This window comes from Lactuca sativa, chromosome 8, assembly GCF_002870075.4.
Source record: "Lactuca sativa cultivar Salinas chromosome 8, Lsat_Salinas_v11, whole genome shotgun sequence".
Classification (NCBI taxonomy): Eukaryota; Viridiplantae; Streptophyta; class Magnoliopsida; order Asterales; family Asteraceae; genus Lactuca; species Lactuca sativa.
The window spans coordinates 182,934,358-183,006,446 of NC_056630.2; the positions used below are offsets into that span (position 1 = coordinate 182,934,358).

A 72,089-nucleotide genomic window follows, 5' to 3' on the forward strand; every position below is an offset into this window, starting at 1 on the left:
ATGATTTGAAGATGTACACGTCTCACGGATTCTCAACTAAGTCTGTATTAAAGTAGTAGTTTTGTATGAAAAGTTTATCCTTTTTCACAATGTTTGACAAAGCATAAATCATAAGTTTTTTGAATGCATAAAATGATTTATTAAAGGATGTTACCCTTGATAAGATGTATTTGTATGTAAACGTATAAATAAAACATTGTTTCTATTTATCAAAACATATTGTATCCCAAGAGGGTAAAGTTGTGTTGTGAGGTGTTTTGCATGATGATGATTTCATAAGATAGTTAAAACAACAGTATGAAAAGTATAACAAAAGATCGATGTTTCACACGATTTTAGTCGTGTGTTTACTTGTATTCCCCCCCTTAAAAGTGTTTAAAAAGCATTTAAAGTGTGGTTGTAGGGGTATGAACTCACTTGAAAGTTTGACGAAAGCGAGATGAAAACCGGGCAGAGTTTCGTCTCGGGAAACGGATTTTTCTCGGGATTCTCGGGAATCTCGAGAGTAAAATCGACCTTCGGGACTTGAGCAAAATGACCAGGGCTTCGGGTTAGAACGGGCACGGAAATCGAGGCAATATCGTGAGAGAAATGAGAGAGATGGGGTGATTTTCCCGAAACCCTCGCATCTCTATTTATAGGGGTCTGAGAAGCCTCGGTATGCGGTGCGTACGCTCGTACGTGGGGCGTACTCGTGCGTCACTCGTGACCGAGTCCTCGACTGCCTCGCTTCGGATGGGACGAGTCGGATAGCTCGCATAGGGGCGACGTGGACGAACCAAGACCAAGGCCTTCGCGTATGCGGGGCGTACGGGGTTACACGGCGCGTAACTCGGATGAGCACGCTGACTCCCCCTTCGGATAATATCAAGAGTTTATAATTAAATTTATATATAATTTAATTAATAAACTTCTAAAATTCATATCTTCTTCATACGAATTCCGTTTTCGATGTTCTTTATATCCACGCGAAGGTGAGACTACGATCTACAACTTTCGTTTAGATTCCGTCGGCAAATTTCGAAATTATTTTTATTATTTATTTTTAAAATGTCGTGATTAAGGAATTTCTTTAGAAATTCATAACTTCTTTATCTGACGTCGGTTTTTGCCAGACTTTTTACCGCTAAATTACCATTGTCGAGACCTTCGATTCTCGTTTAGGTCATTCCGGCCAAAAGTCGCTCGATCTCCGATTCGAGTTTTTAGCTGCCTACTGCTATACCCGTAACTTAGAAAAATCATAACTTCCTCATACGAAGTCAGATTTGGACGTTCTTTTTATGTATGTTCACGGTTTAATGATATCTATTACTTTCATTTAGATATTTAAGGCTAAAAAGTATTGTATTGGAACTTCGCGTTTTTCGTTTAATCGGTGTTGCCGGTTTTGTCGGAAATCTTAGAATGGTCACAACTTCTTCGTTATAACTCGGATTTGTGTGTTCTTTATATGTATGAAAACCTTGTTACGATATCTACCACTTAGTATACTTAATTATGGTTTTATAAAAGTTTAAATTTTGACCTGAATTTTGCTGTTGTTACAACATCGTGGCACCCCATAAACATAAATAATTTTAAATAAAAAGTACCTCAAGATCCGGATGTTATAGGTGAGAATGAAAAGTATTTATATGTTTTTTTCAAAATCTTTGCCGACGACATGTCGTCGGTACAGGTTGCGTAAATTATAATTTTCCATTTATTTATATTTCATGGCACATAAAAGAGAAACAATGTCAATTTGGGAAAGCTATCCCGACGACATGTCGTCGGTATTAAAATGTGTTGATCCATGTGAACTCTATCCCGACGATAAGCCGTCAGCACATATAATTTTTTAATTATTTTTTTGTTTGTGAGAAATACAATACGACACACTTTTCTTTAACCCTATAACGACGACTTGGCATCAACATATGTTTTAACCTCAGCAAAATCTTTGTCGGCGACATGTCGTCGGTACAGGTTGCGTAAATTATAATTTTCCATTTATTTATATTTCATGGCACAGAAAAGAGAAACAATGTCCATTTGGGAAAGCTATCCCGACGACATGTCGTCGGTATTAAAATGTATTGATCCATGTGAACTCTATCCCAACGATAAGCCGTCAGCACATATAATTTTTTAATTATTTTTTGTTTGTGAGAAATACAATACAACACACTTTTCTTTAACCCTATAACGACGACTTGGCGTCGACATAGGTTTTAACCTCAGCAAAATTCAGTTGAGTTTATTTGCAGTGTCGCACCCAACAGACTTTCTCTCTCAATCTCTCAATGATGATGGATGCCGACGACCACCCCTTCCACCACTCCTTCACATACGACCACAGTTAAGTTCTAGACCCCTCATCATTTCCGATTGCACTCTTTTTCTGGTGGATTTTGAGATTTTGGTGAATGATTTTATGTTTTTTCTTTGTTTCCCGGTAAGGCTGTCACCTGAGGATCACCGATGACGACCATCTCCTTCCAACCAGTCTCCTTCACCGCCGAAAGCAAGTAAGGTTTTTGATTTCTCAAGCTTTTTTTCTGATTTGGGGTTTTTCCAGTGGCCACCAGCCACAACTGGAGGACCATCGTCACTGGCCACCACCGGAATTTGGGCACCATAGCAGGAAAAATAGGTAATGTTTCTAGCTTTTATTTTGGTTTTTCTTTTATTAGGTGATGATTCTGTGTATTTAGAATATTTGATTAGATAATTGTTGATGTTGAGTGGTTGTTTTGAATATATAAAATGTATAGTATGTATGACCGTGTTAGTTGTTTAGGTTTACTATTTTGAGTACATATAAAATCAAATGATAAAGCGCATAACTGATAAGTGTTTAAACGGTTTCTATTTAATTTCATGGTAAGTGTTTAGTGATTAATTGATAAAGTGTTAAACTGATAAAGTACTTAATTGATAAGTGCTTAATGTGTTTCTATTTTCATGATAAGTGATTAATTTGTTTTGTAAGTGTATGCTTAATGAATAGTTATTATTGGTTTGTATTTTAAAATGCTTAATACATTAGTGCCTAATGTTTTTTTTTTATTTTCATGATAATATGGTTTGAAAGTACTTAATATTATTTTTTTGGAACCGACGGATTTAATATATGTTGGCGTACACGGGAACGTTAGACTCGGGTCTGCAAAGCGGGTAGCGCGGAATCGCCTCCCTTTCCGCCCCCTATTTTTTCAGCAATTTGGTCCGAAAAAATCCACCACCTCTTAGGAGAAAACCCCCTAAGGGGAAAAACCTGGATGCATCTTACCAGCTGAGATGGAAATCATTGTTGCTTAATATTGTTAATGATTTAATTGTAATCATTACAAATTTAGCTTAATTAGGTAATGTGATTATTTAAAGTATGATATTATAATTGAAAATAAATAACAGTAAATTATTATAATAGAAAAAAAAACAAAAAAGTATTTAAAGTACAATGCTATAATAGAAAAAAAAAACAAAAAGAAGATTGTTATAAATAATATAAAATTGAAAAAGAAGTGAAAATAGAATGTTTTAATAAACAAACTAATAAAAGTACGTTGCTATTAAATAAATCCAAACTACAAATGTTATTAATAGAAACATACTTTTATTAGATTGTTTATTAAAGCATTCTATTTTCATTTCATTTTTATATTTATAATAGAAAAAAAAAAGTTTATATATTTAAAGTACAATGTTATTGAGTATAATCTAATAACTTAATTATTTAGTTATTATAAAAAAATCAATAACAAAAAAGAAGTGAAAATATAATGCTTTAATAAACAAACTAAGAAAATTACATTGTTATTAAAGAAAACCTAACTGCAAAGTTTATTAATAGCAACACATTTTTATTATTTTGTTTATTAAAGCATTCTATTTCATTTCTTTTTTATATCTATGTTAGAATAAAAACTAATAAAACTACGTTGATATTAAAAGTACAATGCTATAATAGAAAACAAATAAAAGTATGAAAACATGTCGAATCATTAGTTTTAGTTTAAGTCTCTTCTTTATAATAATCAAGAGCCTAGAAAATACATGTCTGAAATTGATTTAGAAATTAATTTTGGTATAGTCACGTTTTGGGGCTGCTTTTTGAATATTTTATCTCATTTAGGATGTGAATGTGTATTGCATGATAGTTTTATAAGAAAATTTTGGTAGTCATTTTCTCTTTTCTCCTGAATGTGTATTGCATGATAGTTTTTTAAGAAAAATTTGGTTGTCATTTTCTCTTTTCTCCTCAGGTATATATTTCTTTATATACTTGGGAGCTAAGGGGAAATGTTGCCAAATTTTTCTCAAATAAACAATCATGCAATACACATTCACATATGAGATACAGTATTCAAAAAGTAGGTTTAGAAGCCTACCCTTGTGAATACTCTATCCATTCTGTCAGATTTTTACTTCTCAGGTATATATATTTATATATACTTGTGAATGCTCTATCAATTTTGTCCGATTTTTAGTTCTCATAGAGTCAACTTTAAACTCTAACTTATGTTTTATAGCCAAAATACAATCTAACTTTCAGTAACTATGTATACAATGTAATTTTTAATAATGAAACCATAATGACGATCGATAAGATTTGGATTAGTGAGAAGGACTGAATGTCTTCAAAATTCTTGGAAGATCTTAAAAAATCTATGGAGATTGCTAAGAAGCATGTCAAATCTGAAAGGAAAAGTACGTTGCCAGTGCAAAAAGTGTGTGAATATGTATTGACAGTTGCTCCCTATAGTTTATGCCCACATAAATGATTGTGGGTTTCTAGAATCGTATACTACATGAGATCATCACAATGAGAAACATGATGCTTCGGATTTAATATACAATTCGACTCTAAGATTAAATATTCCAATAAACAATCCAACAACTACTCAAATGTTTGACGTAATTGATGATGTTATGGAGAAATAAAATACAAATAAAGAAAATACAGATGAGGAGGGACAAGGTATAGACCTACAATTTGATGTTTTGTTTGATGAGCTTAATACCAACTTATAAACTGATTGTAGTGAGATGTATTCCCTAAACTTTCTGGCAAAGTTGTTGCATATTTTTTGTGTTCTCGTCACAATGTCGAGGAATGTCAGTAAGAAAATCGATGAGCTTTGTAAAGAGGCCAAAAAAATCATTGAATTGGTTTGTAATAAACAACTGCGATGAGTATGAGCTAAAATGCTACAAATCATAAGTTTTGTTATCTATTAAGTACACTTCTGATAGTGTTATAATAGATTTAAACTACTCTAATTGTTTTGTCCCACAGCCAGCGAATTTGAATCAAAACCGCCTTAAAATGATTTCAAAACGAAATTTCCTTCATGGTTCGAAAGAAATGTAAATACCTAATATATTTATAATGTAAAACTAATTTATATTATTACTTAAATGTTAAATCTTATATTTCCTTACATATTTATCATCTCTAAAAAGGTATGCCTTTCAGACTGTATTGATGAATTAAAGGTGTTAGCATATGGTCCATTAAATGCATATTCTTACAATGCATGTATAGTAAATGCTGTTTGATTTGTCGTGTGTATCCATGATCTCCAGTGCATTATTCAAAATAGTGGTTTTGTTACATTAGGAGAAGATGGTACACCACTATATGGTCAACTTGAGGAAATCATATAATTGAAGTATTTAAATTGTTACTCAGTTGTACTCTATTATGGTAAATGGTTCGATGCGTTATTAAGTAATGGTCATTTAATTACTAAAAAAAATATGGTTGCTATCGATACCAGTCATGAATAGTGTGTCAGTAAAACATGGTATGATGATCAATAATACATCTTAGCCACACAAGCTAAACAAGTGTTTTATCTCCAATATCCTACTCGAAACAATAACTAGAGAGTTATGGAAGAGGTTCATCATCGAAAAATTTGGGGTCATCCACATATCGATGTTGTTAATGAGATAGATACTGTGAATGACACCCATCATTTCATTTTAACTTGGATGTCGACTTAGGCACCTTGCGTATACAAATGACTTTAGGTGAAGTTGGTGAATCAAGTGTGGCTACTAAGAGGAATGTTGCTCCAACTATAAACGATGATGATTTCATTAACGATGACGGTCACGGTGGTGATACATACTTTTCAGATAACTAAGAAGAAATAACTAACGAAAACTATGACAACGATAATGATGGTGTACATATATATTGTTCTAGTGATGATTTTGATTGACGATATGTTCCAATTATTATATATCATGATTGCATATAATAGTTGTTAAATTTTCAAATGTTGCTTATAAGTTTTGTTTAAAGTATATTTATTATATATTTTGATTGCATATAATATTTGTTAAATAGATGACAGCACATGTTGCAAGGGGACATGAAGGAGATGGCAGGGATAGACCTCCTCACGAGAGCACACACAGGATAAGATCAGGGTGAGAATATTGTATGTTACATGAAATTCTTAAGTATTGGATATATATTTAATGTTATAAATTTCTAAATTTCCAACTCTATGTGTGAATGTCGCAAACCCAAAGAATCTGTGTGGCCTAGGAAGGAACTTAAATTTGTATGAAGCATATGATGATAATGGTAAGAAGCCTTTAGTCGTGTAGCTTGATACCACCGGAGAGACATGTCGACTTATAGGCGATACCGACCAAATGTTAGTTACATGGATCCTAAATCAGGTGGCATCAAAGATATCATTGCATTATCCATCTTCACATCGTGTTCCTGCTAATGGGTTTTGAGCATAACAACCCATTCTTATGTATGCATACAACCCTAATATCTTGGATCTATGTTTTCTTTAATTAAACATACAACTAATGAACATCAAATCAAAAACCACCCTAGGAGATATATGCTATTTTCAAAATTCATATAACTAGGGTAAGAATACATACCTTAATTGTTATATTCTAATAACAATGATTTCCTTGAAGATCCTAAACTTTGAGAGCAAGTGTCACACCTCTAGTAGATCATACCCAAACTTAGAAAGAAGATGAGATATGAGAGAAGAGGAGGGAACTTGAAATTTCAGCTGCTCTTCGTAGGGTTTTAGGTGGCTAAAATTGTGAAGGGGTAAGGCTCTTTATATAGTGAGGTAGCTTAGAGCCAAAGCTAGGGTTTTAGGAGGAAACCCTAATTCCCTTAGCTTTGGGACCAAGCAGCCTAAGAATCCCCATCCAAGAGACCTTGGACAAAAATTCTAGGGCCTTCATAGAGTTTTTCGTGCAACTTCTTCTAGGGAGGTTCTAGAGCCCATTTCCTTAACTATCAATAAATTAACAAACAGCCCCTGCACTTTTAATTAATTCTTTAAATCTTCCAATTAATTTCTGATTAAATATTAATTAAATAATATGATTTCTAATTAATATATTATTTCCATAATAAATTAACAAATCATTTATTTCAATGTATTATTGAAATAATAAATTCAACTTCTCTCCAAAAGTCATCATGTCTAGTTTCTAGTTATGAGGGCAACCCAAAAGGATTGTGCTACTATCAATTCAAGTATATACCAATTATAGTTATGGGCTTAGACACCTAATCCAAAAGTCTACCACTTGGATAAGTCTAATAAATATAGTTGATAGTATAACTTCAAATTTTGATTAGCAAATGGTAGCTCTCAAAGCCGTTGATGAGCCCTAACCTAGTCAGTTACGTGTCCTAAGATAAGTGATCATATAATCCTCTGTTCTGTAAGATATCATATGGAAAAATTACATGGAACACAATTAATCTCATTGTCCAAAACTTTGTTTCCCGATTTCTGATTTGCAATGACAAAGAACTACTAATCGAACACATCAATTTAGTCCTGGACTGACCCTGAATTATAAGTCAACACCAAATCATCGAGGGGCCCAAGATATCGCTTTTCCCGTTAGGGAAAAAGGAACAGATAAAATTTGACTTATATGCCTACAATATTTACTCATCAGATCATGCACAACAATATGTTTTATAACATCAAGTTACTGATGCATTTACGTATCATCAATGCACAACTAACTCGTAAACAACAACTTATATATCTCCATTTATAGATTATAAGATATCATCATCTCAGAATTACTCATGATGAATTCCATGAAGTAATTCTCTAAGCGTCGGTTAATCCAATACTTAAATTCTCCATTTCAAAAGTACTCATGAATGCTGCAGCAAACCATTGCTATGTCTATACCGTTAGACAATCTACAACCCAACTCATGATAGTCTTGATTTAATTCTTACTTCCAAAAGTACAATTCTCCATTTCAAAAGTACTCATGAATGCTGCAGCAAACCATTGCTATGTCTATACCCTTAGACAATCTACAACCCAACTCATGATAGTCTTGATTTAATTCTTACTTCCAAAAGTACAATTGACTGTCAATATTTGAATAATCTAATTATTCGGGAAGTAAAAGATGTAAAATGAAACACGAAAATAAACAAAGATAGTAAACAATACTCATAAATAATTCTCCATTACTTAATCATCAAATGTCAATTACATTTACTCTGTTACAAGTTTCTAAATACCTATCTAACTACTAAAACTAATATCATCCTTCATACCAATGCTACTTGCATGCTGAATGTTCTTAACCCTATTCAGACCCTTTGTGAGTGGATCTGTAGGATTCTCCTCTAATGATACCCTTTTCCTGACAAGGTGTCCTTCTTCTACTCTATGTATGATAAAATGGTATTTTATGTCGATATGTCTCGATCTTCCTTGATCTCTTGGTTCCTTTGTCAAGGAAACCGCTACTTCATTATCACAGAAAATCTTCATTGGCTCCTTTATGGCTGGCACAACTCCAAGGTCTCCGATGAAGTTTTTCAACCATATAGCCTCCTTCGATGCTTCGCTTGTAGCTACGTATTTTGATTCATAGGTGGAATCAGCCACAGTCTCGTGTTTGGAACTTTTCCAAGTCATTGCTCCTCTATTAGAGGTGAACACCCAGCCAGATTGAGAACCAATGTTGTCTCCATTTGTCTGAAAGTTGGCGTCACTATACCTAATTACTCTTAAGTTATCACTACCAGTAAGCACAAGGACCCAATCCTTAGTTCTTTGCAGATACTTAATAATATTCTTGACCTCTATCCAATGATTTCTACCTGGATTTCCCTACTATCGACTAACCATTCTCAAAGTAAAAGCCACATCAGGGTGAGTACATGTCATAGCATACATGATCAATCCAACGACGGAAGCATATGGAACTCAAATCATTTATGGTATCTCTACATCAGTAATCGGACTCTGAGTCTTACTCAGTTTACTATTGCTCTGGATAGGCAACTCTCCTTTCTTGTAATTCTCCATGCTAAAATGTTTTAACACTTTATCCAAATATGTACTTTGACTAAGTCCAATTAGTCTTTTACTCCTGTTTCTCAAAATCCTTATCCCTAGAATATAGGCAGCCTCTCTCAGATCCTTCATGGTGAAACACTTCCTAAGCCAAGATTTAACCTCTTGCAAGGTTGGAATGTCATTTCCAATGAGAAGTATGTCATCAACATACAATACCAGGAAGGTCACTATACTCCTAATAGCTTTGACATAAACACAAGATTCATCTTCACTTCTAGAGAAACCAAACTCTTTAACCTTCTTTGCTTCTAGAGAAGCCAAACTCTTTAACCTTCTCGTCAAAGCAAATATTCCATCTGCAAGAAGCTTGCTTCAATCCATAGATTGATTTATCAAGCTTACACACTCTATTGGGGTACTTAGCATCCACAAAACCCTCTAGCTGATTCATGTAAACTCCTCAGCCAACTTCCCATTAAGGAAAGCGGTTTTGGCATCCATCTACCAAATTTCATAGCCATGAAACGTAGCTATGGCTAGCATTACCCTAATAGATTTAATCTTAGCCACTGGTGAGAAGGTCTCATCATAGTTAACCCTTGGGGTTTGAGTAAAACCATTTGTAACCAGTCCAGCAATGAAAGTGTGAACCTTTCCATCCATGTAGGTCTTCTTCTTGAAGATCCATTTGCACCAAATTGTCTTATGACCTGGTACATTGTCAACCAAATTCCAAACTTGGCTGTCATACATGGACTTAATCTCGATGTCCATTGCCTCTTCCCACTTGGCAGAATCAGGGCCCACCATATCTTCCTTGTAGTTAGAAGGTTCACCTAAATTTACTGGTGTACTATCACTGATAAACGTATCACCATCTGTAGTAATATGGAAAGCATAAAAATCAGGTGGCATTCTAACTCTGCTAGAACGTCTAAGAGGTAATGACCCGTCAATTGGTTCAACTGGAATTTCTTCCTTGGGTTGATCCATAGAATCATTTGACTCTTGAATTTCTTCAAGATCAATTGTACTCCCACTGTCCTCTTTGCATATAATCTCTCTCTCACGAAAAAACTCCCCTTAGTTCTATAAAGATTACGTTGTCACTAGGTCTGTAGAACAAATATCCAAAGGACCTTTATGGGTAGCCGATGAAAATACATCTCTCCCTTCGAGGTTCAAGCTTTTTTGAGTCTCTCATCTAAAGAAAGCTTCACAACCCGAAACCTTGTGATGTGCTAACGATGGAACCATCCATTTCCACATCTCGTGAGATGTTTTGGCAACCTTCTTTGTTGGGAAAAGATTAAGAATGTGGGCGGCAGTCTCTAAGGCATACCCCTAGAATGAGATTGGAAGTAAAGCTTGACTCATCATGAAATGGGCCATGTCTAAAAAGGTTTGATTACGCCTCTCGGCCACACCATTTAGTTGTGGTGTCCTAGGAGGTGTCAATTTTTAAATTATTCCACATTCCATGAGGTAATCTTGGAATTCGATACTAAGATACTTACCACCTCTATCGGATATGAGCATCTTGATTTTCCCACCCAATTAATTCTCGACTTCTTGTTTGAACTCTTTGTACTTTTCAAAAGTTTCTGACTTATGCTTGATTTAGTAGATATATCCATGTCTACTATAATCATTAGTAAAAGTCATATAAAATCGATTTGCATCCCTTGTGGTGGATCTAAAGGGCCCATACACATCTGTGTGTATGAGATCCAACAATCCTTCACCTCTTTCACAAGAACCAGTGAAAGGTGATTAAGTCATCTTTCTAAGTAAAAAAGACTTACACATATCATCTGACCTTAAGTCAAATGATTCCAACACTCCATCCTTTTGGAGTTGGGAGATGTGTTTCTTGTTAACATGTCCAAGACGAGAATGCAACAAGCATGCTTTGTCTAAACCATTAGACGAATCAAACTGTAAAACACTATTACCTAAATTGTCTACAACCATCATAGTTTCATACACGTCATCACAAGGTAAAGCTTCAAAATAAAATACGCCATTTTTAAAAGAATAAATAGATCCATTCTCATTTTTAAAAGAATATCTAAAACCTTGTCTATATAAAGCATGAAATGAAATGATGTTTCATGTCATTTGTGACAAGTAGCAATAGTTATTCAAATCTAAACACAACCCACTTCTAAGTACTAAGTTATAAACTCCAATCTTGGTAACAGTTGGCGATCTCCTATTGCCCATGATCAGGTTCATTCTCCCATGACCCACATCCTCACTTTTTCTTAGCCCCTGCAAATCAGAACAAATGTGAAAACCACATCCTGTATCAAGGACCCAAGAATGAGAATATGACGAGTTTTTAGATATGTTAGTGTAAATACCTGTCGAGGTTAGCTTCACCTTGCCATCCTTTATGTCTTGCAAGTACTTAGGGCAACTTCGTTTCCAATGCCCTTTCTCATGGCAGTAAAAGCAAGTAGCCTCTTTAAGATCAGAGACCGGAGGAGCATCAGAAATGGATTTTCCTTTGGGTCCATTGCTTGAGGACCTAGCTTGGGACTTTCCCTTCTAATTCTATTTAGGAGGACCTTTCCTTTTCTTCCCTCTTCTTTGCCCTATGGCCAAGAAAGTAGCAGCAGCAAGAGTGGATGCAATACCTTTTCGCTTCATACCTGCTTCAGTAGCTTGCAGGAGGTTCTGAAGTTGAGCCAATGTGGTCTCTTGGTTGTTCAAATGATAAGTAAGGATAAACTGATCATAACAACTGGGCAATGAGTGAAAAACTATATCAATCACCAATTCCTCATCAAATTTCACATTTACCTTTAGCAAGCTCTCCACGTATCTTTGCATTCTTTGCACATGACTACTGACGAACTCTCCATCTTTCATCTTGCTAGCAACGATGGACTTTACTACCTCATACTTCTCTTGACGAGCTTGTTGATGGTACTTATCCACCAAGTCCTTGTTCGTCTCGTATGGCCAGTAATTCTTGTAGAACCTTTACACCCTTCTCCCGAGTTGTAGCAAAGAAAAGAAGAGAATAAGAAAGAAATTAAGGAGAGAAAAGAAGAGAAAAGACAGGAAAAAAATTTGTCTTTTGTTTTCCCAAGTTGGAAAGAAGTGGAAGGAAAATTAAACATGTTGTTATTTCTCTCCATATCCTTCCAAATCGGAAGGAAAGTTATGAGGGAAAGTGATCCTTCCATTTCCTTCCACTTGTAACACCCGGTTTCAGATTTGCCTTATTAATTGGGGATGCAGCCCAATCATCAACTGTCATGGGGATTAGAGCATTGGGAAAGGAAGGATTTAGCCATTTCGAATGTAGTTGTTATGATTCAAGTGATCCATGTATTCGACTGTGTCTTCGGGAGCCAAGGGTATGACTGTAAATTGATATCTCGTGTTTTGGGTCTTATTCGGAAGGTCTTAAGGCTTGGGGTGTTGTTAGGAATGTAGGGCTTTCACCACATTTCATTCCCTAGTGCCTTAAACCCTAATTTTGAGCGGTAGTCTCACCTCATAGTGTTGTGAACCTTATGGGTGCATTTTTGGTGGATCTTGGTGCATTTCAAGAAGTGGAAGCTTAGTACAAGGTGGTGGTTCAAGGAAGGACTTGTGGATCTGGATTTCTTGCTACATTTTCAGCTCATAGAAGGTAAAATGTTCTGAGCTTGATCGCTAGAAGTTGATATTTAAGAGTATGTGGGGTTTTGGTCCCATTTTGACCTCCAAAGTGAGATCTAGTGGTTGTAAACCACTCCAAGGGTTTGAGTTGCTACTCTTAGCATTTCAGAGGTTATAAATCCATAAAGTTGCCATATTTGAGGCTAGAAACCATTCATGCATGTTCTATATGGGTATTATTGGGTTAAGATGGTTATTGAGTCCCTTTGAGTCATGCAAATGCATAAAGGTGCCGACTTTACGCATTAAGAGCTTCATTTGGAGGTTTCCTAGAGTTCTGACGCAAAGTGCTTAATTGGTTAAGTCACAAAAAAGAGTTTGGTGGGTTTGTAGGTACGCCCCATATATGTTAATGTACACCTCACGTACCGAGTCAACCAGCCCGTAGACGGTCAATAAGAGGCTAGGGTATGCCCAGTGTACCAAAGGGGTATGCCACGCGTATGCCCCTGTTTGGAGTTTTAGACTTTGGACTTTGGGTTTGGGTCGTCTGTTTGGGCTTAGATTCTTGGGCCCTAATGGACTATCAAAATGGTTGTGTTTTGGACTAATTGAAGGGTTGGACCTTAGGATAAAGCTCAATAAGGAGTTTGGGCCCAATTTGGAAAATTGGGCCATTAGTGGATATTTATGGATCTTATAGTTTTGGGTTTAAGCCTTAGCTATGTGTCTTGTTGGGCTAGGGGTAAAGTAAAATGGTCATTTTACCCCAAGTATGGATTATGGATCATGGTTTAGAACCCAATTGCTAATTAGGTTATATTATGGTATTGGTAGCTCGAGGAGTTGCAAGGGTAGTAGTTAAGGATTTCTTGCAGTGGACTCCGACACATATGAGGTGAGTTACCTTCCTGTAGGAGTGGGTCGAAGGCACCAATTTCGGCCCACTAGTAGGTTTATAGTAGATATGATTATATTTGTGATAATTGTATGGTGTGCCACTATCTGTTATGATTTATGTGCTCATTGATATGTTATTATGTGGTAGTGGTAGGGGTGAAATAGTCCCCGTAACCAGTTGAAATAAACTGTAGGGTAGGTCGAGCACCCAGATATGTCTGAAAGTATGTTTATGCTATGTTATTATGTGGTAGTGGTAGGGGAGAAATAGTTGTAACAAACCATTCTTTTGAGTCAACAAAAGTCAATGAAATACACACTAGTTCAATCAAAGCTTGCACTAGATCAAACAAGAGTTACATCTATTCATATCTAAGTTTAATACTTAGATTAATTCATATTATATCTTAGTATAATTGTGGTTATGCCAAGGAATTTTACATGAAAGCTATACCTTTGAAATCATTTAAAAGCTTTAAAACAATTCAAATGTGTATTAGTGAAAATTAAGGGGGTTAAACTTAACATTAAAGGAAATTATGAAATAGATTTAATATATATATATATATATATATATATATATATATATATATATATATATATATGTATATATAAATATATATATATATATATATATATATATATATATTGAAATCAGTTTTTGGAATCAAATGTCATCCAAAAACCGAAAACCCTTAAAGAAATGAAAGTAAGAACCGAATTCCTTAATGAATGAAAGCAAAACCGAATTCTCATTTCCCTTTTACTTTTGGACCGAATTCCCCCATATTATCATGGCCAAGAAACTGAATTACTACCATTTGTTCTCACTTTAAGACTGAACACAAGGTGAATTCGGTCATATAGGACCGGATTCACAAAGATAAGGTCATGAAATGGCCAAAAACCTCAATAGAAATCCCATTGACACATTTCCTTAAGCTACATCGCCTTATGAGTTTCCTTCATGTTTAAGGAACAAATGGGATTCATTATACACTTACAGTAAAACATAACTCACTTATATGCTCTCAAGTATCAAAGTCATCTTTCACATCTACAAGCATATACCCAGTTAAACCTCAAACTCTCAAGAACACATAGTACATCTGCATCCATATTTCTTCACTATCAGTAAGTATTTTCTTACAAACTATTGATTTGTTATAATAGTTTAATTAATATTTGATTGTTAATCGATATTTCGTTTATAATATTATTAGGATACGCTCGTTAAACACGTGTTCTAACCCGGAAATTGTCATTACCACCTCGTTATCACCCAAGAACACACATACAAGGTGAGTTCATACCCCTGCGTTTTTACTATTTCTCATTGTTTTAGGGTGGAATACAAGTCTAACACAAGATTATTGTGTTTACAAATAAGTGATTTTTAAATGATTTATAAACTCTTTTTAACATATATTTTGTCAAAATCATATATATATATATATATATATATATATATATATATATATATATATATATATATATATATATATATATATATAAAAGATTTAAAGGGCTTAGGACTAGTAATTCGCTTTATTTCCTTTTCCTTGTTTGGATTTGAGCTTAGGGTAAAGTTCTTTGTCCGAAGATCGTTTCAATTGTGTGTGTGTGTGTGTGTGTGTATATATATATATATATATATATATATATATATATATATATATATATATATATATATATCATTATTATATATAAAAACCTTATTTTTCTCGTTCTTTTTAAACAAAACTTACCGCCTTCGTCTCATGCCACGTAACCTATCTTACAAACGGCACAACCTACAATAGACACGTCCTTTACCTCTCTAAACTCCCATCCAAACGATGTAATTTACCGATATGTCGATTCAATCCTTCTTCAGAATCGTTTCTCCTTCAACACCTCACTTTCTATATAAACCCTTTTTTTCTTGAACCATATCCAATGCATTGCTACGTTTCCATGTACGCTACACCACTCTACTTAGCATTTGAACGACGACCATCAAATTAGATGGGCACACCCGTTAGGAGATGATGTGTTGTTTCAGGTATGTGTTTCTAAAATTTTGGATTCTAATTTTGCTATACACGCTTACAATGTTCAAGAAAACCTATAAACTTTTCCCTAATTTAGGAAATCAATCGCTTCTCAAATTAACATGTAGGGTTTTAAGACTTTTGTTAAACAACCTTGTGGGGGCGCTATAGATAGTAGTTGCACGTTTGGCAATTTATAGGTTTTGTTATAATTGATCTCCGAACCACTTTTCCATTTCATTTTAGTTTTAATTTATTGTGAAGTTTTTTTGTTTCAATTCTGGCGTAGCTTTTGGCTGATGTAGTGTTTGGAAATTTTGAATGATAAGTAGGAATCCTATGATGACATGATGTATTTGAGTTATTAAGGAACCCATAGAGACATCCAATGAAAATTTGTAGTTTTGTACACCATAAATAAGACATAATTTCTTTGCACAATGAAAAGGTTAAAATATTCTTTTATGGATTGCTATTATAGGTAATGAAAAAAAATAACAATGATATTACATGCAAATAGTTCTCATAAGATTACTGGTTAACAAATCTTAACATTAAAGTTTTTGGTTCTTCGTTCATTGAAATCAATTTCCATTGCCAACTTAATTTGATCATGTGTTTGAAGATGTTCTTGGGTCTTTGTGATTGGTAAAGATTTTGGAACAATAAAATGCATCAGGCTTTTTGCTTATTTGTTTGTCCTCTGCTCTTTCTTACGTTTGGGTTCTTGGGACAATTTACTTGGATACGATGAAACAGAAACTTGAAAAGAGATTTTGTGAGTTTACTACTTTGTGGTATACTACTTTGTTGCCACATCTCTTTTTTTCTTTCTTCTTCATCGAGTCTGGGTTTAAAGTGGGAGATTACAAGTTGCTATTGAACAATCGATGGGTTTACTGATTTATTATAGGTTAATAAACAGACACACCGGCTCAAAATAATTTATGGTTTTCTCTCATAAATCTTAAGAACCTTTGGTACGTTTTTATAATGATCAATTATCAATCATTTGTGTATTAGTTGTATATACTTTTAGTTGTAGTGGTATCAATGTTTCTCTTTTCTTCTCTTTTCTTTTTGGTTTCAGTCGAACATAGTTACATTTAACTTGATGGTAGAGATGAAAGACCATGTATCTTAACCTTCATTTAGTGTTTTGTTGTCCACTTTTAGTTAAACATAACATATATATATATTGTATATTGTTTGCACAAATTGCATCTTTGGCATATAAATGCTTCTGTTTTATATAGTTTGAATTGGTACATTATTATTGTTTGTGAAAGACATGATTAATAAAGTCTTGTGTATATTTACTAGATACATGGATTGAGTATGTATGATGATCTATGATGAAAAGTGTGAGATTTTAAAGGCAAATGACGGTAAGCACACTATGAACACCAAATTTATACAACTAAAATCAATTTCCCTACAATGCTCAAACACCATATCTTTTCTGTCGACATGGAAAATATATGAGATGGTTTTTCATGACTTTATTTCTAATAATCTATTTGCATTAAATGGTTTTGAGTAAGAGATGACAATAATGTTTTGTCTTTAGCCAATTTCATTACATCTCTTTTTATATATAGCTATTACATAGAAAACATAATATGCTTTTTTTTAATTCTTTTAGTATGGCTTTTTATAAATACCAAACAATCTTATTGATACAACTCAGCTAGATTTTTATAACATTTTCCAAAATTTATACTATTTTTTCCATTAAATTTTGTTTTTGTGGCATGTCACTCTGGCATGGTTAAGCTGTTTACCTATAAAATGAAATTTTATTTAGGCTAAAGTTGTTTGTACGTGCTATGGTGGAAAGGTAATAAGTTATTGCTATCTTTAACATATCTTGTCGTTTATCTCCATTTTTGACGAGGTTAGTAACTGATACATTGTTTGGACGATTTTTTTTTGAAACGACAAATCTAACCTACTCTTAAACTACACCTTCAATTCAGTGGCGGACGCAGACTGTTTTAGTAAGGGGTGTCTTTCGTACTTCAAGCGGGTCACAGACTGTTTTAGTAAGGGGTGTCTTTCGTACTTCAAGCGGGTGCACCCAATAGAGAAAAAAAAATTACACTGCATCTCGGAAATTGAACAGTGGCCTGGGACCCCAAATGCCCCACTAAGGTCCGCCACTGCTTCAATCCACCTATATCCATGACGGGACTTGAACTCTCAACTTCAAGGAGGGAAGGCAACATCGGATACCGTTGGGCTACAAGCCCTTTTTTGTTTGGACGAATGTGAAGCCTTTTTGTATACTTTGCGTAAAATGCTTTTATACATGACCTCCACAAACTGACTTTTATTTAAAGTTATACCATAATTTAACAGCTCAATATAATGTTCTCTCTAAACATCATATGTAATGGTTAATTAATTTCATTTATTTACATGTCTTCATTGAAGATAACTACGTAATGTGTTTAAACAAAATAGGTACATTAAACTTCCATGAATCAACTTATATTTACTTTTTCAACTACTTTTTTAGAAGTCATGAACACATTTTTCCATGAAGGCATTCTTCCAAAATTAAGAAATGACACATTAAACATCACAATTTGTTGTAGATAATGTTCTTAAGTTTTTACCTATACTATCAATTTGATTTTATTTTCTTACCACTTTCATCACCATACCTATAAAAGCAACATATTAGGTTGTTTACGGATAATATCTATGCATTTCCAATTTGTTACTCATAATAGTATTTTTTTATCAAATTATCCGGTTTAATAACCGATTTAGGTCTTTTTCTGTCTATGCTCACAAGAGGTCGATGCCAGAGCATATATATGTGAGTCAAATTCACTCATAGACAAGTATGGTAACATCGGAGAATCAATCATAAGAGAAATATCTATTGTAAGACAAATAAGCATATTCTTACTTTATTCTCCATCTAGGCTTCTCAAAAGATCTATATGATTATAGCTTTGAACTTTCACTTTTCTTCTCAATATAGGCATAAGTTTTATAGATACCACATTAATAGTATGCTTGGCCTCTGCTAAAGAAATACTCAATTTATCATTCATGGGTCGTGCTAAGCACAGCCCGAAAACATACCTAGTATATATATATATATATATATATATATATATATATATATATAAGTTACTTCAATCATTTTCATTACCCTTTGTAATATGCCGAGCAAAGGGGTACATTCATGAATAGTCATACTCAGAAGAACATACATATAAATTATAATAGGTATAATTTATGATACAAGAACTCTATTTTACTAGTCAGGTATACAAGGTTACAATATTTTACTAAGACAAGGATACAATCCAAGGCTAAACACGTATGTACACTTTACATTTCTAATATACTTAACAAGGAACATACTAACAGTCATTTATTTCAGAATAACTGGGATTTCATTATTATACTTGTAAGCGTCAATATGGTTTTTGTGAGACAATGTTCAGTTGCTTATTTATATAGGCAATACTATTAAAGTCCTAATATTATAGCCAGAATCTCATGACAGAGAGCGAGACAAATGTGTATAGATCTATAAGGGATTGACAATCCCGCACTCAGAATTTTCGCTACAGTTGGGCCAGTATGCCTATGAGTGACAAATATTGTTAACAGTTTCGACACCTACAAAGTGTCATATCAGGCCATCTAGTCATTGCATGGTTATAATAACTCACAAAAAGATATGAACAAATACGATTAGTGTATAAATAATTAAACCAAAGAGTACGAATACAAAGTACTGGTTTTACAATGATACATTTTACAGTATTACATTACAGTTTACAATCACAGTTGGTGGAGCCAGGCATACTCACAATTATAGGGTTTTCAAAGAGTACAATTACAGAATCTAGAAAACATAAACAATATAGAAAACATTTCATTTTATAGTTTTATTTTGAATTAAAACTATGTTTTACTATTTCATAATACAACAACACTTACACAGAACAGTTTTATGGGATTAAAATTACTTTTCAGTTACATCAGAAAATATTGGATTTTCTGGAACAATTAAACATACTCTCTATTTCAAGGAACAGAAAACAAATTTCTGAACATAAATACTTATGCACTCACTCAACTTATATGTTGATACTCTCTTTTCAAAATACTTGTATTTTTAAGGAATCCGTAGACAGGTACATTCCTGGGATTTTTGAGAAGACGGAGCAGTATAGAGTCATGCTTTCTATCTTTTGTATATATCTATTTTGGTGTCAATATACAATGATTGAACACACATGTAAAACTAATACTTTTTAAATGCAATGGTTGTTGTACTTTGATTACTATGATGCATGTTTTGTGATACTTAACATGACGCCATCCACCCCCGCACGTTTCCGCTGCTCCGGTTTGGGGGTGTGACAATAGTCCTAGTAACCGGTTGAAATAAACCGTAGGGCAAGTCGAGCACCTAGAAATGACTGGTAGGGTAGGTCGAGCACCCATATATGCTTGACAAGGTAGGTTGGGCACCCAGTTATGCTTGACAGGGTAGGTCGAGCACCCACATATGCCTAGCAGTATTAGATTATGTGGTATGATGGGGGAACTCACTAAGCTTCGTGCTTACGGTTTTCAATTTTTATTTCAGGTACTTATCTTTCAAAAGGAAAGGAGTCGGCATTATCGCAACGCATCACACTATGATTTCCGCATTATAAGATCTTTGGGAGTTGTACTATGATATTACTTTTCTATGACATGTTTTGGGTTATTTGAAATACTGGTTTTGATTATGAAATGAGTTGACACTATTGATGTTTCATACTAATGCTTTTTATAATTACTTATTTAAAAACGAAATTTTTGGCTTTAAATTTTGGGATGTTACACCATTTCCTTCCTTTAATAAAACTTAGGAACACCAATTTCTTTTATTTTCCTCTAACTTGCACCCATTTCCTTTCTTTTATCTCCTTAAAATGAACTTGGTATCAGGGTGTTAAAGCTCAGGAATCATAGTAGCCACCATGATGCATGCCGTTTTGGTTGCATCATTATAGTTGTTCCTATACTCAGCCAGTTCTGCGGCAAAAGCTTGGGTTTCATCGACCTTGAGAAGTTCCTTTTTGAGCACATACTCCTTGTCCTCGAAACGTATATCCATCTTGATGTTACGCATCTAATCATTATAATTTGTTCCATCAAAGGTAACTCTCGAGCAGATGTTCAAAAGCGAGAAATTGTTGTTGTGGGAGTTGTTGTTGTTTGAGGAGGAACCAGAAGCATCTTTGGGAGTTGACATCTGAAAAAGAAGAAGGACAAGTTTTGGTTAGATAAGAATATTCCTCAATATAACACCCAAATGAAATATTAAGACTAGGATCCAACTAGATATTACACAATTTATAAAAGGGATGTCGTAATATAATTGTGAAATAAATAAAGGTAGGTAAATGACGATTTACCAGTTTCACCACGAAAACAAAATTTAAACGAATTAGGTTTTTATTAAAATTCCTATATCTTTTGAGATTCATTGAACTATTCAATTGCATGTTTAATCTCGATTATGCTCTTCCATTTGTTACTTGGATACCGAAGATCACAAACAAAATGTGAATAAGCATGCAAATTAGCTTGGTACTCTAGATGTCATTTATCATCTCATTTTAATGTGTTGGTTAGCCACACGCACTCCACTAATCAATGATAATTTTCGAGACATCCATTGCCACTCTTTATTTGTCCATATTAGTGTGCTGGTTAACCACACACATTCCACTAATGAATTATAAAGTGTAATGTGCAATTTCATGGATTAGCATCAAAATTCACATTTTTTTCTAACGTAACTAAGATTGGGAATTAAATATATATATATATATATATATATATATATATATATATATATATGTTTTAGTTACTTTATAATTTCATTATACTTATTAATGAGGATTACGTGTCCTATCAAACTTGTTCAGTTAACGACCCTCCACTAATCAAGGAAGCGGTGGGTAAGAGTGGACACCAATTTAACTACCATTTTGTAGACAGTTTCCTTATACCCCTTATGGATCGGCTTCATAAATGAGGCATACTAGCGGTTCGGCTAACTTAGTCTTATAAATATAGTAAATATTAAACATTTAATTTTAAATATAGTATAAGGTGTATTTTAAACATTTCAAAATACTAGAGTTTATAATCTTTTAAATTTTGAAATTAAAACAATTTAATTTAGAAACGTCCCAAAATACGACCCAAAATTTTTTGTTTAATTAATACTAAAACCATCACATCAAATGTCATAAAATAAAAATCATACGTCAATATCTCAAAACCATAATAAAGTATCGTGATAAAAACTGTATCAAAACTGTGTCAAGTCAGATCTAAGAAAAACAGAACCAACTCCCAGGATAAAAACTGAAGTTGTGGTGTGTGCGATGCCATCATCCCGAGCTCTTCCCTTTACTTGCGGAAGTACCTGAAACAAAACTGCAACTGTAAGCACGAAGCTTAGTGAGCTCCCCCAAACTACCACATACCATACAAACATATTAACAACTACTGGGCCTTGCTCACTGCATCGGACTGAAGTCCGGAAACTGCATCGGACCAAAGTCCGGAACTAACCAGGGTCGTGCCCTCTGCATCGGACCGAAGTCCGGAAACTGCATCTGACCGAAGTCCGGAACTAACCAGGGCCTTGCCCTCTGCATCGGACCGAAGTCCGGAAACTGACTGGGACCTTGTCCCCTGCATCAGACTGAAGTCCTGAACTATCTTGGGACCTTGTCCCCTGCATCAGACCGAAGTCCGGAACTACTGAACATAGCATGGCATAAACATATCAACTAGCATAACAACATATACTGCATAATGCATCGGACCGTAGCCCGGAACACTTAACACATAAATCCTGTCTGAGCCACGAAGGCATCAAACATACTAACTACTGCATTTGACTGAAGTCTGGAAACTACTGCTAACTAAACGGGTCGGCATTGTAGCCTTAGACCCGTTCCTACTGGAAGGAAACTCACCTCAAAAGTTGGCTGCTGAAACTCTACTCGGGAACTGTCTGCTGCTGCTCCGGTCTCTCCCGGCTACAATTCCCATAAACACACTCAGTCAACTACTGATAACTACCCCTGGTCAAAGTCAACCTCCTGGTCAAAGTCAACATATAGTTGACCCGACTCGTCGAGTTGGGTCGCCAACTCGTCGAGTCCCTACTCTTATTTCTCATTCCTGCCCGCTACTACTCGTCGAGTTTGGCATAGACTCGACAAGTTCCTCCTCGATACTAATAAACAATCTATCTTCATCTGACTCGTCGAGTTGTATGAACAACTCGTCGAGTTCTCCTTCATCATAAGAGCATTCTAGCCTGTGACTCGCCGAGTAGGATGAACAACTCGTCGAGTCTGTTTTTGAGGCAAGAAGATTGCCCTGGACTCGCCGAGTCAGGGCATTGACTCGTCAAGTCCCTCCATTGTTGAGTCTGACTTCCGACTCACTGAGTCCACCTCTAACTCACTGGTTCCACTCGGCATAACTCAAAAGGGGAAAAATTGGGGACTCGCGACTCGACTCGTCGAGTCTGAAGAACAACTCGCCGAGTCGCTTGCATGCAAACACTATATAGTCGATTCTGATCAATTCCATTGCATTCAACTTATAGATCTGGGTTCCTAAGGTTTGTTTCACACATAAAGTTTCCAACTTTACATGTGTATATGCATAAATGAAGGTTTAAAGGCTCTAAAGGGACCAAAAGTGCATATCTAGGGCTTTTATATAAGAATGGTCCCATAAAGGCAGTAGATCTGAGCTTCTAGAGCTCAGACATGGGTAGATCTGATGGCTATTCATCACCACATGTTCTCTATACTACTACCAAGCCAAAAATGGCAAAAACAAGCCAAATAAGAGATCTAATTGAAGAAGGACAAAGGTTTGAGTTTGATACCTCAAAGAAGACTGTAGTACAACAAGGAAATCGGATCTACTTTGCTCTTCCTTGACTCCTCCTCTTCTCTTCTCTTCTTCTAGCTTTAAATGCACCAACAACTTGCACAATATGAGAAATCACACCAAAAATGATAAGGAACGGCTTGGGTTTTAGTATGGAACTCTCTGTGGGTGAAGGAGGCTGATTAGTGCAGAAAAAGTTGTTTAAATATGGTGCAAACCCTTAGATTTAGGGTTTCATCCAGACTGGCGGACTCGCCGAGTCCAAGCATATGGACTCGCCGAGTAGCCGGCTCCAAACACGTTCTTATCCCGTCTCTACTCGATGATTCAGGCTACTGACTCGTCGAGTTCCTCTTGTAAACTTGAAAAAATAAATTTTTTAAATACATACCAGAATTGGGGCGTTACAAATTTAAATTTAAAAGAAATTGATTTAACAATGATCTATTAATTAAACCTTTAATTAATTTATTAAATCATATACGGATCAGCTAATTAAATTAATCAAAACAATTTAACATAATCCTCTCCCCCTAAATCTCAAAAATCATGAGAGGGATAATTCAAATTTTATAATTATCTAATTAATCACATAAAGAGATAATTACCAAAAAAATAAGAAAAACCTATCATGAAACCCTAATTTTCGAAAAAGGCAAATCTTAGGGAGGAAGGCAAGGATTTCAATCCTTGCCATATTTTGAAAATCAAGTGGGTTAAGGAACCATAATTTTCGAAACTTGTACGACAAGGGAAAGGGTTAAAACCCTTTTCCAAAATTTTGAAATCTGGGTTTAAGAAAACCTAATTGCGAAAACCCTAAGTCCAAAGGTTTTATTTTCCATAAACCCTAATTTATCAAATTCAAACAATTGTAATCAAATTCAATAGAAAACAAGCCAAGGCTCTGATACCACTAATGAGTTTTGAGCATAACAAACAATTCTTATGTGTGCATGCAACCCTAATATCTTGGATCTATGTTTTCTATAATTGAACATACAACTAATGAACATCAAATGAAAAAAAAACCCTAGTAGGTATATGCTATTTTTGAAATTCATATAACTAGGGTTAGAATACATATCTTAATTTTTATATTGTAATAACAATGAATTCCTTGAAGATCTTGAACTTTGAGAGTCAGTGTCGCAAGTGTCACACCTCTAGTAGATCATACCCAAACTTGGCAAGAAGATGAGAGATGAAAGAAGGAGGAGGGAACTTGAAATTTCAGCTGCTCTTCGTAGGGTTTTAGGTGGCTGAAATTGTGAAGGGGTAAGGCTCTTTATATAGTGAGGTAGCTTAGAGCCAAAGCTAGGGTTTTAGGAGGAAACCCTAATTCCCTTAGCTCAAGGACCAAGCAGCCCAATAATCCTCATCTAGGAGCCCTTGGACGAAAATTCCAGGGCCTTCCTACATATTTTCATCCAACCTCTTCTAGGGAGGTTCTAGATCTCATTTCCTCAACTATCAATAAATTACAAAACAACCATTGCACTTTTAATTAATTCTTTTAATCCGAAAATTAATTCCAATTAATTTATGATTAAATATTAATTAAATAATATGATTTCTAATTAATATATTATTTTCATCATGCATTAACAAATAATTTATTTCAGTTTATTATTCAAATAATAAATTCAACCTCTTTCCAAAAGTCATCATGTCTAGTTGTCAGTTATGAGGGCAAAACAAACGGACTATACTACCAATTCAAGTATATACCAATTATAGTTATAGGCTTAGACATCTAATCTAACACCTACAACTACAAAAAATCTATATATCCTGAGTTAGAAGTTAGTATACAATACTTTTTATATGTATTGAATTTTATACTTATTAAATATTTCTTTTACTAATCAATTATGTTTTTTGCAGACCTATTTTGATCTTAATAGGTTTTAGGGTACATATTTGTTGGAACTCGTTCGATCGGGTATCCAACTCGAATGCCAAAGAGCATATAGAGAATGAAAACATGACCCAAAATTTCATTTTGATGAGGTCAGCAGATATGCAGACGTAGAAACTGTAAGACATCCACCACAAAATTAGGACGCCAATACTTGAAATGAGTTGATTGATTTGTTGTTTTTTACCATAAGATATAGACGTATGTTGGAATAAAAAATAAAAGTTTTTGGACGAAACTTCTACATAAAAGTGATAATGGTTGTATGTTAGATGCTCAAAGATACCATAAAGAGGTAGTAAAATCTATTCATATTATATACATTTTTAATTAACACTTATTATCACAACAAAAAAGATAGAAGTCATAACATATTGAGGGTTAGAAATAGATACGCTTCAAGGAAGGCTCGGTTTAGTGTCCACCTCGAGCATAAAAAGATTGGGTAAATAATAAATGAAGTTAAAACGTTATTTTGACATGTTATTATTAATATAGTTTTTGTTTAAGGGTGGAGCCACCTTAGGGCTAGCATAACCATGCCCACCCTTAAATTTAAAAAAAATGCTTTTAAAAATAAAGTATCATCTGGTTGCTTATATATATATATATATATATATATATATATATATATATATATATATATATATATATATATATATATATATATATATATATATATATATATATATATCAAATAAGAATGAAATTTTTGGTAGGAAGGTAAGAAATTTTTTTATATGCATATTTTCTTAGCAAAAAATGAAATGAATCATTAGATGATTCAAAAGTAAGATGATTCACAAGAAAAAATTCCAAAAAAAAAAAACACCTTCATGATTCATTTTTAGGTAAATCAAGAAAAAAAAATCATTTTTATGACAATTTTAGTGAATATCAACAAAATCATCATAAAAATAAATCATCGAAATGTTTTTTTGGGATATTTTTTGGTGAACCATGTTATTATTGATTTATTTAGTGATTCATTTGTTTTTTTCGCCAAGAAAAATAAGTCGAAAAAAAAATTTGTTACCTTCCTACCTAAAAAAAATTTCTTACCGGATATATATATATATATATATATATATATATATATATATATATATATATATATATATATATATATATATATATTCTAGTTAATTTATGAGGAACACCCTAAAAGTTTTTTTTTGGCTTCGCTCCTATAACCACCAATAATGCCATAATTTCAATTTAATCCCAATATGTTTCGAGGAAATACCCCCGAACTAACTACCGAGTGCGATGAAACCAGGAGACTGAAGAAGATTATGATAATTGATCTTTTATGTTATTTTGAATAATGTTTGTTTATGGTATCTTATTTTGGTATGTATTAGACCTGAATTTGAACAATTAGTGTTGGCAATAGTTATTGAATGTTTGTATATTATGGATATTAGTTGTGAGACCCATGAATTACATAGGTTAATTCGAAAAAAAAATGTTAGATATAAATATCTAAATATTTGAGAACTTTAAATTTATAAGAAAATAAGAAAAATAATGAATTATTAAAATTGAAATGTTTTTTATCTTTTAAATTTAAACAAATAATATAAATAAATAAATAAAAATAATGAGCTTTAATTTGAGAATTTTAAAATTAGAAGGTGAGTCCATTAATAAAATTGATATCTATTTATTGTAATTATTACATTAAAATATTATGTTGAATTTAATAAAATAAGAAAACCCATAAAATGACATATGAGAAAAAAAAATTAATTCAAAATAACCAAAAAAATAGCATTTAGCAAATTGAATAAGAGCGTAACATCTGTCAAAAAAAATCTTCATTTATTAGAACATATATTCTGCAAATTGTCTGGATTTATTAAGTAAAACACAAGAATGGTAAATAATAGTAAAAAAACATACAGTGGTTGTATCGATGTCATGTCACTGATATAGGTCTTAACTGTAAAAATGGTTTTAACGTATACTGACGACAAGTCGTCGCTATAGCTCGAATTGTAAAAACAGTTATATATTTATGCCGACGACAGGTCGTTGTTATAGCTCGAAAGTCATTTATGTGATGCAGTCGCTATTAAAGGCTCAATTGTTGTCATCTACCTCTTCTTAGCCCATTTCGATAAGATTTTCAGGTCTATTGTTGGACTTACATGCTTCACAAGGTGCATGAACCTGTCTTGATATTCTTTAACGTCAAAAAATAGTATTCGTTAACCATCATATGTTGGTTCATCTGCTAAGGGCAGTTGTTCGGATGTCTCAAATTCTAATTATGGGATTTCAATAAAAATGGTTAAAAGGGAGCATACATCGCTTGTAAAAACAAGACAATGTTTTCCTGTATTCACCAATTAAAATAAAATAACCACCTTAAAGGAAGCCTTTTTTAAGTAAGAACATCTTTTAAAGTAGTACATAGTTATGAATTGCATGGTCAAAAGGACAAATATGACAAATACTTGGTCAATGAAAGAAAAAAAAAACACCATATGACCATGTCACCAAGTTTCTACAAAAAGATAGATATCAAATATATGAGAATTAGTATTTATTATTTACATCAAAAGTTTTGTTATGTAAATACTATCTTATAAATTCACAATTTTACATCAAATTTTTGTGAAACTATATTACAGTTATATAAAAAAATTATTATTTTTGTAAAAAGTATAATTTATCTTGTACAATACATATTTCCAAAAATTATCAGCCAAAATGTAAACCGCTTATTTATTACTAGTATTTAGATTTAGATTTCTTTATTCAACCTAAAAAAACAATATAGTTTAAAAATACCTAGAGAAACCTTCCATCACTTCTGGTTGTATCGATTGATTAAACCCCATAAACAATTTGAACTTGGTTCACAAAAAGATGGTATTCAAAAACAGCAATTTCATTATATTTATATAAAAATTGGTAAATTTGAGTGATGTTTTATTATTAATAAACCAAAAAGAAATTTTGTGGGTAAAACAAAATGGTCAAAATATGTATTATATAATTAAAATTTTGAATATAATTTTACTTAAATTATTATGAAAATAACGATAAAAGTATGGACCTTATAGATATTTGATGATGGCATATTGGCCGTTGTTGATTTTTTTACCTCTTTAACTAACCAGGTCTTTGAATTTTAATGATCAACAAATATGACAAAGACTTGGTCACAAAGAAAGAAGGAAAAAAAAAACACTACACATGACTATAAATACACCAAGTTCCACACATTAATTAACATCCTCTCCTTCCATCACAACACACATAACTATGTCCAACTTTCGGTTTTTAACGATCATCTTTCTCTTGACCACACCCTTAGCAATCATCTCAGCTCAAAATTGTGGGAGACAAGCAGGCAACGCACCATGCTCAAACGGAAACTGTTGTAGCCAATACGGTTTCTGTGGAAACACCCCTGAACACTGCTCGCCAGCTAATAACTGTCAGAGTCAGTGCACCGGGGGTGTAACACCACCTACCACTAGTGGTGTCGGTTCCATCATTACTGGAGCCGTATTTGATCAAATGCTCAAGTATCGAAACGACCCAAGATGTCGTGGCAACGGATTTTATACTTACAATGCTTTTATAAATGCCGCAAATGCATATAATGGATTTGGCACAACAGGAAATGATGAAGTCCGAAAAAGAGAACTCGCGGCTTTCTTTGCTCAAACCTCCCATGAAACAACAGGTATTTTAATTTTTTCTTTCTTAGGTTAGGTTTTTTTTACTGTATTTGACATGTAATGGACTGATAAGACTGAAAGTGTATTTAAGTTATTTGTGTTAAAGTAAAGGATGGATTTGCTTGTGTAGGTGGAGGTGGTTGGCCAAGTGCACCCGATGGTCCATTTGCATGGGGGTATTGCTTTGTAAGAGAAGAAAATCCAACGAGTAGCTACTGTGACTCCAATGAATGGCCTTGTCCTCAACAATACTTCGGCAGAGGACCTATCCAACTCTCTCAGTAAGTTTTTAGTTTCTTAAAGCATCTCTAATCCACCTCGTTTATTATTCCATAGATTTTATGTTATATAAATTTATTAAACTAGGTTTACAAATGGAAAATTATTCTGATATTGTATCTAATTAACATTGTAACAGCAACTACAACTACGGGTTATTTGGACGTTCAGTTGGAATGGATTTGATCAACAACCCTGATCTCTTAGCCACAAACCCAACCTTATCATTTCGTTCAGCCATATGGTACTGGATGACTCCACAGGGAAATAAACCATCGAGCCATGATGTGATCACAGGAAGGTGGAGCCCTTCTGCTGCAGATAGGTCAGCGGGTCGGGTTTCGGGTTATGGTGTCATCACAAATATCATTAATGGTGGTTTGGAATGTGGACAAGGTAGGAACGACAAGGTGGAAGATAGGATTGGGTTTTACAGAAGGTATTGTAGCATTTTAGGCGTTAGTCCTGGAGATAATCTAGATTGCTATAATCAAAGGGCTTTTGGATAGTGATCATGTCGTTATTGGATATCTTGGAATTTAGAATAAAGAACATGAAAGTGTTATTTAATTTAAATCGTCATTTGAATAATCTGAATAATATGGTTATGTATTTTTCTGTCTCTTTGTAATTAGTAGGCATTATAACAAACATTATTATATTATAAGTTTTATAAATATAGTTAACGTATAGTGCATTCATAACACCTTTATAACGAATGACAAAAATCCTGTCAAAATAATATCATCTGACATGTAAATCAGATATCCTAGTATCATGTGAGACGTAAATTTGGTACTCACTAGTTCATTCAAATTAGGAAACTAGGGCCCCATAAATCAAGAGTGAGAGTGTTACCTTTTTAAGTCATTATCCCGACTAAAAACTATGTATTTTTTTAATGGTTCTAAAGGGTTTAAGTGCTCATAGATTTAAAAGCAAAATAATATTTACATAAAAAGAAAAAACTATAGATTTTAGAATTCGTAACAAACAGTGACATCCGTGACTTATTTAACTACCCGTATATCAACTCCCATGAAACTGCACTGTCAGTGCCAGTGTCAGTGTCTGTCAGTCAGTGCCACTAGTTGACTACAACCGGTGCGGGCTCTTTATAATTGCGAGGAGTGTTGTGCAGAGTATCGACACTCAGCGAACGTTTCGCAAAAGAGGCGCTTTTTGACACGCCCAACCACACCATCCAGATCAACCCAATCCAACCTATCACCACAAAACAAAATTATTTACAACCTTTTAAATATTTTTATTCAAAAAGACTAGATTTTTATACATTGCTATTTCTTGCATTTAGGGGAAAAGGATAGAAATAAGAATGAAATACCTGCAGCCACTAAAGCAGCAATGATGGATGAGATTGTTACAGTGAAGGTAACAAAAGCAGCAACAAACAAAGTGGTAATGTAAAAAGCTGTCAAACAAAAAAAGAAGATTGCTAAAAAGCCACCAACTGCCGCCATGGAGATGAGAAGAGAGATCACGATTGCATTCACAGTTGCCGCCACGAAGAACAGCATAAACACCAGTATTCCGGTCAAAGCTAGAAGAGTCACTGCCCCACCCTACAACAGTTTTCATAAACAAGAAATAGTGTCATAAATTTTCCATCTTTACAACTCAAGATCATGAATACTTTATCTATTTCATCCCAAACTTCATCTATCTACATGAATGCAAGAGCAAAAAACAGGAATCGTAAGCAGGGTATAACAATTTAGGGTTAGGGTTTAACAAATTAGGCCGAAGCTCTGACTCTTGAATGCAGCTACACGAATGATGCCCAAAAGCAAGCTCAAACAGAATGTAGAGACCGCTATTCTATTCGATTTAACCTAATTGGATTCACTGACATATCATCATCAAAATTCGAAGCATTTGGATCAAAATTTCAGCTCAAAAAGTTCTCTACCAAATTAAAGAAACAAGCTTGATGTCGGATTTTATTTTAAAAGCTAGTAAGATCGAGGTATAAATGAAGCCAAAATGGATTGAAGTTAAGAATGTAGACAAAAAGGTAATAAAGTAACGCTATATAGCCAGAATCAGCTGAACTGAAAAGCTAATAAATACCACATGATAATTTCAACAAAATTGTTGTCCAAAATAAGATCGAATACTTACAGACACAACCAATAGAGCTCGGAGAGGACTACCGCGACGAGTCCATTGAAGAACCTCGCGGCGGGTGTTCAGGGTAGCTTCGCGAAACATAGGAGCCGCTTCTATGAACGATTTCTTGATCCGATTAGCCATAGGAGGACGACCAGCGCTTGAATTTTGATCAGGATTCGGATCGAAAATGGATTCGGTAAGGTGGTTGAAAACGCCGCTCAAAGTTACATCTTCTCCTAATTCACCGTGGCTAACCTCAGATTTGTCTGATAACGATTTGGTGGTAAAAGATTTCTCTTTTTCATCCTCAACCACCGACGGCGGAGGCGATGATAACACGCTGCCGTTGGGTTTTTCCGTTGCACCACCGTTCATCACAGCCATTTTTGTTAGAATTTTGCGACGAGAGGAGGAGCAACAGGTGGCTTTGGATATAAATCGGGTAAGGTTAGCGAAGGTGTTACTGGCCGTTCGATTTGTTGACTAAATGGGATGTCGATTGATCCAACGGCTTGATTTTATCGATGTCGAATAAGCGGTTTTAGTGGATGGTGTACGGATATGGCAAATAGAAACTAATAGACACGTGTGCAGATATCGCGATGTTTGGATCGTGACCTTTCTACAATAGTAAAGAATTTAAAAAAAGAAAAAAGAAATGTTATCCGGAACAATTTCAATCGTTTCATGACCAACTGGAAAAAATAATAATTTAATATAATATTTCTGGATAAAAACATGAGAAAAGGGAGAAAAACGAAAAAACCCATATTTTTTACTTTCAATTCAATAAACTAGATATGCTCTGGTTGATATGGCTGAAAAAACAACCGATCGACGGAAAACGGACGATAAGTTATATAATTAGCCTTTTCTATATGGCAAAACTAATTCTTTAAAAACAATATCTATGGATCTAAAAGATATAACATTAGAATGCATGATTTGTTGAACTCTGCTGAGAAACATAATACAAAAGGATTAACTTGTTTGGACAATTAATCCAAAAGTTATGGATGGTCAAAGAATGGGATTTGCATAAAAATGAACTAGGGTTGCATAAGGTGGTATAAAGATAAAATGGGAAAAAGGAAGCAAATACAGGGTTGCATTGCATGTTACACCGCCGAGTACTTCCATGCCGGTCGTGCCAATGAGAAAAGAGAAGCAAACTACTCGATTGTTTATGTGTGGCTCGCGTAGAATCATACATACATGCATACATGCATAAAGGGGCATTCAAAGACATAAAATTCATAAAAAATCACTAATTTATTATTTATATAAAGAAAACTTGTTATAGCATCATTAGATGCAAAATAGTATCAAAATCAACATTGTCTAATATATATGTAGTTAGATAACCAAACTATTCAACATTTCTTGTGGCATCCATGATTATATGTAATTATTTAGTAACTTCAACTTTGAAAATATCCATCTCTTGATACTATAGTGGCATGTATATTTAATAAAATCATATACGGAATAAAAACATTATGATAGCAATCAACAACTTCAATAAATTCCCAAATTTCAATCGTAAATATTATTATTAGGCAAAGTCAATTTCAACACTTTGATAAAATATTATTTTATGTTCTTTTTTTATCCAATGACTTCGATTCTTTTGAATCAAATAAAAATCTAAAAATATTTTCAAATTTCTTTAAATGGTCAAATATGTTATTTAGCAAAGCAACTTTCATGTCTACAACATCTAACAATAATTATATCTAAAGCACTCATTAACTGATTTTATTTCATCTTCGTTGTTATTTTTCATTGAATATTTTTTCTTCGAACTGATGTTTTATTAGAATAGTAGGTTCTACATCAATCTCATTTTCAAATGGACTTAGGAATATACAAAGTAGAGGCAAATTCTACATTTTTATAATTCTACAAAATTTCATTATACCTTGTAATTGGTTAATAGTTACATCAATGCACATAGATTTTATGATTCACTATATTTACAACAAATATAATATCACATCAAGTAAAACTTTAGAACTTTTAATAGCAATAAATAAACTTTATGGTTCCATCTTTAAAATTTTAGATTAGATGTGTTGCCCATGCTCCGCATAGATCGTGTGGGTCTGATTTGAGTGTCGTTCTTTGTTTATAGATTAATAGGCGTCGTTGTTGACTCTTTTAGTTGACTTTGGATTATTTTCATACGGATAAATAGTCGGAGATGAATATATAGAAGGCAGGAAAAAAGCAAAAAAATTAAATATGATGACCAATATAGAAAAAATATACCAAAAAAAAGAAAATGACAAACACAGAAAGTGTAAGGATGAAAATAGTAAAAAATGATGAAAATAGTAAAAAAAAAAGTGTGAGTTCCACTATTCCTAACTAGTTGTTGACTCTTTTAGCGGAAAATTTTGGGCTTTGCCACGGGCCATTTTTTGTGTTTTTACGAAAAAATATAAAAGTTGTGACTACAAGGACCAAAATTGTGAAAATGGCTAAAGATTTAAAAGGGTTAGAATTAGCAAGTTTTTAGAAAGGGACAAAAGTTGTCAATTTCTTAAAGTTTTGTGGTCAAACTTTGAATATTAAAAGGTTCCTAAAAAATATAAAAATATTGATTGTAAGGATCAAAAGTGTCAAAATGGCTAAAGAATAAGAGGCAAAGTTGACAAAAAAACATACAAGTTTAGTATTCCTAACTTTTATCTTCTTTAATAGAGAAAATGACTATTGAGAGTAATTAACTTTTGCGTTTGTACTCATTTGGTCCCTTTTTTTGTATTCAATATATCATCGAACTTGTTGTTTGTGTTCATCATAACCCTTTTGACCGGCTTTTGACCTGTGATAGCCGGTCAAAGGGTTATGGTGAACACAAACAACAAGTTCGATGGTATATTGAGTACAAAAAAAAAAAAAAAGGAAAGGGACCAAATGAGAATAAACTCAACAGTTGGTTACCCTCCTAAGTCATTTTCCTTTTACTCGTTTACAACAAATCCCACGTCAACACCTATTGATATTAATGACTTTATGAGATTCATTCTTGTTTCTCTTCAAAACATAACCCACGAAAGAACACTATTCATACATGTACAACTTTGTAATGAACTTGAATATTTATTAGGGGAATCTTGACTAAGCAGGCGCATTTCATGACTACATTTACATTTCCAATCGAATGATTTATCGTATCATGGATTCTAGACAAGTCTACAAACGAGTGGAATCACAAGTGTTGTGATTTTTTAGTTTACTTAGCTTTAAGATCGAATTCATGGGATAAGATACAACATCAATATGTACAATATCATGCTGCTTTTGCAGACACATCACCATTATATACCTTGAGGTAAACGTTTATTCTGATAAATATTACTCCTCTTTGGTTATAATGTATATGAAGAACGTTTCAGAGAGGAATGTACATATGAAAATGCTTTTGGATGTTGAAATGCATATATGAGGTCAATAGAATGACTCAAAAAAAGAACTTTTGACACCAAAGACATTTTAGTTCTTTGATTTGGAATGTACATATGAAAATTATTATTTTACCAATTGCTTAAGGTTTATAAGTTTATATTTAATTTTTTAATAAACTCATATATGATACGAGTCTAAAACCTAGTTATATAAACAAATAAAATAAAAATATCATTTTCACAAATAAAAATGGACAAAACTGCACAAATGGTCCCTGTGGTTAGCAGAAAATTACCACTTTGGTCCAAAAAAGTTTGGACTAGCACCAGAAGTCCAAACTTTTCATTTTCTTGCGAGTTTGGTCCAATTTGCTTTAAACATTTTTATAATGACAGTTTTGCCCCTGAATTTATCCTTTGTATTTTCTTTTTTAAATATTTTTATTATAGAAATTAATAAAATACTCTCTCTCTCTCTCTCTCTCTCGCGTTGAAAGTCAATGAACAAATAGAGAAACTGTAAACTTCTTTCCCTTCTGATCAAAGTAATATACACAAAAATATGTAAACCTTTTTTCTACATAATCCTCATCTTCCTTTGACTAATTCACCATTAACCCACCTCGTCACCACCAACAACGGAAACCACCATCGTCACCATCTCTCTTATCTTTTGACCGGAGCAACCCGAACTGTTGTGTCTCTGACCACCTGATAACACCTAGAACAACATCACCACCACTCCTCTGAATATGTGATGCCGACGAGAGGAGAAAACGGGCAAACACATCGACCACAGTCGATTGTGGCAGTTCTTTTACAAATCGAGTCCAAAGAGCCATTGCTAAGCCCAATTTATGAAACCCTAGTGTTAGAGAAGAAGGATTCTACATCGACGATAGAGAAGGATCATCGCAGCAAACCCTAGCTCATCCCTTTCTTAGATCTTTCATCATCGGAGAAGAAAGGTTATCTGAAGGCGCACAATCTGTTTAATATCTGTTCGATCTTCGTCTCCGACTGTGTATCTTTTTTCTTCTTCTATCTCGACCGGTGAGCAACGGGGGTGCACCGATCTTCTACCTCACTGTATTTGTGTATGTTTATCATTTATGGAATTTGATTTGTGTGTGAGTATTTATCCCCAAAAAATCAATTTGTTTGTGGGAATCATATCAGATTCCGGATTCAGATGAAGGAATTATTAGAGCACCTCTAGTGTTCACTGGTTTGTAGAGGGAATAAGGACGAAAGCAACAAGGTGTTAGTGGAAATCTCGACGGTAGCAGGTGGTGGTGGCTGGTTTTTACGTTGGCAACGGTGGCAATGGGGAGGCGAGTCTGCCTTCGTTAGTTTTTTGTTCGACGACAAATGAAGAGGGAAAAGGGAGGGAATCAATTATCAGTGATCGGAGAAGGTGTGGGTGGGCTAATCGCAGAAAACAGTGGGGAAGATGGGGTAGTGGCATCGGTGGTTTATGGTGGTTAAAACCCGTCGTGTGTGGGTTTTTCTTCAACTGAGAGAGAGAGAGAGAGGACATTGTAACGGGGAGAGAGAAAGAGAGAGAGAGAGAGAGAGAGAGAGAGAGAGAGAGAGAGAGTATTTTATTAATTTCTATAATAAAAATATACAAAAAAGAAAATATAAAGAATAAATTCAGGGGCAAATCTATCATTATACAAATGTTTAAAGCAAATTGGACCAAACTTGCAAGAAAATGAAAAGTTTGGACCTCTGATGCTAGTCCAAACTTTTTTGGACCAAAGTGGCAATTTTTAGCTAACCACAGGGACCATTTGTGCAGTTTTGTCAATAAAAATTGTCTTTCTAAGTTCATATTATTCAATCAATTTTTTTTAAAAAAATCTAAACTTAAAATACGTTTCTTCTTGGGCATCAAGTAATTCGATATATGTAACCAGCAAAATATTCTTGCGCATAGCTTCAACTTCCAGAAGAGTTAAGCAATAGACTTTTGGCACTTCGAAAAGGAATGAACCTCACAATTTTCACCATTGTTTTTTTACCCTATAAATGAGACCTGAAGTACTGAGTTCGATTTTGCATAAATGCTCCAAAACAAGAGCATTTCGATATGGGTTTTCCCTTCATGCTGTTGCTGTCAAGATGGGACTTGAATCCAACGTTATCATCTCGAATCATGTCCTCAATATGTACGCAAAATGCGGGAAGATGGAATTCGCTCGCCAAGTGTTCGATGATATGCCTGAAAGAAACCTTGTAAGTTGGTCTGCTATGATTTCTGGTTACGATCAAGCTGGGAAACCTTTAGAGGCAATTGAACTCTTCGCTCGTATGAAAGTTGATCTCCCAAATGAGTTTGTGTTCGCTAGTGCTATTAGTGCATGTGCTAGCCTCTCAGCTGTTAATATAGGTAAACAAATTCATACAAAGTCAGTGATTCTCGGCTACTCAAACATTTCTTTTGTATCTAATTCACTTGTGTCCATGTACATGAAATGCAAGCAGTGTAAAGATGCATTATCAGTTTTTACAAAAAGTTCTGAACCACCAAATACTGTTGCATATAATGCTATAATTACAGGGTTAGTAGAACACGAACAAGTTGAGAAAGCATTTGAGATGTTCAAACTTATGATCCAACAAGGTCTTGTTCCAAATCATTTTACTTTGGTACCTCTTTTAGGAAACTGTAGCACCACAGATAACTTAAGGATCGGAATGGAATTACATTGTGAGGCAATCAAGCTGAATCTTGATTCCATTCCTTTTGTTGGCAATGTGCTTATTAAAATGTACTCAAAGTTTACTCAAATCGAAGAAGCCGAGAAGATCTTTTGGTCAATTAAGGAAAAAGATATGATTTCATGGAACACATTCATCACAGCATGTAATCACGCCCTTGATCATGCCAAGGGTATAATCGTCTTTAAGAACATGATAGAAACACATAGTTCAATCCCAGATGAGTTCACGTACACGAGTGCCCTTTCTTCATGCTCTGGGCTTACATCATCTCTTTTAGGGAGACAAATTCATGGAAATTTAATCAGAACAAGATTTATCAACCATGATATGGATATAGGAATTGCTAATGCACTTATAAACATGTATGCAAAATGTGGTTCTATAAGATATGCAGTGACTTATTTCAACCAAATGAGCTTCCATAATCTTGTTTCCTGGAATACCCTCATGGCAGGATTTGCAAACCATGGATTAGGGAAAGAGGCAATGGGATTGTTTAAACAAATGAAGGGTTTACATATAGAACCTGATTCTGTCACATTTGTTGCACTTTTAGCAGCTTTGAATCACACAGGATTAGTCAATGAGGGTAAGTTTTACTTCAATGAGATGATGAAAACTTATGGGATTACTCCAAATGTAGAACATGTTTCTTGTATTGTTGACTTACTTGGGAGATCAAGAAGGGTAAAAGAGGCAGAAGAGTATATGGAAAGATTTTGTTTTGAAGATGATCCTGTTGTTCTTGGGTGTTTATTGTCTGCTTGTCGTGTACATGGTGATCTTGTTATTGGGAAAAGGACAGCTGGACGTTTGTTGAAGATTGAAGAAATTTCTAGTTCGCCTTTTGTGTTGTTGTCTAATTTATATGCTTCAGAGAGCATGTGGGAAGGTGTTGCAGATGCAAGAAAACAGTTGAAAGATAGTTTGTTGAAGAAGGAGGTTGGACATAGTTTGATTGAAGTTAAAGGGTGTGTTGAGAAGTTTACTGTTGGAAGAATTTGTCATTCGAGAATTGAAGAGATTTTGGGTGTGCTTAAAGTTTTGAGCTTTTTAGATCATGACTATTCTTGGTGTTACTAAAGTTTTACTAATGATTGAATATAGATGTTGTCTTATGATTCTTAAAACTTCAACATGAATGTCTTTCTTGGGTTTGTTGAAGTCGTTAGTTTTTGAAGCCAATTCGTTTGGTATTAACTAATAAGCTGAAAGTCTTGAAGCCAATGTGGATCTTCTTAAATCAAACTGAAATGCATTCATAACACATCAAATTTATAATCAAATTTGTAACATGTATATTGATCTAATTGAAAATTAGTAGAATTTGTTTGAAACGAAATTACACTCTAAGCTAATTGAAAGTCCTCAACATGCTCTTTAAATTCTATTGATTTACATCTGAAGAAGATGCTCTATGATTTTCTTTCTTGAGCATGGAATAACAAAACTTATTAAAATGGAGGAGAAAATTGTTTTGAATTAGAAAACGCAAAAAAATCTCGATTTAAAACAAAAAACAAAGATTAAATCATATCATACTATATTGTAAATAATGGATTTTCCTATCATCATATCCATTTGAAACTTACCTTTCAAATTTCAACTTAATATAATTAATTTATTAATTTAAATTATGTTATTAAAAATATTATCTTATTATTGGTTTGCTATTAAAATAATTATTATAATAAACTTATGTGTTAATTTAAATATTATATTTAATCCAAAACATAAATCAAAATATAAAATAAACTTCTAAATATATTCAAATACTATTTTTCAAAATAATTAAAAGGTTTAAATATTATAAATATAGAACAACAAGTCAAATTAAATTAAAAATATCAAAAAATTATTTTTGATTATAATTCAATTTTTTTTCCAAATAAGTGGTTTTAAATTAATTAACTAGAAAAATACATTGTCTCAACTTATATATATATATATATATATATATATATATATATATATATATATATATATATATATATATATATATATATATATATATATATCCTCCCTAGTAAATAAAGAACTTTTTGCCACATGTCACACTCTTGTTAATTTGGCAACATGTCATTTTGTGGTTATTTTCAATTAATTTTTTTCCACATGACATTTTGTGGTTTTTTTCATTTTATTAATTTCCACATAATATTTAAATGTAATAAATACAATAAATGTAATAATAAATGCATATCAATTTAATTAATTGACTTCCTTTTAATTTTAATTTTTCTAAATTAAAGTTTCATTAGTTTTATTTGTTTATTTATCTAAATTATTTGTTTAATTTAAAAGAAAAACAAACAATTTAATTTTAATAATTAATATTTTTTAATTTTTTTTATAAATTTAAACTTCTCAAATGTTTAGAATTTCATATTTTTTTTTCTTTAAAATGAATCCATATAATATATGGGTCTTACACCTAGTATATATATATATATATATATATATATATATATATATATATATATATATATATATATATATATATATATATATATATAGGTTAATGTGTTTCTTATATTTATTGTGTGCTAGAATGCACCAATAGCAATTTTGTAAAATTAAATAATTATTTAATTAAATAAAGATGGATATTAAGTGGTTTTCATAATTGTATGTATATTAAATGATATCTATAATTATAATTTTCTTTTTATGAAAACTAATTAAATTCGTCATTTATGTCAGCAATAACATTCTGAACATCTAGTTTTTTCCATGGAATTATAAATAGCAATATCTCTGAAGGAAGGAATAATAAGTCGGCTAGACATAAACGTGTTTGGACCACGGATCCGATTTTAATAAAAATGAAGTTAAAAAAAATCATTAAGATCGTAATTGTTATTCCTTTATGTTAAAACTCTATCTGATTTTGATGTTGATGCCGCTTGTTTGGGGGTTGTGGTTGTGAAAAAATGCCATATTCTGATGGATATTCAAATTGTTAAAGATTTTTTGGAATGTTTTCAAAGTAGACTTTATGAAGAATTTTGACAACTTCTTTATGACATGGGATGTTAGTCAGGATGCAACTCTTCATTCGTATAACTTATTCCAAAGGTGAATAGTCCATTGTCAATTTCTGATTATCGTCCGTGAAACCTTACAAAGTTTACTGACTAAATCTATATGGTGATATCTAAGGTATTAGCCACATTCAAATTGTTTATTGGCATCGTGGTAGGAGAAGAACAATTAGCCTTCATTGTGCACATAACATTCTTGACAATCCCATAATCCTAAACAAAGTTTACTCTTAGCTTAAAATATCAAAAAGGAAGCCATGCTTTTCAAAGTAGAATTTGAAAATGTATTTCACACATACAATGGGTTTTCCCGATGTATGGAGAAGTTTGGTTAATGGTGGTCTTTCGTTCTATAAGAATCTTCGGGAACCCAACAAAAGTATTCAATGTCACTAGAGGGGCACACACAAAGCAACCCATTGCCTTAATTTCTCGTTTCTAATTGCTATGAAAGTCTTAAATGTGGCGATGTGAGTGTAACGCCAAATAATTGGCCAATTTGATCTCACTTATTTTATCCCGATGATGTCATCTTTATGAGTGATTGCCAGGTTGTCAAAATTGTTTTTCTAATCGTAAAATCGCATGCTTCTACGATCCTAAACGTGAATATCGATCCCGATCTCATTAAACCTGTAGTATGATCGTAAAATCGAGTCGTAGAATCGTTCTAATCCTACATTTCCCATGTTTTTCCATTTGAGCAATGTACTTTACCTTCCAACTTTAGATGTCCTTAACTTCTTCATATGTATTTGGATTTTGATGATCCTTACATCCAATAATTCATATTCTAGTCAACTACAACTTTCTTTTAAAATAATTCGGCTAAAAACTTCATTTTTATTTATAACGTCATAAACAAAGTTTTAAACGTTTTAAAACGTATAGATGTGTTGGTTGTTATGTTTAGATTAGATTGGAAATGGTATATATTAAGCATTTACAAATGTTTAAAATTTTTTAGACCTTGTAGACAATCAACTAATAGATGAACATACATTTTCATGTGTTAAAATTATAATTACATTGTTTTTGTAGGATCTTAGGATCCAGATTTTGCAAAACATAAAACAATCTAACGTAGATCTCGATCTTAACAGCCTTGAACAATTGGCCTTCCTCAAATTTTCACAACCTAGTAAGAATACTTTGGTGTTTTAACTTGGCATTGGGGGCTAAAAGTTAACTTCTCCACAAATAGAGTGTTTGGCATTGAGATCTTCGATAAAGTTATCTTCTATAAAATCATTTTGCCTTTCTTTTCTCATACTTAGGGCTTCTATTGTGAGCAAATATGAGCTTATCAAAGAACAGTCGTAGACAAATTCCAAGCAAGGCTTTCAAGTTGGAAAGCACAAACTTTATCATTTGACGAAAAAATCACTCTCATTATTATTTTTCTCTTTTCAAAGCACCACTAATTGTTATTGAGATGTTGAAAAAACACATTCATTTAGAAGTGATCATTTTGAGCATATTTATGTTTTTCGTAATAAGTGGTATTATAAGCATATTTTCTAAAAACCAGTATTTTCTCTATCGTATTAATTATTAAAGCACAAGCACACGTGCATCCAAAGACCAAGTTTCATGAAGCTCGAAGTTCTTTCATGGTGATACTAATTGTTAGGCACTACGCCTCGACTATACGCACAGAATGCAAGTTCAATCAAAACCCATTAAAGCTATTGTAAAACAATCACATTGTGTCTCAAAAGGTTATACAATCCAATTTGCAATTTAAAAAGATGATTTTTGTGCCCATTTTGTTCTTGAGAATCAGCACATGTTCAAGTAATACATTGAAATATTATGTTTGAAGAAGATTGCTCACAAATTAAATTAGACTGCCACTAAAACTCAAGCTTTTATGTCACAGACATTTGATCGAACACTTTGAATGCAAAATACAAACATGTTTGACAAAAAAAATAAAGGCAGTGTACCTTAATTCACACTACAAAGCAAATCCCTTCAAGTACTCAGGATCTCGTTTCGCCCGTTCTTGAAACTTTTTAAACCACCGATCCAATATATCCATTGGCACCACCAATTTGCTCCCATCAACTCCACAAAACGATTGCATAAAATTAAACAAATTTTCACCAACCTTCATAGCCAGCCGCTCAATCCTTTTCTCCGCTGCCACATCAAGTGATGGGAGAGAGGCCAGGTCTTCAACGGAAACGCCGATTTTGGCTGAGAGAGGGGCGGCGTCGGGGGCGGTGAGCTGTTTGTGAAGTCCTTCGCCGCCTGGATCGGGCCAGGGAAGGGAGAGGACGGCGGAAGGGCGGGCTAGGGTTACTGCGCCGACGAATTGGAAAGGGGACCCAGGCGATTGGATGTACACAGCTAGGGCTTTGTCAGGTGGAAGAGTGAAATTATTGAGAAGAAAGATGCAGACTTCGCGGATTGAATCATACGCCTCACCTGCAAGTGATGGAATTTGGGGGTTAGTTACTGATAAAAACGATTACTGTGTTTTGTGTGTGTGAACTTTGGACATTACCAACGAATGTGTTCATGTCTAGGAGCCAGTGGAAGGTGTCGATTTGGGTAAAAGTAGAGATGTCCATCGGGAAACTACGATTTGGGAACACGACTCCGAACATCGTTTCTTGATCTCTGTGTTGCGTCAAGATTCTGGAGGTTTTATTTGATGGGATCAAACGAAAGAGTAATTTGAATGTTCGCTTTAGTAATTTAGTGAATCTGCGAGCTCGTGTCTAATGAGTAATGACACGGCAGCGAAGAAAATCTAGAAGGATCGAGACGACAATGGAAGCTGAAAGCGCGGTCTTGTTAAAATTTGGGGGAAGTTACCTTGGAAAAAAACTGAGTAATCTCCAAAAACATGCTTTGTTAATAATAAATGGGAAATTGAGTAAACTAACTTCTTTGGTGTATTTTTAAAAATAATAAATCATTTAAATAATTCTTACAAAATAACCATTTTTTGGAGAGTGGGCATTTCCTGAATGAACTCGGACTCGTTTTTTGGTGGGCTGGCCCATTAGGTGTCCTTCGGAATAGCTATTGCGGAGTATTTGTACGTATTTTGGATCAAATTTGAATTTCGAATTCCGGAATGTATTCCAAAAAAATCCATATCTCAACTCTCTGATACACTCCGACACGCCACTTTGACTCTCTGATTTTGATTCCAATATCCGACATGTCACCTCGACTCTCTGATTCTTACACGCTAATTCGAAACTCCGACTAAAAATATGGAAGACGATCACTACGACTCGGTTGTTTTACGGGTAAGTCATTTAGTTCGACTTAAGATTTTTGTTTATATTTACATCTTCCGGAATGAAATGGCAAAGTTCCAGAGTTGCAGTAGAAGATGTCAGTGCATTAGGACAAACTCAAACCTACTTTAGTCGTTTATATAATGTGATTATTCATCAAAAATTAGTGTTTCGGGACAAAACATTGCATTCTTGAATGTGAATAACACCTCCGGAATGAACTGACCACATTTTGGAGTACCAATAAATGATGTCGGTGCATTAGGACCCACCCAAAAGTAGTTTAGTTTTTAAAATATGGTCATTATACATCCAAATCTAATGTTTCGGAAAATAAAATTGCATTCCGGAACTAGTTAGAAACACGAGGAATTGGTCCGGAATACTAATAACTAGTCTGGAATGTTGGTCAATTTGTGTTCTAGAGTTGGTTTATAACAACATTCAACACGACATAGTTTTTAATGTATCCATTACACTATCTTGTAAACCCAAAATCGGTGGGGATATTCTTGCGGCATTCAAAGATAATCCAGCATGCGAGACTATGTTCCGAAATTCTTGTTTTGGGAGGTGGCTAGATATTCCTAAGATGGATAGGGATCCTTTGCTTCTACATTACGTGTTTTGCCACGAAGTTAGCATGGACCCCCGAAGCAAAGTACAGGAAATGTTTTTTGAGATTGAGGGTTATGAACTATCTTCCGGGAAGAAAGAGTTTTGTCATGTCATCGACTGCCACTTTGGGGACTATTTTTCCAATGGCCGCGTGAAATGTCTTCGTGAAATTAGACGATGTAATGAAGGTGTTTAAACATTCGCTTAGAGGTCGTTTTTTTTAAAACACTTCAGACCACTTTTGTTGCGCGGCGTAGCATACGTGCACCACTTGCCCTCTCACAGCAGTTTGTTTTTTGGAAAACTTCAGACTACAAAACTTATGTTCATGTTCTGTGCGACACAACACTTCACTTGCCTCTTCAAACCTCTTTACTTTTTCATTTATCCAAGTGATTTTTTAGAAATTTGGTATAACTTGATTTTTTTTTTTTTTGAATTTTTTTTTAACTTTGATTTTTTTTAAACTTTGATTTACGGATTTGGTACAATTTTTTTTATAGTTTCCATAATTTTTATAATTTGATTTTTTTTTTAAAAAGAACTTTGATTTTTTTAAAATTTTTTTACCATTTCTTTTAATAATATTTTCAGTTTTGGTTGCATCTTTTTTAACATGTGTGATTCTTTTACGAATTTTCTAGACATTGTTTGCAATAATTTCTTAATTTTTTTATATTTCTTCTTTTATGTTTTTTAAAATTAGTTTTTTCTAGGAAAAAAAAGTAATCGCTTCTTTTACATTTTTTTGGATTTTTTTTAGAAATTTTATATTTTTGTTTTTTACATGTTCTTTTTAATATTATTTCAATGTTTTAAGCCTAGAATTATTAAAAATTCGACGTTGAGAACTATTTTCAATTTGTACAATCGATTTATAGAAATTTCAATTTATTGCAGCTATTTGCAGATGTGTAACACACATAAAATATGGTCCCGAAAGTTTCATTTTTAATTATCAAATAAAACCATAGTTATCAAAACTTTTCGTCAAAACATAAGTCAAGTATCCAAAACATCACAATCATGTTTATAAAACAGAATATCCATAAAAAAACATCAAAGTAAACATCTCAAACTAAAACATCATGGTGTGTACAATGCAGTCATCCCGAGCTCTTCCATTTGCTACCAGAAGTATCTGAAACCAAAACTGAAAATTATAAGCACGAAGCTTAGTGAGTTTCCCCAAACTATCACATAACATACACATAATGACATATAAACATATTGTGGGCCCCACCCCTTCGTTGGGCCCCGCCAGGCATCAGTCCCCGCCCGGCATCGAGCAAACCTCGGTATACATATAAACATATCAACAAATACACATAGAATACTCACATAACATAGACATATAAAAATTCATCGGGCCCCGCCTCGCATCGGACCATAATCTGGAAAGCATATAAACATTCCCCGGGCATTGCCAGGCATCGGACCATAATCCGAAAACATACAAGTACAAACACATGTAAGAATCACGAAGACATCAAGCAAACAAACATTCCTCGGGCACCGCCCAGCATCGGATCGTAATCCTGAAAACATATAAACATACATTGGGCATTGCCCGACATCAGACTTTAGCCCGGAATACATACAATCATAAATACGGGTCGGCATTGGTGCCTTCGACCCGTTCAAATAGGAGAAGAACTCACTTGAATGTTGAATCTCACGGTAAGAAACCTTTAACGGTTGTTCTGTTGACTCCCCAAACTATCATTACTAAAATAACACTTAGTGAAAATCCATTAATCTAAATTTGAGATAAAATGACCATTGTACGCCTGACCTAATGACCTAGGCCCAAATCCATACACAAAGGCCCAATCACTAGATAGTCTTCCTAAGCCCATTAGTGGCCCACCAATGGCCTAATTTTCTAAATTGGGTCCAACTCCTCAAATGGGCCTTCCTTTAAGTCGAAACATACTTTTAGCCCAAAATCTGATTTCTAATGACCTAATAAGGCCCAAAGCTAAAGAGTCCAAGAACCGGCCCAAATCAAGGCATGTATATGTGAAGCTCATTCTAACTGAGTGCGTATGGGCGTACTCAGCTGTACACAGCGCGTACTGGGTTCATGACCTGTACGTTGCGTGTACTGACTTGTACGTCCAATGTACTCTTCTGTTAAGTCCCTTTTGGTCATTAAGCACTTAATGCTTCCAACAACTGGTCCAAACCACAGATCTGATCTCTACTAGACGTCTTGACCCATAAAGGCATTGACTTGGTGGCTTAGCATGTCCCAAATAAGCCCAAACTCCAAAAATGGCATTCTACTTCCATGAAAGTGACCTTAACTCATGCATGGGTGGATTTTAACCCCAAAAATGGAAACTTTATGATTCTAGAACTCAAATAGCACTAAGAGTGGCAAGTTTAAGCCTAGGAAACGAATTTGGACCATAAAGCTTCATCCTTAGGACCAAAAAGGTTAATAAAACCCAACACAATAGATCTAAGCAAATAAACACCAAGTTCAAAGCTTTATACGTTATATAAATGCCAAATATTGATAAGGTTCTGGATCTATAAGCCTTTGCTCCTTTGATGATGCTTCAACAATGGCCACCTTCCTTCAAAACACCAAGATGCTGTAACATCCATAAAAATTCAAGCCAATTTAAAACTTTTTAAAACATGTAAAACCATTAAGTTATTACAGGTTGTTTTCAAAATAGTTTAAACATCAGAGTATCCCATAATCAAATCATAAAATCATGAAATATGAGGAGCTGTATGATCACGTCTTCGCCTTCCCGCGATCATCAGAGGTACCTGAAACAATAATCCATAAATGTAAGCTCGAATGCTTAGTGAGCAACCCCCAAAATACCAACGCCATACAGATATAACCATATCATATAAACATATAAGCAAACAACATGCATAATGAGCCTTCAGCTTGACTGGACTGCCTCGCAGGCCTTCAGCCTATGTGGACCGCTCTCCGAGCCTTTGGCAAATCTGGACCACCTCGCAGGGCCTACAGCCTAGCCGGATCGTTCATTGGGCCTTCGGCCTGACTGAACCCCTTCGTAGGGCCTTCAGTTTATCCAGACCGCGCTGGGTATGTTAGCCTTCAACACAAAGCAGGACCGCCTCAACCCAACCCTCAATCAAACAAACATGTGCACATAAATATCATACGCTAGTATATATGACAGTCAAACCGATCTAACAGATCACTAATCATAGCACCATCCTAACTACCAAAATGTAGACCTAATAGATCAATAAGCATAGTACCATCCTATCTACCAGGGTGCAGAACTAATAGATCATTAATCCTATCAAACAGTATGCATAATGAGCCTTCAGCCTGACTGGACCGCCTCGTAGGCCTTTCAGCCTATCTGGACCGCTCTCCGAGCCTTCGACACGTCTGGACCGCCTCGCAAGGGCCACAACATATTCGAACCGCTCGCCGATCCTTTGGCCTGACTGGACCGCCTCGCAGGCCTTCAGTCTATCTGGACCGCCCTGGGTATGTTGGCCTTCAGTGCAAAGCAGGATTGCATCAACCCAAACATACACATACATATGCCGACATACTCATAACACATAATCAACAACAAACAAGCACAAATCATACATATCATAACAACATACTATAACCAGGATAACAATCCAAAGGGTTTGCCTTGGTGCCTTAGACCCTGTCGATTTAGTGAGGAGAATTCACATGGCACTGCTAAAGTCCCGCGGATAAAACTTCAGCTGCTGGTTGATAGATTCCCGAACTTTCAACATCAAAAAATACCCAATTAATAATTAGGTTCCAAGCCCGAGGTCCAACTCATACCCCAAAGGCCCAAAAGTCAAGTAATGGGCTAAAGCCCAACATATGGCCCAATTTTCCAAATTGGGCCCAGACCTCTACATGGTCTTACCCTAAGGCTCATCCATTCATTCTAGTCCAAACTCTTGGTATTCTAATGGCCCAATATCTCATAATCATCAAGGCCTAATTATAGCCCACCTATGGCCCAATTTTCCAAATTGGGCCCAAGTCCTTCACATGGGCCTTATCCAAAAGCCCATCCAATTATTTTGGTCCATTTACTTGTTCTTGGATAGCCCATCAATAGTCCAATCACCAAATCCCAATAGGAAGGCACAACTCCAGGTCCAAGTAAAATTAGGGTTTTCACATGAAATGACAATTAAGGTTAATTGTTCCTAATTAACCCATTAAGGACTTAATCCATTAAGTCCAATATTGCCTTAGGTTAGATTGCCAATGATTATTAATTAATATTTTAAGTTTATTAAATAATTCCAGTGCGGCTCCCGATTAATCCCCAAAATTAGGGTTTCATGACATTAGCGTTTCCAACCCAATACTAGCCCATTAGTCTCATGGTTGGGTTTTTAGGTCAATTAGAGCTTTATTGGGCCCATTAGGGTTAAACAAGTCAAGCACCACCCATTACCACCTCGGGTAGTGGTGGTTAATGACGGCTCACGGCGGCGGCCACCACTTCATGGTGATGGTTATGGTTCTAGTCCATTTTATCCACGCATCCCAAATGAAATCTAAACACAAACAAAGCACACCGCCACGCAACACGACGGCTGGTGGCGGCAGGAGGCGGCAGCCACCACCTCACGGCGATGGTTATGAGTTTCTTTTCAGTATTCTAATATCTAATTACATTTTACAATGCTTTAACCCAAAAATAACGCATCCAAATAAAATACACACACAGCCACCTTGTGGTGGCCGACGGTGGCGCATGGCAGCAGTAGGTGGTGGAACGGCGACAGCGGGTGGTGGTGATGAGTTTCCTTCCAGTTCTTGGCCAGGCAAAGACCTACACAACATTAACCTTACAAAAAACGGTCATACACACAACCAATCACACACTCAGCCACCTTCGCATGGTGGCTGGTGGCAGCAGAAAAGCATAAACAGCGGCAACCACCATGGTTGGCTGTCATGGTGGCCCTTGCGTTTTCCAGCCGACAACTCACCAACACACCCGCGATAACGAATAAAACACACACACACACTGTCACACCCTAAAACCGGAACGGCGGAAACGTTCGGGGGTGGAGGACGTCATGTCAAGTATCACGAGATATGTATATGGTAAGCAAGTAATGAACAACCATTTCATTTAGAAAGAAAAGTGTTTACAATGTGTGTGTTCACAAAACATAGAAGTCATAAACAAATAACAAAACAAGACTTAAAGATGTAATGCTCCATCTTCTAAATTCCCAGCACGAGCACCTGTCTAATAGTCTCCTGAAAATACAAGTTATTTGAAAGAGTTGATCAGCAATTAAGCTGGTGAGTTCATAAGATTTTAGTGATGTGAGTAAGTTGTAAAATGTAATTGAAAATGTATATGTAAAAGTGATGTAAGCTGAAAATTCTGTTTTGAAAAGTTCGCCTATTCCTCTAGAAAATCCTATACTTCCTACTTTAATAAAAGTTAAGTAAAATGACACTACAAGCCTTTCTATGCGTACTAAGTGGGTACAAGTTATATATACTTGGAGTAAATAAACAATCGGTTGTGCGCATCTGCCCTCAACTCACAACCCAATGAGGAATAGTAAGTAGGGCGGATAGCACACATTCCATTGGTTGTTAGATCATTGTCATATATAACCTTGGTGTATTCACTTGTTACTTATGGAGTTATTTGTAATGGTTCCTTTATATCTAATAGAGAGTTCTTTTAAGAAAACCTATATTTCTTATAGTAAAATATTGACTACGGTGATTACTATTATAATAGCTTTGTTTATATTGCTATATATAATCTGATATCGGGTAGATAGTTAGTTGGGGGAATCTGCCTTAAGCCCACATCCAACGGGAACAGGACGTCGGGGGAAAACGCACATTTAGCTATCTATCGGATATTAGTTTTATATATAAACATGGTGTATAAACTAAGGTGTTATAGAGTTACCTCACTTAAAGTCTTTAAAACTGTACTGGCTTAATAAAATGGATTAAGCCCTTAACTGGGAAATCGCTAGTTTTGTATACCAAAAGTACTGACTTTGAAAAGTAAGTTTTGTACTAGAATAATTGTGCGTTGACTCTGTATCCTATGAACTGATCCATACCTGGTACCCTTATGATGACTTAATGTACACTAAGCATAGATATATATAGATTTGGGTAGATAATAGATTGGGTGACCTCGGTGTAAGCCCACATCCAATGGGAACAGGACTTACAGCGAAGAGCACACATCCTATTAGCTGTCGGAATCTACTAGCATATATGTATCTTATAGCGTATACATTAAGGAATCATAACGTTAGCATTATGATCCTAACCTTTAAACGTAGCCTTCTACCAAGACTTGACTGTTTTGAAAGTAGCCTTCTACCAAGACTTGATTGTTTTGAAAGTAGCCTTCTACCAAGACTCGACTGTACGACTATTAATAACATTGATACTGGAATTTTATTTCCTTCTGTAATTGTCGTAATGACAGTGTAAGTACTGTAGTATTTGTAATAAGTGACTACTTTAAGTACTATTGTGCCTTATTTGACGGTTAAGGCATAATGTGATGGCTAGATCCTATACTATACGCTCCCTTGTCAAGAGATTCTAGGTGTAACACCCGGATTCCCAGGTATGATGTTTTGTTCTTTTATTTTTGGGTGTTGGGGGGAGACTCGGCGAGTTGGCGTCTAGACTCGCCGAGTATGGTCGCGGATTTGTACGCGAGTTCACAGCTGGACTCGGCGAGTTCATGAGTGGACTCGGCGAGTCCACGCTGTTTAATGAAACCCTAATTTCCAGGGTTTGAGACCTATTTAAAGGGTCTTAGGGCCGTCATTTGCGGCCACCAACCCCCAGAGAGAAACCCTAAAGAGATCTAGAGCGTTTGTGAGGAAGGAGAGGCCAATCTTGAAATTTTGTGGGTGTTTTTGCAAGAAGGAAGTGTTCAAGTCAAGAGGAGGCTGAAGGAGGTGTGATTTTGGTGGTTTTTGAGCTCATAGAGATTGTATTGAGGTATTATTCTCGGACCTTCTTCAGTTTTTGGTGTTGATTCTTAGTGTTAGGGTTTTCTAATTCTTTTAGAGGTTGATTAAGTGGTGTATTTGGTCCCTTCTCGAGTTGTGTTATGGATCTGGACCCAAAGAGGTCCAGAAACCTTAACCCTTGGAGCTTTATGAGTCATTTTAGGAGTCATGATCTTGGAATGTCATTTTTGGGGCTAAATCACCATTTTGGACCATTTAGATGTTATATGTGTGTCAAGGTCCGAACTTTACGTGATTATCAGGCTTGGGGAGGCCAGATCTATGATTGTATGGAACAGATCTGACCTCAGAAGTTGTTTTGAGTTTGTGCATGGCATGAACTCGCCGAGTCCGAAGAACAGACTCGGCGAGTAGTATGAAGGTTGCCCGTTAATCACTCAGTGAGTGGACTTGTCGAGTTGGGGGAATGACTCGGTGAGTCACGGAGAGTCAGGGGTCTGAGTTCAAGTTGGAACTTGCCGAGTTGTTCTTGAGACTCGGCGAGTTGAGTCGGGGTGGCCCCACGATTCATGTCAGGTGGAACTCGTCGGGTCAAGGGGAGTACTCGACATGCCAAGAGAGGATCTAAGAGAGTCAGTGGACACGTGCAGACTCGCCGAGTCGCCCTAGTGCACTCGACGAGTCGGGTCAGGTTTGACGGTTGACTTTGTTGACTTTTAGGGTTGAGTACAGTTGTATTTATGAGAGTATTACTTTATGTGATTAGGCGGAGGCTAGATCACACTTCTTTCGAGTCAGATATTTACCGAGACATCGAGGTGAGTCTTCTCACTATAGGTTACCTAGAGTGGTACTATGCGATGACCAAAGGGTCTTATGTGTTATGTATGAGATTATGTGCTATGTGATATTTGTATGTTGTATGATGATATAGACCAGACCGGAGGGTCCAACGAGCTATGACCGGACCAGAGGGTCCAACGAGCTACGGGACTGGAGGGTCCCGCTGAGACACATCGACCGGAGGATCGTATTATAGCCTCGAGTGGCATATGTGATGTATGTGGTATTTTGGGGAACTCACTAAGCAATTATGCTTACAGTTGTTGTGTTATGTGTTTCAGGTACTAGTGATGAGCGCGGGAAGGCGCCGGCATGATTCGTACACACGCGCACTGGAGTTTTTGTACAGATTCTGGGGAGATGTTTTGTGACAATAACATTTGATGCAATGTGTTAGACATTATTTTATGAATGAATGAATGTTTTAAAAATGAAAAAAGTTATTTTCAAAATTTACGTTGTTACAAGTTGGTATCAGAGCCTTGGTTTGAGGGATTCGGATGCATCTTCAGGCGTATCTGAACTCAAACTGAGGATTTGAGGAAAAGTCTTGATAATGAAGTAAAAATTTTGAAAAGAGTAAAAAGAGTTTTGAGACAAACAGAGCAGAGCCGTGTGTACGATCAGCCATCGCCCGAACGGTGAATCCCCAAAAGTACCCTTACATTATGTGTTATGAGATATGTAATGTTATGCATGCTAGAGTAGGATAGGTATACATATTAGGACTAGAGTGGCTTGATTTGTGATGTCTTAGCCTAGGAGATTTCTACTGCTGAGATGCTTTGAGAGTAGAGTACTTGTAATCCAAGATCCAAGGAGGAGGACTTGGATTGAATACTGATGCGGTGTGGTCAGTAGTATTGGGCCCGTACTACTTGAGACACCGGATCAGTGGGCATTCCAAGTAAGAATCTTTTGGACAACGAAGGACAAGTAGGATTGCGTGATCGAGTATGTGTATGCTCGATCGAGTTTCTGATCATTTTTGTTGTATTTCAGAAGCATCATGGTTGGGACTCGACACACACCTGAGAGCAGTGGTGTCAGCGACGAGGAGATCCGTCGATTGATTCATGAGGAGGTTGCTGCTGCCATCCGGGCTGAGATTCCCGAGATGTTTGGGGACATCAAGACCACGTTGATTGAGACTTTTGATGAGCGGTACACAACATTGACTGAGGCTGCTGCAGCTGCAGCTACTGCTGCTGCCAGACCTCAGGGAGGTGACTCGTAGTTGTTCTGGGAGTTCAGCAACACGAAGCCACCAGAGTTCAATGGGACGCAAGACCCGATTGCCGCTATGAGGTGGATCTCTGACATCAAGGGATTTTTCTATACGTGTTTTGTCCAGAGCACTTGAGGGTTCGGTTCTCCTTGAACCAGCTCCGCCTGGGAGCGAAGGATTGGTGGAAGTTCGTGACGACGAACTTCACTTTGGCTGAGATTTCCGAGGTGACCTGGGAGAGGTTCACCGCTATGTTCAGAGAGGAGTATGTTCCCCCGTTGGAGAGGGAACGGTTGATCTAGGAGTTCTTGACCCTCAAGCAGGGTACTGATTTTGTGGCAGTCATCACCAGGAAGTTTCATGAGAGGGCGATGTTTTGCCCTGAGCAGGTGTCGTCTGAGCAGGCTCGTATGAGCCGTTATCTGAGTGTGCTGAGGAGAGATATTCGGGAGTTCGTGGCGAACTCGACTTACCGGACATTTGCTGAGCTCCAGGCAAATGCCCGGAAGAGGGAGATCGAGTTGGAGACTCAGTCCAGGGAGGAGGCCGAGTCTCAGAGGATGGATCGGCGGCCGGCTCAGTCTCAGCTGGCAGCCAAGCGGGCTAGACTCGCTGATTCGAGATCTGGGGGCGCGAAGGGCCGCACTTATGGGAAGTGCGGTAAGAGTCATGAGGGGTCATCCAGGGCTGGGGTGTGCTACAAGTGTGGGAAGGAGGGGCATATCGCGAGGGATTTCCCCAAGGGATTTTCGGTTTGCTTTCATTGCAACCAGACCAGCCATCGGAAGGCCGAGTGCCCGCAGCTTCTTCAAGGATCAGCGCAGGGATTTGCGCCTGCTGCTAGGGCTACCGAGGTTCGGCCGGTGAAGGCCGAGGCCCCGAAGGCTCGTGGGAGAGCATTTTAGTTGACCGCGGAGGAGGTCCTCGCGGCGCCCGATATTGTGGCTGGTATGTATTCTCTTTTCATCTTTTATTCGAGTTGAGTTTTTATGCTTATATGATGTTATGCGTAGGTACTTTTCTTGTGAGTTCTTTGCCTGCGTTGGTATTATTTGAGTCGGGTGCGAGTCGGTCGTTTGTTTCCGTAGCATTTAGTCAGCATATTAGTGCCCGTCAACAGGCGTTGGATCGACCACTGCGAGTTTCCATAGCTGATGAGCGAGCAGTGTATGCTTCGGATGTGGTTCGAAGATGTGTCCTTGAGATCTTCGGTGTGGAGTTCCCGATAGATCTGGTTCCGATCGCGATGGGGGACGTATGTGTTATAGTGGGTATGGATTGGATGAGCCGATATGGAGCTGTGATAAACTGCGAGCGTCAATTGGTGACGATTCGAGACCCTAGTGGGGGAGTTCTTACGGTATACGGCGAGGGTACACGTACGGGGTCAGCATTTTGTTCGGCCGCCAGAGGGAGACAGAGTCTACAGCAAGGCTGTAGGGGATTTGTGGCATATGTGATGGATGCGAGGGTTAATTCAGAGAGACCGAAGTCGGTTTATGAGGTTCCGATAGTGCATGAGTTCCCGGATGTGTTTCCAGAGGAGTTGTCGGGTGTGCCTCCGGAGAGTCAGGTAGAGTTCGGTATTGCATGAGTTCCGATAGTGCATGAGCTCCCGGAAGCTGCTGGGGAAGGGATTTATTAGGTCGAGCAGTTCACCATGGTGGGCGCCTATTCTTTTTGTCAAGAAGAAGGATGGTTCGCACCGGATGTGCATTGATTATCGTGAGTTAAATAAGCTAACGGTTAAGAACCGTTACCCTTTGTCGAGGATCGATGATTTGTTCGATCAATTGCAGGGAGCATCTTGGTTCTCCAAGATCGATTTGAGGTATGGTTATCATCAGGTGAGGGTGCGAGAGGAAGACGTCCAGAAGACAGCATTCCGGACTCGTTATGGGCATTACGAGTTCTTGGTAATGCCTTTCGGACTCACCAATGCACCGGTGGTGTTCAGGGATCTCATGAACAGGGTGTGCAGACCGATGTTGGATCGCTCAGTGATCGTGTTCATCGACGACATATTGGTGTATTCGAGATCCCGAGAGCAACATGAGGAGCCTTTGAGGGAGATCCTCGTAGTTATGAGATCGGAGAGGCTTTATTCCAAGTTCTTCAAGTGTGAGTTCTGGCTACGAGAGGTTCAATTTCTGGGGCATCTCGTTAACCAGAATGGGATATTGGTCGATCCGGCCAAGATCGAGGCGGTCATGAGGTGGGAGGTGCCGAGATAACCCACCGAGATCAAGAGTTTTCTAGGTTTGGCCGGCTATTATTGGAGATTTATTAAGGATTTCTCCAAGATCGCCGTGCCACTCACCAAGTTGACCCGGAGGGGTGTTGCATTTTCTTGGGGTCCGGAGCAGACCTCGTTCAAGACACTTCGCCAGAGATTATGCGAAGCCCCAGTGTTAGCCCTTCCAGAAGGGATGGAAGATTTTGTGGTATATTGTGATGCATCGATATCCGGATTAGGAGCGGTGCTTATGCAGAGGGGGCATGTGATTGCATATGCATCGAGGCAGCTTAAGCCTCATGAGTCGAGATACCCCACTCATGATTTGGAGTTAGGAGCGGTAGTGTTCGCTCTCAAGAACTGGCGACATTATCTGTATGGGGTTCGGTGTACGATATACACGGACCACAAGAGCTTGAAGTATTTGATGGAGCATCCCAACCTGAATATGCGCCACAGGAGATGGTTGGACGTGGTCAAGGATTATGATTGTGAGATCCTATACCACCTGGGCAAGGTTAATGTTGTAGCTGATGCATTGAGTCGTAGGGCGGAGGGCGCCCCATTTCGAGATGTCTATTTGAGATTGACAGTGATGACCCCGGTGCTGGATGCTATTCGTGGGGCCCAGGTTGAGGCTGTGAAGCCAGAAAGCCAGAAGAGAGAGCGAGTTGTCGGGTTAGTATCAGAATTGGTTACCGATAGCCGGGGGCTTATGACATTTCAGGGTCGGATTTGGGTACCGTCCATGGGCAGCACGCGTACCATTTTGATGGAAGAGGCTCATCGATCGAAATTCTCGATCCATCCCAGGGCCACTAAGATGTATTTGGACCTGAAAAAGGATTATTGGTGGCCCTGTATGAAGAGGGATGTCGCATGGTTTGTAGAGAGGTGCTTGACCTGTCGTAGGGTGAAGGTCGAGCACCAGCATCCACATGGTAAGCTACAACCATTAAAGATTCCCGAATGGAAATAGGAACAAATTACCATGGATTTCATCATCAAATTGCCAAGGACCGCGAGGGGTGTCGATGCAATTTGGGTGATTGTGGACAGATTGGTGAAGAGTGCTCACTTCCTGGCCATCAGTGAGAGCTCTTCCGCGGAGAAGTTGGTAGAGACATACGTGAGAGAGGTGGTATCGCGGCATGGAGTGCCGATCTCGATCGTCTCAGATCGAGATGTACGTTTCACTTCTAGATTCTGGAAGAAATTTCATGAGGAATTGGGTACGAAGCTGCATTTTAGTACCGCATATCACCCACAGACTAATGGGCAGAGTGAACGGACAATCCAGACGCTTGAGGACATGCTCCGGGCATGTGTGTTGGATTTCAGCGGGAGTTCGGACACGTATTTTCCCTTGGCAGAGTTTTCTTATAACAACAGCCATCATTCGAGCATTGGCATGCCGCCCTTTGAGCTATTGTATGGGAGGAGGTGTCGAACCCCTATTTGCCGGGGAGAAGTAGGGCAGCGTGTGATGGGCAGCACTGAGATTGTGCTTCAGACGACAGAGCAGATCCAGCAGGTCAGGCAAAGGTTGTTGACTGCTCAGAGTCGTCAGAAGAGTTATGCGTACAGACGTCGGTCCGAGCTTGAGTTTCAGGTCGGCGACTTCGTGCTCCTGAAGGTCTCTCCTTGGAAAGGAGTGATCCGATTCAGGAAGAGGGGCAAGTTAGGGCCCCGATATATTGGTCCTTTCAGGGTGATCGCGAGGGTAGGCAGGGTAGCCTATCGTTTGGAGTTGCCAGCAGAGTTGGTTCAGATTCATGACACTTTCCACGTCTCGCAGTTGTGAAAGTGTATAGCCGACGAGTCGGCAGTGGTGCCATTAGAAGATATTCAGGTGGATGCGAGCCTGAATTATGTTGAGAGACCGGCGGCGATCAGGGATTAGAAGATCAAGGTTTTGAGGAACAAGGAAGTGTCATTGGTGCAGGTCCAGTGGCAACATCGGAAAGGGTCAGAGTTGACTTGGGAACCGGAGGGTGAGATGCGGGAGCAGCATCTGGAGCTGTTTGCAGAGTGAGACTTCGAGGGCGAAGTCTGATTCTAGTGGGGAGAATTGTAACACCCGGATTCCCAGGTATGATGTTTTGTTCTTTTATTTTTGGGTGTTAGGGGGAGACTCGGCGAGTTGGTGTCTAGACTCGCCGAGTATGGTCGCGGATTTGTACGCGAGTTCACAGCTGGACTCGGCGAGTTCATGAGTGGACTCGGCGAGTCCACGCTGTTTAATGAAACCCTAATTTCCAAGGTTTGAGACCTATTTAAAGGGTCTTAGGGCCGTCATTTGCGGCCACCAACCCCCAGAGAGAAACCCTAAAGAGATCTAGAGCGTTTGTGAGGAAGGAGAGGCCAGTCTTGAACTTGTGTGGGTGTTTTTGCAAGAAGGAAGTGTTCAAGTCAAGAGGAGGCTGAAGGAGGTGTGATTTTGGTGGTTTTTGAGGTCATAGAGATTGTATTGAGGTATTATTCTCAGATGTTCTTCAGTTTTTGGTGTTGATTCTTAGTGTTAGGGTTTTCTAACCCTTTTAGAGGTTGATTAAGTGGTGTATTTGGTCCCTTCTTGAGTTGTGTTCTGGATCTGGACCCAAAGAGGTCCAGAAACCTTAACCCTTGGAGCTTTATGAGTCATTTTGGGAGTCATGATCTTGGAATGTCATTTTTGGGGCTAAATCACCATTTTGGTCCATTTAGATGTTATATGTGTGTCATTGTCCGAACTTTACGTGATTATCAGGCTTGGGGAGGCCAGATCTATGATTGTATGGAACAGATCTGACCTCTGAAGTTGTTTTGAGTTTGTGCATGGCATGAACTCGCCGAGTCCGAAGAACAGACTCGGCGAGTAGTATGAAGGTTGCCTGTTAATCACTCAGTGAGTGGACTTGTCGAGTTGGGGGAATGACTCGGTGAGTCAAGGAGAGTCAGGGGTCTGAGTTCAAGTTGGAACTCGCCGAGTTGTTCTTGAGACTCGGCGAGTTGAGTCGGGGTGGCCCCACGATTCTTGCCAGGTGGAACTCGTCGAGTCAAGGGGAGTACTCGACATGCCAAGAGAGGATCTAAGAGAGTCAGTGGACACGTGCAGACTCGCCGAGTCGCCCTACTGCACTCGACGAGTCGGGTCAAGTTTGACGGTTGACTTTGTTGACTTTTAGGGCTGAGTACGGTTGTATTTATGAGAGTATTACTTTATGTGATTAGGCGGAGGCTAGATCACACTTCTTTCGAGTCAGATATTTACCGAGACATCGAGGTGAGTCTTCTCACTATACGTTACCTAGAGTGGTACTATGCGATGACCAGAGGGTCTTATATGTTATGTATGAGATTATGTGCTATGTGATATTTGTATGTTGTATGATGATATAGACCGTACCGGAGGGTCCAACGAGCTATGACCGGACCAGAGGGTCCAACGAGCTACGGGACTGGAGGGTCCCGCTGAGACACATCGACCGAAGGGTCTTATTATAGCCTCGAGTGGCGTATGTGATGTATGTGGTATTTTGGGGAACTCACTAAGCATTTATGCTTACAGTTGTTGTGTTATGTGATGGGTTTTGGCTATAAGAACATCCTATGTGCTCATACAAACCCTAATGCTTGGATCTAGGTTTCTCTATTGTACATGCAAGTTATCCAAGACTATAAACCCTAATTCTAGCATACAAGTAATCATATTAACATAAGAATGGGTTTAAGATGTTACCTTGATTGTTATGTAGCAATAACAATCCCAATTCCTCCTTGTATTGGCTTTTGGAAGCTTAGAGTCACAAGTGTCACTACTTTAATGGTTCACAAACACCATAAGCAAGAGGATGAAGAGGAGAGAGGATGGAGGCTGCCCAAAAACGTCTACAAACCCTAGAGAAGTCTTAGCCACGTTTTTGGGTCATAAGGGATCCATATATATAGGAGGCAATTAGGGTTATCTAACAAGGAAACCCTAATTTGGATGCTTAAGCCCTAAGCAACCCATGGAGCCCTTTCCTCAAGGCCTTGGACGATTTCATATGGGCTTCCCCCATAGAATTCGTCCACCTTATAATATAAGGTAATCCATGGCCCAAATTGCAATTATCTTATAATTATAATTCCAGTCCCTTAAGTTTAAATAACCTCTTTTAGTCACAAAACTAATTACCAATTAATTATTGACTAATATTAATTAAACAATATGATTTCTCCTTTAATATATTATTCCCATAATATATTAATAAATCATATTTAATCCTTTCTCTCCATAATTCATCCTATCAAGTTGCTTTGGTGAAGGCAACCCAAAAGGACCATGCACCATTGGGTCAAGTACATACAAAAATAGTTATGGACTTAGACACTAATCCAACAGTCTCCTAATTGGATAAGTCTAATAACTATTATGCGTATGACTTCAGATCCTGATCTGCAATCGTAGCTTTCAAAAGCCGCTGTCAACTCTGATCCTATCAGATACGCGTGTCCTTAGATAAGGGATCATATATTCCTCCATTCTAGATATCATATGAGATATGATTTCAAATCATTCTATTTGTACTATATCTCGATTTCTGATTTATGACGACTGACTAATTGGACAAATCAAATTAGCCCTAGCCCGGCCGAGCATTTACGTTTGTCATCACTAAATCATCGAGGGGCCCAAAGATATCGTTTTTATCCTACTTTGGATAAAAGGAACGGATAAACTTTGATACAATGCTTGCTTGCACTCACTCACCGAATCACACACAACAATATGTTTTATAACACCAAGTTACTAGTGCATTTACGTATTATCAATGTGCAACCAATTTGCAAGATACAACTCACACATCTCGGTTCAAGAATATAAGATGTTATCGTCTCACCAATCACTCGTGATACAATTCATGGAGTGATCCAAGTGAACGTGGGTTTAATCTAATGCTCAAATCATATTCGTAAGCACTCATGAACGTTGCAGCAAACATTTTCTTATGTCTAATACTCTTCTAGATAATCCACACACCAATTCACGACAGTCTTCATTCATACCTACTTCCAACATATGAACGACTGTGGCCCGTTCGAATAATTTAACTGTTCTTAACCAATTAAAGTATTCAGGAAGTCAAAACATGCAAATGTGAAACACAAGAATAATACTAATCCCATATGGCCTCAAACCTTTGAGTATAAATAAAAAACCTTTTATTTATCACCATATCGATTACTCATTATTTGTCGTTTCGGGTAATCAACTTCTTACTTGAATTATTACACTTGTCCCATGCTCCTAGCATGCACACAATGTTTACCTATGGTTCTTACTTTGTGAAATAGATCAAATTGAAAACATTTCCAATCATTCTCATTTCACAACTCCAAATCCTTTTTCCATAAGTGAAAGAATATCAAATTCTTGATACTTATAGAATATGCTAGATTCTAACATTCTATGCAACTTATCCTTTCGTAATGTCACTGCACCAAAGTCACAAAGACTATTGCCAATGATATTACAAAGTCTTCTATCGGAGATTGTTACAAGACAATTCCTTAGATATGATGTCTCTCACTCAAAGTACATTCCTTTGAACATCCTTTTGCATAAAGGTTACTAATCTAGTCATAGATTTTTCAATATTCAATTTCTAATATGGATACATTTCCATATTTTCCATATGACAACTTATTCTTAATAGAATCTTATCTATTCATAATAATGTCGATATGGTCCATCCAATATGGAAACATTTCCATATTTTCCATATGACAACTCATTCTTAATAGAATCTTTTCTATTCACAATAATGTCGATATGGTCCATTCAATACCATGCTTCCAACTACTCACAAGCAACCAATCCTCGTCGAACTTTGGATTGTCCTTTGATAGTTGTTTAATTATTTTAGTCAAAACCGATTCTAGTCCCTTTTCCCTCTAAATGCGCTAGACATTTGGAAAATTTTAGAATGGTCAAATATTAAAGCATTTGCAATCGATCCTATACCCGAAGCGTATGGGACACGACGCATGATGTTTTATTTGCTATGTTCTCAAAATTCGAATTGTGAAGAGGAATGTCGTAATCATAATCGAAATTTTAAGAACACACTCTGTACCTTTGACTAAATTTTATTAACATTTCTCAACCTAAGCCTTTAGATTTGAAATGAAGCATAATATTCTCTCCCTTAATTATAGCAAAACAACTTTACAACCCTTACTACTTTGCAAGGTATAACTCTTGTTTTCTATAATTAATATTGCCAACTTGCAATACATGCCTTAATAATCATACAATAATAACATTTATGCTCCCACTATCATGATGATTATTATAAAACATAACACTTATGCTCCCACTAGCTTCGACATGTATTCATAAACATCTTAACTTTCAGAAAAACAATACTTATTGAATTTCTTAAGTTCATGTTTCTAATACTTAGTGCTTTGATAATCTTTTATCAAGGCTTCTTATATACTTTTGCCTTAGATAGTTCATATGTGTGTCTTAAACAATTAAGACTAATTGCCAAACCTCACAATTCAAATTATGGAAAGGGATACCGTAACCATAATGGAATTCGAGAATGCAATTTTACAACCACTATCTTCTTAAAATCTTTCTTAGTGAAAGCATTTCCTCACAATCATTTTCATGAAGGAGGAAATCTTATGACACTTAGATTTAAACGGTGTATGTGTTCCTATCCATGTAAATTTGTTAAAACCAAGGTTTACGACAAATTCAAACTCATATGGACTGAACTTTCTTAATCTTGATTTCTTGCCTTATGGTAGCACAGCTGCCCACCATGTCTTCCAAGTAGTTAAGCAACTCACCTTTTCCTAACAGTGTACTTTTCATTGATCAAGGTGCCTGCCTTTTATGCGTTCAAATGAGAACTCATAGAACTCACATGCATAATTAACTTAATTAGAACAACACATAAACAAAATAATGTCAACACGATAGGTTGTAAACCTCAACTCGTGTGCTAGTGATGATCGATAAGGTTTATTTGATTTGTTCTTGAAACCTTTCAAGACAATTAAGACTCCCACTGACTCCTTGACATATAAGATTCTCTTGTCAATAACCATTTCTTGACAAACAAATATTCAAGAGTTAGTGTAGCTTTTATCAAAACACTTCATAAATTGGTCCTAGTTGGTCTTTGTCTTATCCAAGACATCACAACTTTCCACATTTGATGAATGTTATAAACCTTCTTAATACATTTTCACTCAATGTCACAATCTTAACTTTAAGACTTGTTTTGGAATGAAGTATGATTGACTTCTTGATTTAACCATTTCTTCAATTCTTGATTCCTCTTCTTAGACATACAATTGAACTAAGACTCACTTAGAGGATCAATTGAGATATGGTTCTTAATCATTAAGACTTATCATAGAGCATAAAAGGTACTCTCCCTTCTTCTCATAATGGAGAAACTTTTATCTTTCTGCCTACTTGATTCTTCTTATTCGTTCTGCTATTGATTTAAACATTTACAATCAATTCATAATTACACTTAATCTTATAAGTATAATCATATTTACTAAACCTTTAGTAAATCATGACGAATATTTTTTTTTACTCTTATGGTGGATTTGATCAACACACAACTTTGTGTACTCGATCCCCTAGTCCTTCACTTGACACTTTGTCAACGAATTAGTCTAATTTCCAAATATGAAATTTCTCATTCATCGCGCAACCAAGTTGCATGATTCCAAGTTTCTATCCAATTGAAACTTGGGCGATGAGAAACTCTCCTTATTTGGTAAATTTTCGACATTTCCATAACTAAGAATCAAATCCATTATTGCTAATAATAGAAACATCCAAACATCAATTTTTCATATATGCCATTGCAAGGATAAATATAAAATCAAAATTTATTTTATTGCGGAAAAATTTTCTCCTTACAATGCAATTCATTGAAAAACTATGTTAATACATATTTCTAATTCTAACTCTAAGTAGTGGTTCAAAATCTAATCTTCAAGTAATGCGATCGAAATCCATTTCTTCACGGTTAGATTCTGCTCACTTCTTCCCTTAAGCTTCCTCTATTTTCTTTGATTCTACAAAACATCAATTGTAATCTTATCACATTATGTATTAAGAATCTAGAATAGGAGCTTAAAAGAGTTAGTCAATGGATTTTACCTAAAGCAGAGCCATACGTTTTGACTCTCCCATCTCTTAGATCTCTTAGATAAATAGGGCAGCTTCGTCTCCAATGCCCCTTCTCTTGGCAATAAAAGCAAATTGACTCTTTTGGAATAGGACATGGAACTACTTCAGACATTTCCTTTCTCTTATGATCAAACCTTTTGATCATAGCAAGTCTTTCGTTGCCATTGTCTATATCCATAGAGGTCTTGAAGGAAGATTCACCAATCAACTTTGCTTTTCTATTGCGCCAAACCATTGCAGATTCAACAGCAATAAGCATATAGGTGAGATCTATAAAGGTCACGTCGCAATTCATCATATAGTACTCTCTTACGAACTCACTATACGAATTAGGAAGTGACTGAAGAACCCAATCAACAGCCATCTCCTCACAGACAACGGATCCCAACATTCTTAACCTATCAATGTGTGACTTCATCCCTAGGACGTGTGCACACACCGACTTTCCTTCTTTATGTTTACTTGCCAAAAGGGCTTGAGTGAGCTTGAACTTTTCAAGCCTTCGAACTTGTGGGTTACGGAGAATAATTGGAGGAGGAGGAGGAAGTGAAGCATGACCTCTTGTTCCTCGATCGAATCGTGGAATATCATCTTCATGTGGAATGCTTGTTCCACGGGATTTGGGAAAACCATAGTTGTCGAACTTTGACATCTTCAAAACGAGAGAAAAACGAATTCAAGTTAGTTGATAGATTGAGTCCTTAGTAAATCACCCAAATGAGATACTAAGGCTAGGACCCAACACAATATTCCACAACTCGGGAGAGGGATGTCGTAACCCTAATTGCAGAATATTTGAAGGTAAGTGAATGACGATTCACTAATTTCCACCACGAAAAACGAAAAAGAAATTTAAGTTTTAAATCTATGAAAACTCCTAGATCCTTTGAGATTCATTGAACTTTCAATGGCATGTTTAAATCTCGACATGCCCCTCTTGTTTGTGACTGGGATGCCGAGGATCACAAAGTGGGTGTGAATAACCATGCAAACTATATGGTGCCCCCACATGTTATAGTCACCTATTCGATGTTCCGGTAAACCACACACGCTCCACCGAACTATGACAAACATTGAGTCACCCTTTGCTACCTTTGCTTAGAACCATTTAGTGTGCCGGTAAACCACACACGCTCCACTAACGTCTTCTCAAGGGCACAAAGTGAAATTTCATGGATTTGAATCAATTCACTTTTGCCTAAGTAACTAAGATTGGGAATTTTATGAAAACATTTAGTTACTTTTATACTTCATTATACTTATAATGGAAGGATTTGTCCTATCCTACCCGTTCGGCTGACGACCCTCCACTAGTCAAGAGTGCGGTGGGTAAGAGTGGATACCCATTCAATCGCTATTTTATAGACAATTTCCTTAAACACCCCTTATAGACCAGCTTCGTGAATGAGGCCTACTAATGGTAAGACTGACTTTTACTCATACATATATATAATGTTAGACTTTTAGTGTTATATATATAGTATAGGGTGTATTTTACACTTTTAAAATACTAGGTGGTCTAATTTAACAATTATACTTTTAATTCAATTAAATTGTAAACCTAAACTTTTTATGGATTTATTAAACTTCTTTTAATTATACACCTTAATTAATTAATAAAACCATAAGGGTGTGATTTGAACTTTTTCAAAACAATACTAGAGTTTTTAGAATTTAACATTCCTAATTAAACTTTTAATCAACTTTTAAATTCCAAAACTTGAGGGCAAGTTTTTGAAGCATTTCAAAACATTAGGGTTTAGAATTTAAATATACATCAAATTAAACTATTAATCCAAAATTTTAAATTCCAAAACTTGAGGGCAAGTTTTGAAACCTTTTCCAAAACATTAGGGTTTTAACTATTTAAATTTCAAAACAACAAAAATTTTGGGTTCAAATTTAAACTATAAAACCTAAAGGGGAAAATATGAAACATTTCAAAACACAAGGATCAAATAACAAATAATCTAAATTAACAATTAATCACATAATTATCCATATTTGATTTATTTAATGATTTCTTGCAAAACAATTTACCAATTTAATCAAAATAATTAATCAATTATCACATAAGGAAACAAATATTTTATTAATTGATAAATATCTTCAATTAGATCAAGAATATACTCATATATATCAAAAAATCGGATTTATATTGATCTAATGTGATAAGGCAACTTTCCATAAGCAAAAACAGCAAGAAATCGCGAAGATAGTCCCATCTGACGAGTTGACTCGTCGAGTCAAGCATGGACTCGTCGAGTCAGCATGGACTCGGCGAGTTCAGCTATGGACTCGGCGAGTCCAGCCTCCAGAAACCAAAAAAACGAATTTTTCAAACATATAATGCATCAATACAATAGAAACCAGTCTAGGCTCTGATACCACTGATGGGTTTTGGCTATAAGAACATCCTATGTGCTCATACAAACCCCAATGCTTAGATCTAGGTTTCTCTATTGTACATGCAAGTTATCCAAGACTATAAACCCTAATTCTAGCATACAAGTAATCATATTAACATAAGAATGGGTTTAAGATGTTACCTTGATTGTTATGTAGCAATAACAATCCCAATTCCTCCTTGTATTGGCTTTTGGAAGCTTAGAGTCACAAGTGTCACTCCTTTAATGGTTTACAAACACCATAAGCAAGAGGATGAAGAGGAGAGAGGATGGAGGCTGCCCAAAAACGTCTACAAACCCTAGAGAAGTCTTAGCCACGTTTTTGGGTCATAAGGGATCCATATATATAGGAGGCAATTAGGGTTATCTAACAAGGAAACCCTAATTTGGATGCTTAAGCCCTAAGCAACCCATGGAGCCCTTTCCTCAAGGCCTTGGACGATTTCATATGGGCTTCCCCCATAGAATTCGTCCACCTTATAATATAAGGTAATCCATGGCCCAAATTACAATTATCTTATAATTACAATTCCAGTCCCTTAAGTTTAAATAATCTCTTTTAGTCACAAAACTAATTACCAATTAATTATTGACTAATATTAATTAAACAATATGATTTCTCCTTTAATATATTATTCCCATAATATATTAATAAATCATATTTAATCATTTCTCTCCATAATTCATCCTATCAAGTTGCTTTGGTGAAGGCAACCCAAAAGGACCATGCACCATCGGGTCAAGTACATACCAAAATAGTTAAGGACTTAGACACTAATCCAACATTATGTGTTTCAGGTACTAGTGATGAGCGCGGGAAGGCGCCGACATGATTCGTACACACGTGCATTGGAGTTTTTGTAGAGATTCTGCGGAGATGTTTTGTGACAATAACATTTGATGCAATGTGTTAGACATTATTTTATGAATGAATGAATGTTTTAAAAATGAAAAAAGTTATTTTGAAAATTTACGTTGTTACAAGTTGGTATCAGAGCCTTGGTTTGAGGGATTTGGATGCATCTTCAGGCGTATCTGAACTCAAACTGAGGATTTGAGGAAAAGTCTTGATAACGAAGTAAAACTTTTGAAAAGAGTAAAAAGAGTTTTGAGACAAACAGAGCAGAGTCGTGTGTACGATCAGCCATCGCCCGAACGGTGAATCCCCAAAAGTACCCTTACATTATGTGTTATGAGATATGTTATGTTATGCATGCTAGAGTAGGATAGGTATACATAATAGGACTAGAGTGGATTGATTTGTGATGTCTTAGCCTAGGAGATTTCTACTGCTGAGATGCTTTGAGAGTAGAGTAGTTATAATCCAAGATCCAAGGAGGAGGACTTGGATTGAATACTGATGCGGTGTGGTCAGTAGTATTGGGCCCGTACTACTTGAGACACCGGATCAGTGGGCATTCCAAGTAAGAATCTTTTGGACAACGAAGGACAAGTAGGATTGCGTGATCGAGTATGTGTATGCTCGATCGAGTTTCTGATCATTTTTGTTGTATTTCAGAAGCATCATGGCTGGGACTCGACACACACCTGAGAGCAGTGGTGTCAGCGACGAGGAGATCCGTCGATTGATTCATGAGGAGGTTGCTGCTGCCATCCGGGCTGAGATTCCCAAGATGTTTGGGGACATCAAGACCACGTTGATTGAGACTTTTGATGAGCGGTACACAACATTGACTGAGGCTGCTGCAGCTGCAGCTACTGCTGCTGCCAGACCTCAGGGAGGTGACTCGTAGTTGTTCTGGGAGTTCAGCAACACGAAGGCACCAGAGTTCAATGGGACGCAAGACCCGATTGCCGCTATGAGGTGGATCTCTGACATCGAGGGATTTTTCTATACGTGTTTTGTCTAGAGCACTTGAGGGTTCGGTTCTCCTTGAACCAGCTCCGCCTGGGAGCGAAGGATTGGTGGAAGCTCGTGACGACGAACTTCACTTTGGCTGAGATTTCCGAGGTGACCTGGGAGAGGTTCACCGCTATGTTCAGAGAAGAGTATGTTCCCCCGTTGGAGAGGGAACGGTTGATCCAGGAGTTCTTGACTCTCAAGCAGGGTACTAATTTTGTGGCAGTCATCACCAGGAAGTTTCATGAGAGGGTGATGTTTTGCCCTGAGCAGGTGTCGTCTGAGCAGGCTCGTATGAGCCGTTATCTGAGTGTGCTGAGGAGAGATATTCGGGAGTTCGTGGCGAACTCGACGTACCGGACATTTGCTGAGCTCCAGGCAAATGCCCGGAAGAGGGAGATCGAGTTGCAGACTCAGGCCAGGGAGGATATTGGTCGATCCGGCCAAGATCGAGTTGGAGACTCAGGCCAGGGAGGATATTGGTCGATCTGGCTACGAGAGGTTCAATTTCTGGGGCATCTCGTTAACCAGAATGGGATATTGGTCGATCCGGCCAAGATCGAGGCGGTCATGAGGTGGGAGGTGCCGAGATAACCCACCGAGATCAAGAGTTTTCTAGGTTTGGCCGGCTATTATTGGAGATTTATTAAGGATTTCTCCAAGATCGCCGTGCCACTCACCAAGTTGACCCGGAGGGGTGTTGCATTTTCTTGGGGTCCGGAGCAGACCTCGTTCAAGACACTTCGCCAGAGATTATGCGAAGCCCCAGTGTTAGCCCTTCCAGAAGGGATGGAAGATTTTGTGGTATATTGTGATGCATCGATATCCGGATTAGGAGCGGTGCTTATGCAGAGGGGGCATGTGATTGCATATGCATCGAGGCAGCTTAAGCCTCATGAGTCGAGATACCCCACTCATGATTTGGAGTTAGGAGCGGTAGTGTTCGCTCTCAAGAACTGGCGACATTATCTGTATGGGGTTCGGTGTACGATATACACGGACCACAAGAGCTTGAAGTATTTGATGGAGCATCCCAACCTGAATATGCGCCACAGGAGATGGTTGGACGTGGTCAAGGATTATGATTGTGAGATCCTATACCACCTGGGCAAGGTTAATGTTGTAGCTGATGCATTGAGTCGTAGGGCGGAGGGCGCCCCATTTCGAGATGTCTATTTGAGATTGACAGTGATGACCCCGGTGCTGGATGCTATTCGTGGGGCCCAGGTTGAGGCTGTGAAGCCAGAAAGCCAGAAGAGAGAGCGAGTTGTCGGGTTAGTATCAGAATTGGTTACCGATAGCCGGGGGCTTATGACATTTCAGGGTCGGATTTGGGTACCGTCCATGGGCAGCACGCGTACCATTTTGATGGAAGAGGCTCATCGATCGAAATTCTCGATCCATCCCAGGGCCACTAAGATGTATTTGGACCTGAAAAAGGATTATTGGTGGCCCTGTATGAAGAGGGATGTCGCATGGTTTGTAGAGAGGTGCTTGACCTGTCGTAGGGTGAAGGTCGAGCACCAGCATCCACATGGTAAGCTACAACCATTAAAGATTCCCGAATGGAAATAGGAACAAATTACCATGGATTTCATCATCAAATTGCCAAGGACCGCGAGGGGTGTCGATGCAATTTGGGTGATTGTGGACAGATTGGTGAAGAGTGCTCACTTCCTGGCCATCAGTGAGAGCTCTTCCGCGGAGAAGTTGGTAGAGACATACGTGAGAGAGGTGGTATCGCGGCATGGAGTGCCGATCTCGATCGTCTCAGATCGAGATGTACGTTTCACTTCTAGATTCTGGAAGAAATTTCATGAGGAATTGGGTACGAAGCTGCATTTTAGTACCGCATATCACCCACAGACTAATGGGCAGAGTGAACGGACAATCCAGACGCTTGAGGACATGCTCCGGGCATGTGTGTTGGATTTCAGCGGGAGTTCGGACACGTATTTTCCCTTGGCAGAGTTTTCTTATAACAACAGCCATCATTCGAGCATTGGCATGCCGCCCTTTGAGCTATTGTATGGGAGGAGGTGTCGAACCCCTATTTGCCGGGGAGAAGTAGGGCAGCGTGTGATGGGCAGCACTGAGATTGTGCTTCAGACGACAGAGCAGATCCAGCAGGTCAGGCAAAGGTTGTTGACTGCTCAGAGTCGTCAGAAGAGTTATGCGTACAGACGTCGGTCCGAGCTTGAGTTTCAGGTCGGCGACTTCGTGCTCCTGAAGGTCTCTCCTTGGAAAGGAGTGATCCGATTCAGGAAGAGGGGCAAGTTAGGGCCCCGATATATTGGTCCTTTCAGGGTGATCGCGAGGGTAGGCAGGGTAGCCTATCGTTTGGAGTTGCCAGCAGAGTTGGTTCAGATTCATGACACTTTCCACGTCTCGCAGTTGTGAAAGTGTATAGCCGACGAGTCGGCAGTGGTGCCATTAGAAGATATTCAGGTGGATGCGAGCCTGAATTATGTTGAGAGACCGGCGGCGATCAGGGATTAGAAGATCAAGGTTTTGAGGAACAAGGAAGTGTCATTGGTGCAGGTCCAGTGGCAACATCGGAAAGGGTCAGAGTTGACTTGGGAACCGGAGGGTGAGATGCGGGAGCAGCATCTGGAGCTGTTTGCAGAGTGAGACTTCGAGGGCGAAGTCTGATTCTAGTGGGGAGAATTGTAACACCCGGATTCCCAGGTATGATGTTTTGTTCTTTTATTTTTGGGTGTTAGGGGGAGACTCGGCGAGTTGGTGTCTAGACTCGCCGAGTATGGTCGCGGATTTGTACGCGAGTTCACAGCTGGACTCGGCGAGTTCATGAGTGGACTCGGCGAGTCCACGCTGTTTAATGAAACCCTAATTTCCAAGGTTTGAGACCTATTTAAAGGGTCTTAGGGCCGTCATTTGCGGCCACCAACCCCCAGAGAGAAACCCTAAAGAGATCTAGAGCGTTTGTGAGGAAGGAGAGGCCAGTCTTGAACTTGTGTGGGTGTTTTTGCAAGAAGGAAGTGTTCAAGTCAAGAGGAGGCTGAAGGAGGTGTGATTTTGGTGGTTTTTGAGGTCATAGAGATTGTATTGAGGTATTATTCTCAGATGTTCTTCAGTTTTTGGTGTTGATTCTTAGTGTTAGGGTTTTCTAACCCTTTTAGAGGTTGATTAAGTGGTGTATTTGGTCCCTTCTTGAGTTGTGTTCTGGATCTGGACCCAAAGAGGTCCAGAAACCTTAACCCTTGGAGCTTTATGAGTCATTTTGGGAGTCATGATCTTGGAATGTCATTTTTGGGGCTAAATCACCATTTTGGTCCATTTAGATGTTATATGTGTGTCATTGTCCGAACTTTACGTGATTATCAGGCTTGGGGAGGCCAGATCTATGATTGTATGGAACAGATCTGACCTCTGAAGTTGTTTT

At 36.9% G+C, this 72,089-nt stretch overlaps 4 protein-coding genes across 5 annotated transcripts; 2 read left to right on the top strand and 2 right to left on the bottom strand.

Moving 5' to 3' along the window:
• Positions 1 to 28,998: 28,998 nt before the first annotated feature.
• LOC111881793 (endochitinase B) lies at positions 28,999 to 30,365 on the top strand. The gene is made up of 3 exons (XM_023878188.3): positions 28,999 to 29,469; positions 29,595 to 29,745; positions 29,883 to 30,365. Exons 1-3 carry the CDS (start codon positions 29,043 to 29,045, stop codon positions 30,250 to 30,252), a joined length of 948 nt encoding a protein of 315 aa, XP_023733956.1. The 5' UTR covers positions 28,999 to 29,042; the 3' UTR covers positions 30,253 to 30,365.
• Positions 30,366 to 30,656: 291 nt separating this feature from the next.
• LOC111881794 (uncharacterized) lies at positions 30,657 to 32,432 on the bottom strand. Its single transcript, XM_023878189.3, has 3 exons — positions 31,886 to 32,432; positions 31,089 to 31,326; positions 30,657 to 30,967 (listed from the first exon to the last, which is right to left on the bottom strand). The coding sequence occupies exons 1-3, from the start codon at positions 32,258 to 32,260 to the stop codon at positions 30,831 to 30,833; spliced, it is 750 nt and encodes a 249-aa protein (XP_023733957.1). The 5' UTR covers positions 32,261 to 32,432; the 3' UTR covers positions 30,657 to 30,830.
• A 4,722-nt stretch (positions 32,433 to 37,154) lies between these two features.
• LOC111881792 (pentatricopeptide repeat-containing protein At4g33170) lies at positions 37,155 to 39,183 on the top strand. Of its 2 annotated transcripts, XM_042897728.1 has the most exons (2): positions 37,155 to 37,684; positions 37,856 to 39,183. In XM_042897728.1, the coding sequence occupies exons 1-2, from the start codon at positions 37,324 to 37,326 to the stop codon at positions 39,100 to 39,102; spliced, it is 1,608 nt and encodes a 535-aa protein (XP_042753662.1). In that variant the 5' UTR covers positions 37,155 to 37,323; the 3' UTR covers positions 39,103 to 39,183. The 2 variants fall into 2 exon arrangements, with proteins under 2 accessions (XP_042753662.1, XP_023733955.1); XM_023878187.1 differs by having other exon boundaries at positions 37,155 to 39,183.
• A 3,569-nt stretch (positions 39,184 to 42,752) lies between these two features.
• Positions 42,753 to 43,904, bottom strand: LOC111881785 (protein OPI10 homolog). The gene is made up of 2 exons (XM_023878178.3): positions 43,576 to 43,904; positions 42,753 to 43,496 (listed from the first exon to the last, which is right to left on the bottom strand). Exons 1-2 carry the CDS (start codon positions 43,676 to 43,678, stop codon positions 43,024 to 43,026), a joined length of 576 nt encoding a protein of 191 aa, XP_023733946.1. The 5' UTR covers positions 43,679 to 43,904; the 3' UTR covers positions 42,753 to 43,023.
• Positions 43,905 to 72,089: the final 28,185 nt, after the last annotated feature.

Bases quoted from the DNA above. Each gene is read 5' to 3' on its own strand.
- LOC111881785 (XM_023878178.3), bottom strand. From the start codon at position 43,678: ATGTTCGGAGTCGTGTTCCCAAATCGTAGTTTCCCGATGGACATCTCT. The intron at 43,497-43,575 runs GTAATGTCCAAA...CATCACTTGCAG, and splicing joins AGACATGAACACATTCGTTG to GTGAGGCGTATGATTCAATC.
- LOC111881794 (XM_023878189.3), bottom strand. From the start codon at position 32,260: ATGGCTGTGATGAACGGTGGTGCAACGGAAAAACCCAACGGCAGCGTG. The intron at 31,327-31,885 runs GTAAGTATTCGA...AAACTGTTGTAG, and splicing joins GAGCTCTATTGGTTGTGTCT to GGTGGGGCAGTGACTCTTCT. The intron at 30,968-31,088 runs GTATTTCATTCT...TTGTGGTGATAG, and splicing joins TGCTGCTTTAGTGGCTGCAG to GTTGGATTGGGTTGATCTGG.
- LOC111881792 (XM_023878187.1), top strand. From the start codon at position 37,324: ATGAGACCTGAAGTACTGAGTTCGATTTTGCATAAATGCTCCAAAACA.
- LOC111881793 (XM_023878188.3), top strand. From the start codon at position 29,043: ATGTCCAACTTTCGGTTTTTAACGATCATCTTTCTCTTGACCACACCC. The intron at 29,470-29,594 runs GTATTTTAATTT...TTGCTTGTGTAG, and splicing joins AACCTCCCATGAAACAACAG to GTGGAGGTGGTTGGCCAAGT. The intron at 29,746-29,882 runs GTAAGTTTTTAG...ACATTGTAACAG, and splicing joins GGACCTATCCAACTCTCTCA to CAACTACAACTACGGGTTAT.